General features: G+C 41.3%; 1 protein-coding gene and 2 pseudogenes across 1 annotated transcript; all 3 read right to left on the bottom strand.

Annotated features, from left to right (window-relative positions):
- Positions 1-1,627: 1,627 nt before the first annotated feature.
- Positions 1,628-22,464, bottom strand: LOC139446163 (uncharacterized; annotated as a pseudogene).
- Positions 22,465-29,098: 6,634 nt separating this feature from the next.
- Positions 29,099-34,433, bottom strand: LOC139446438 (uncharacterized; annotated as a pseudogene).
- A 22,413-nt stretch (positions 34,434-56,846) lies between these two features.
- On the bottom strand, positions 56,847-57,877 carry LOC139444753 (uncharacterized). The gene is made up of 2 exons (XM_071225691.1): positions 57,848-57,877; positions 56,847-57,554 (listed from the first exon to the last, which is right to left on the bottom strand). The coding sequence occupies exons 1-2, from the start codon at positions 57,875-57,877 to the stop codon at positions 56,847-56,849; spliced, it is 738 nt and encodes a 245-aa protein (XP_071081792.1).
- Positions 57,878-58,496: the final 619 nt, after the last annotated feature.

Raw genomic sequence — 58,496 nt, 5'->3', positions numbered from 1 at the left:
TAGGGATTATTGCGAATCAGCAACATGTCAGCTCCACTCTAGCTACCCGCACTGACACAAGTATATGGATGAACGAACCAAGAATGTTTTTATCATTGTTAAATGCAAATATTTAAGTATCCAAGAAAAGGTCTACAAATTCGGACAAATATTTTACAGCAGACCCAAATAACAGAATAATAGCGGCTATTTATGTTTGGCTACTTTTGACATGTAGTCTATTAATGTCTATTGGAAACGCAAATGAAACAGTCAAAAGTACAATCCAGCAATTGTTATGTACAAAACTATACTAATAACTAAAATTGCATTTGTGTACATTACAACTTCTTGTTCTTGTCATCTCTAATAACATACAGAAGGATACCACTACATTACCTATCATGAACAAGAAAAGAAATGAACGTGTGGCCTTGTCACATGTAATTCACTTTCACAGTTACTATAATGTGTTGAGAAATGTGCTGTACATCTCTTTGTAGCTTGGTGAGTATGGTGAGTATATCACGTACGTCACAAAAGCTGCAATAAAACAACAAATTATAATTGGTGGTGTAACCTTTTCTGCCCAGTGTACAATTTATTTGGTTTTGATTTGATATAAGATAGGTTACTACGCTAATTATTACTACCTTCTTGACTTGTAAAAGAGTGTGTGGAATCTACCATAATATAGAAAAAGGAGAAGTGTTTCATTATCTAAAAGATAAAGAAATCTTTATGATGATTTCACCATCTGCATAGTAATTTTACAGAAAATACCAAAAGAATAATATATCAATGTAAAAGACGTGATTATTTGACGTTCGTGTTGACCAGTCAGGGAATACACTGCAGAAAGATAGTGATTTTACGGGCGCATCGAGGGTAAAACCAGAGGCTTATTCCATTCAGGACTGATTAGGAAAGCGGTTTACTTGTTATTTGATACAGTCAAGCCGTTAATCCAATTAGCTTTATCCGAAACAAATGATGGGAATTTAGACATATACTTTACAACGGGACTTAACTGTATATAATACATAATAGAAAACATTTTTGTAGCTCATTGTGTTGTGTAGTCGCATATTTATAAATCTAAGCATATATATATATAAACTTAAATTGATTCTAAATTCGGTTTTGCAACATTCTGTATGTAAGGACTGGTCGGCTCGAAGTCAGCATACTGCGTCTGAGTGGGGTATCACAGTTACAACACATCTGTGACGTCTTCTATTGTTTGAGCGCTCCATTAATTTTCCACCCGTAAATATGCGGGTAAGAATAGAGGTCCTCACCAACCCATGCTAGCTGTAAGAGGCGACTGTGCTTGGCTTAAGAGATAACTAACGGGGTCGGGTGGTCAGGCTCGCTGACTTGGTTGATGCGAGTCACGGTATCCCAATTGCGTGGATTGATGCTCATAGTGTCAATCACTGAATTGTCTTGTCCAGACTCGACTATTTACAGATCGCCGTCATGTAGCTGGAATATTGTGGAGATAGTGTTCTTGTGATCTTTGTATTAGATGAAGTTCATGCAGCATCGTACTTTAAATAGTCAGTTGCTTCACCTGTCATTCGGCATGTCAACTGTCTCCAGGACTGAACACTGCATGACCTCATCCTTGAGTGTGTCCCAGATACCTAACCTATTATCTCTATGTAGACGCCCTGGTCGCTAGACTCATGTGACAATGGCATCTGCTTAGCGAGCTCATAGTCTTCTCTGTCTTCAGCCATGGTGTTTGCGTGTTGTCCTGTAGCTGCCATGTCAGGGACTGTGGGTGGTTGTTCTACAGATGACGCGTTACCGTATGTGTGAATCTGAGAAAATGATAAAAACGGTTGAATTCATGCCATCACTGAAACCATCTGAGTTTACCTCGAAATACTCTCTTGTACGACATATGTCAGATATGCAGTTTAGATGGAAAGCTTATAGGTTTATAGAATTACTACATTTAGTTCAGTTTACAATGTTCTCATGAAAGGTTTCGTTCAATTTTTTTTGAGATTTGCATAACTATACGTTTTTGGAAAGGTTAGGACCAACTGAACCTGAAAACCAATGTTCCCAGTTTTTTCAATGTCTCTATGGCGGCCATCTTGGAATTTCAAAATGGCGTCTACCATTAACTGATTTTCTACTATATTTCAAAAGATAAGTCAACTTAGCTTGTAATTTTCTTGGCTAATTCTATATTTTTGAGACAATGAACATACTGGAAATACTTGCAGTGATATGGAAAAGATTTAAAACAAATTAGGCGAAAAAGTGGCTCCTTAAGGGGTTATTTTGCATTTTAGTAACAGGTAACAAGTAGGAAAGGTGATTCTTCATGTACTTATTTTTAATGAGGGTTAAATCATAATTTCAGCAGGTTCGTCACTTAAAAATGTTGTAAAGGTAAAATAGTGGTAAAAATGTTGGCAAAACATACATATATATATGTACTTGTGAGGTCCCCAAAAGGGTAAAATAAGAAATAACTTGTAAATGACAATTCTAATCTGGCTTACCATGGGCCATTTTTGTCTATATTATTTGAAATTATGATTACGTCTTTGAATCCAACGCAATCATGTCAGATACTGCAATGCAAACAATGCATCTAACCTAAACGTGGGCTCCTGAAGGGATTAACGTATATGCTGAAAAGAAGCAGGTGGTATGATATTTGAGTTAGCCTAGGACTGGTAGCTTCTGAGTTTTTGACTCCTTGTATGTCTTGTAGAAGTGTATATTCCAACTAACCACGGATAGATTTATAAATGAAAAAAATATCAGGCTGCTAAGTAAGGCATGTTTGCTTTGTGGCACCTCGGTGTTATTGTAGGATTGCTGTACCTCTCAAACCAGTAATTCATCCAGCAGACAGTGTAATTAGAACATTAACAATTAGATTCCTACCAGACCTTGTTGTTAGCAGTAAAGGAGCGAGCATCACTGCAGGATGGTGAATTCATCGTAATTAACAAGAGGCAACTAAACTGCACAACAGAGACTCTGAGGAACAATGAGGCTAATTGGCATAGGACTTGCTACTCTAATGCCACTTGCAATGTGCTAGAGATCACTACCAACGTTCATTGTCTACTGGATCACATATCCATAGGGAACGGGGGCGTCATTCAGGCGTTGATACAAGTGAACCATCAACTTCTGCTGCGGCAACAACACAATCAGCGACACCACCGCTGGACAGAGACTTGTGGTTGTTTTTTTCTGTCAAAAGGGGTTGTGACCAAACGTTGTGTGCAGTTAGAACTGAGAATGCAGGTCAAGCTCTGAAAAAAGATGTGTTCCTCTCCTCCAATCCAGAACTGAAAACTAGACTTGCATCTTGCATCGCCGAAGGAGATGCCCACTCTGTTGATGTCCAATATCACAAAGATTGTTGGACACAACATGTATTTCATGTTCTGAGAGATGAAGCCACATCTAGCAAAGGAGATGAGAAGCCTGGGTGTCCATTACAAATTGCAAGTTTCATTGAACTTGTGGACTCATTGATGTACAAACCAAACGTGGTGATTATCTTTCTATGGCAGACACCAGAATACCTATGTGAATACGTTAGGAGGAGCACACGCTTTGGCAACTCAAAAACCTTCTTATACTAGAAAATGGATGAAAGGCAAGATATTGTCTCAATTACCAAGTGTTAAGTCCGCTATGCAAAGCAATAGAAGAAAACCATCTCTCTTGTACTACCCAGATGCCTAGGAGGTAGAGATGATACAATGTGCAATAACTTCTGATGACAAAGACAACATGAAGATGGTCTACAGGTATGCACAGCTGTTCGTCAGAGTATTGCAGAATTCACTAAGAAAGAGCAGTCACAAAATTGCATTGCCGTTTCCAGCACAGTAGAAGATGTGCCCATGGAGCTGTATACACTTATCCGCTTGATTATGGCAGGGCCTGCAGACAAATTAGAAACTGAAGTTAGAACACATGTAGTAGATGGAGCTGCCTGCCCTCACCATCAGTCAAAACTTGATGTTTGGTTTCAAATCCAAGAGGCAGGTGACATACCGACCAAAAACTGAACAATTAGGATTTCGATCCCAGCATGCAAGAGAAAATCCTCAAGTGATGGTTTGGTTGGTTGGTTTGTTGTTTAACGCTGCACTCAGCAATATTCCAGCTATATGACGACGGTCTGTAAATAATCGAGTCTGGACAAATGATTGACATCATGAGCATCATGAGCATCGATCCACGCAATTGTGATAACATATACACAAACATGGTAGTCCATGAACTGGCATAAGAGCAATTCCTGGAGGATAACCCTCATCTGAAAGTGGTGTGCATTGAGGCAACGGCACATGTAGAAGATGCAGTCCAGGACAAACATACGAAGGCCGAATATGTGAAGCAAGCCAATGATCATCTGTTGCAAGTTTTTGTTGCAGGATCTGGTGAAAAAACTTCAGGATTGGGAAACAGGTAAGTCAAAGAATGCTATGTTTAGATCATTAATGAACTACCTGCATCGTGTAGACATGCGGTGACAAGTCCAAGCTCATACATGTCCTAGAGAAGCTGGTATCTGAGAAAACAGTACAAAGGGACTCTTTGCCAGACGAAGAGGCCACTGAAGTGGCCCATCACAGCAAGCAGATTGCAGTTGTAGACGGAATGGTACTTGTCCAGAAGCTGACTAAGAAACCAGCAACAAGGTTACAGTGAGAGATCTGAGCCAGATTCTCTATGAAAAACTGATGAATCTTTTGATGAGATTACTCTTGTATTTGACACCTATAAATCTGATTCCCTGAAGAGTACAACCAGGGAAAAGAGACGCCATGGTCAGGACCCAGTTCAGTACCAAGTCAGAGATGAGACGAGTATAAAGCACATAACGATGGGCAGATTCCTATCACATGACAAGACCAAAGCAAATTTGACTGTGTACTTGGAGAAAAGGACTCTGGACTACAGCAGAAGTTTATCCAAGCTTGTCATCACTTCAGCATCTGGTACAACCAAGACGTACAACTAACATATTTTTCATCGGACACTGATGTTCTGATCCTGGCCATAGCCAACTATGATTTGCTACCAAAGAGCACCTCCATCTAAATGACATCGGATGTTCTGCAGATCAAACCATTCTGGGATGTTCTAGGTCCATTAAAAAGGCTAAATCTTTACCTGCATTCCATGCTCTCTCAGGCGCTGACAACACTGGAAAGTTTGCAAGAGTTGGTAAAGTTACTTGGTTCAAGATCTTCCTTGAAGCTGATGCTGACACAATTGAAGCCTTCATGATGCTTTCATATGAAGTCAAACTATCAGAAGATCTGATGACAAGTTTGGCTAGGTTTGTGTGTTCTGTTTATTGCCGACAGGAATCAAAATTAGCAACATTCCAGAGTTGCGATGGCACTTATTCTGCAAGTACATTGCGGACAGTGATAAACTGCCACCCACAATCGGTGCCCTTAAACAGCATATAATAAGGGTACATGTACAGGCTGGAGTTTGGGGCCAGGCAAGCATTGAACAACAAGTTCTACTGGATCCGATGCAATATGGCTACCACAAGGACGTCGGAGGTCAGCTTAGACCGACTACCACCGAGGTTCTTCCTGCACCAAAGGCCATTATCGAGATGGTGAGATGCCAGTGCAAAGGAGATTGTTCGTCACAAAGGTGTTCTTGCAGGTCAAAAATCTTAAAGTGCACTGAACTCTGCTTATGCACTACCCAGTGTAAAAAAGATCAGAAGACTCACGTACTGAAAACCGGGATTCGGATGACAATGATGATGAAAACAATGATTGATACATTATAATGACAATCATAAACTGTGCCCATAGTTGATGTTGATTTGAAGTTATATGAAGATTGTTTGATAGAGGTGTCAAGATGTTAATCGCAAGCAGAGACACTATTTCAGTATATTTGTTGTAAATTTTAATATTTTTGTGGTTAAAAAATGGTTATTCATAATAAATATCTGACTTTACATTTTACTCAGATGATTGTTGTTAGTCTGAGCGGATTCCGGTTGACTTACATCATATGTTTATTCAGCAATAATTACAATATGTGTGGCCGAGAGGCAGAGTTATCGAGCAAGTTTTGGTTTTTGTGGTCGCCATTTTGAAAATCCAAGATGGCCGCCATTAAAACCTTGAAAAAAATGGGAACATCAGTTTTCCTATTCACTGTATCCTAACAATTCTAAAAATATATGGTTTAGCAAATCTAAAAAAAATTCCAACGAAAATACATAAGGAACTGGACTAATTTGACAAAATGTACACATGAAAGTCTTCAGCAACCCATGCTTGCCGTAAAAATGACTATGCTTGACGTAAGATCGGGATCGGGTGGTCAGACTTGCTGACTTGGCTGATGCATGTGATCGTATCCCAATTGCGTGGATCAATGCTCAGGATATTAATCACTGGATTGTCTGGTCCAGACTCGATTATTTACAGACTACCGTCATGTAGCTGGAATATTGCTGAGTTCGGCGTTAAACAACAAACAAACACACGCTCCATTATTTTTAGGGAATATAGAGTTGATGTGTTCTCTGCTGCTGTTGCACGTGCTCCGTCGCAAGCTGATCTTTACGCTGCACGTTTGATGACTCTTTAGAATGTTTTGTCACAGTGTATTAGTAGAGATGTGTTTTAAGTAGGGGAATATCCTCATAAACAAACAAACAAAACGAATACATGTACAAGCAGCCATATAGATATACATGCAGGCACCTCCCCTCCCCCTTGTGCACAGCCTACCCCAGCCGTGTAAGACACATACCCAAGTAACACAGATACATGGAATAACAGCAACGTACCAGCCCGAGGTATGTGTGTGAGTCAACATTCTCTTCTCCGTCCGGCTTGTCTAGGTGTGTATAGATAGAGCGTTCTTGGGGAGAAGTATTACTATATATGGCTAGTCTATGAATGTCCGCCCTGTCTTGGATAACGTCATGTACAACTTCTGGAGCACTCGGGTCATGATGCCCTGTAGACGCCAGACTTACATCCAGGACTGTAGATGTCATTGTAGTGTCTTGAGGTGATAAGTTAGAGAGATATATGTGAGAACATCTCTGCCTTGCTCCGTCTTGCTTGTGTGGATGTCTGTAATATAACGTTCATGTGAGGGAACATGCATCGACAAGGAGGGCACGTGGCAATATATATACGCATGGACAAAAAGATCTTTATTTATATTATCAATAATTACTAGTAATACAGTGTGATGAACCACTTTTATATTTTATAGTAGGTGCGTGCATTTTCGAATGTGGACCCACCTTGAACTTTCAATTAAGGAAGTAGAGTTTGAGAAATAATAGCGCTATATCGAAGTATGTAAGTTGCCATACAGATACAGGTAAGTAATACCTTCTCCTGGAGTGACATGCCCGCCACAGCAGAAGGACGGCAACAGTGATGACGACACCTCCAATACAACCCCCAACCACTCCTCCCACTAAAGGCAATGACGCAGGTGAGGAGGCTTCAGGCTCGACCTTGTCTTAAACAACATTCAGCACTGTGCGTTTTGTATCAGTATAAGATTCGTGCTATACACGTCACAGAGAATGTCTAAACTGAGTCATTTTCTAAAATGACCGTCACAAATTGTGTGATTCTCTTAGTTATTTATTATCGTTTCCTGCCAAAATTACTTATTTGTTTGTTTGTTATTCGCCGCTTTCAGCAATATCCCAGCTATTTGACGGCGGCCTGTAAATAATAGAGTATGGACCAGACAATCCAGTGATTGACATGAGCATCGATCTACGTAATTGGGACACGATGACATTAATTAATGAACTTAGTCAGCAAGCTTGACCACTCGAATATATTTGGCGACGTACATACATTAATTTATGTGTAGCTAACATCATTTCTCCACACGTTTGCAATAACCATACTATATGTGAGTAAATACACCATTCAGATAAATAACCTAGGTTTCTTCTGATGGTAACGGTGGGAGTACCTTGAGTTACAGTTGTAGTAGTCGCGGTGAGTATTGATGTTGCAGTAGTTGTGCCAGCTGCAGGGGTGGATCTGGTTGTACCTTCACGTACCGTTGTACGATCACTTACAGTTGTACGGGAGGTTGTGGTTGGTCTTGTGGTTGTAGTGTTGTGTGTAGGTGTTGGACAGCAGTTTGTACAAGAGCTTGTGTCGGTGGTTGAACAGGTTGTAGTTTTACCAACGGTTTCACGGATGGATGTTGTGCCTAATACCGACTTGATACTTTAGACTTACAGTTCAATACAACACATTTCAACATAGCTTTGTCGATTTCTAAATAAACTGAACTGAAAGGGTGTTGTACAGCTACCATTTGTAGTGATCGCACCATGCTTTGAATCGATGTTTACTTATATTGCCTAAGTGGGTTTACCACAGTACCGTCAGATATGAACAACGCTGTACTCACACACAAGCGGCAGGGCAATACACTCAGCAAGACATCTGTAAAAGAAACAATTTCACAAAATATAATTGTCAGCATCAGCATATACGTCGCCACAGACTACTACATGAAGTTACCGGATGTGTGACATCCCCAAATGTTGAATTCTCATATGCTTCTTGGCTAGAGTAATAGTGTGGTCGGCTTTACTCTAATGACCACAACAATGACCTAACATAAGGTGGGAATGGGCAAATTCGACTCAGTTGAAGTCCTCACAAGACACATATCTCTAACTGCATCACCAGTGTGTCAGAATATAAAAAGATCTGGAAATAAATAGGTGGAAGTGAGAAGAAATTGGGTTTAACGTCGTTTTCAATATTATTTCACTATTATAGTGACGCGCATGTTCGTGTTTGCTTGTTTGTGTTTGTTTGTATTTGTGTTTGTGTGTGAGTGTGTGAGTGTGTTTTGTAGCACAACAGACAAACTCGGTCTTCAGTTTCAACAGGTTTTAATAATAACATGGACTAATTGCATACGCTAGTACTACGAACACTTCACAAGGGCGTGGCAGAGACTGTGAGAGAGGCTATGGGCTGTTTCGGGCGTGACCAAGTTTGACTAGAGCTTGTCCCAGTGTGCTGGCCCTCTGAGCGTTGACTTGGCTGATAGCTGCTGGCCGTTGGCTCGTGTTGTTATGCCGTTCTTCTGGACTGCTCTGTCGGTCTGGTCCTGGTCAGTGTACAGCGCTCTTCTCTGCCCCTCTGCCTCTCTGCCGTCTGTACTGACGATGCTGTATATATAGGGGTTTTCTCAGCTGATTAGCTGAGACCCTGTCGCAGCATAATGGGCCATCAAGTTCTCAGAGTGCCACAACAAGCCTCCAGCCTAATCAACCGTTATTACTGCTAGTCGCAAATGAGCCATTAGTGACCCTCAAATCTTTAGGGGGGTCATTAAATACCAGAACGCACAGAGGGTGTCTTCTTTAATATTATCATGGATCAGTAACTGTTTTCCTTCGTTGGTCATAATAAGCCCACCTGTCTACACAGCCTCTGGTCATACTGGATAGTGTTACATTCGCCCTTTTCTTATTGAGAAATTTTCAGCATAAAATTTCTTAAAATAATTATGGCCATCCATAGATACATGAATACCTCAAAATATATGTACAATCCACAACAATCCGTTGTCCATTTCATTAGCATATAGTTAATACGACTACTTCAAATGTATGTACAAACCACAACAAACCGTTGTCAATTAGAATATAGTGAATATGCATACATATATAAGTTCACAAAATACAACATGTGCTGACAACAGGATACAGTTCATCTTTGCACACAAAGAACTGAAGTGCAAAACACCTGCACAGTGTTAGATCGTCTGTCCTGCGTTGTGTCTATTTCTTTTCTTTTCCACAGTCAACTTGTAAAGTGCTGTAGTATGGTGCTCTGACCATATGCGACGACAACACTTCATGCAGTTCTCTGCTGTCTTTACTCCTGTCAACGTGCGTTAGTCGAACTCACGATGCCCTCGGGTACCTGCATCCAGCGTCGGGTAGATGCTCCGTATGGCGGGAGTTGGTCGAACTTCTTCTGCTGGATCGGAGTCCCTTTGTGTCAAGAGTGGCGCAGAGGGTAGGTTTCCTCTGTAGGCGCGACCTGCGCTCCCAGTGTCAACTGGCGCCATCTCAAACTCGGTTGTAGCCAAGACATTCCTCTTACTCATTCCTCGCTTGGCTAGCCAGGGTCTAATAAATCTTACAAACAAGAAAATCCCCACCAGAATTCCCACTACAGTTAAGGTTATTCCCAAGAAATATTTCCAATCTGAAATCTCCTCATCTGGTACCATTGCCTGTAAATCATTAAGCTGATCTATAAGATGATTCATGGGGATATTCTCAATACTCTTGAGTTTATCAGGTAACCTAATCAAGTTCAGTTTTACAGCAGTTTTCAAGAAAGGTTTCCAGAGCAACATGTTTGAAACATTCGGGGTATGAACTAACTTCAGAAAATTATCTTCCAACTCGTACTGGCTTTCATTATGATGATAAGGGAGTAAGGTCAAATGATCATTAGATGCTGAACATAATGCGTTCAGTTTAATTATTAATAACGGAGGTAAGACCACTATGGTATATGAAAACTTGTTATCCGCATCACATACCACTACAAGATCCAACCTTTTATTGGTTGTCAAGACCCAGCGTCCTGCAGTAAGGTATTCTGCCCTAGGCAATATAGCATTTGGTTGGACTTCGGTGTGACATGTCTCCTTGATGCTATCCGCAACTTCACTTTCCATTACTGAACCTGTCACTATCCGCAACTTCACTTTCCACAACTGAACCTGTCGCTATCCGCAACTTCACTTTCCACAACTGAACCTGTCGCTATCCGCAACTTCACTTTCCACAACCGAACCATGGAACTCTACTTGTTTGTCATGCTTTCTGTAAGTTTCGGATGACTTGCTTTCCTATCTTAACTGTACCAGCTACCACTGCACGGGCTACCAGCTTAATTTATACGGAATGTTGTTCCCTCCTCCTCCTTCCAATCAGTGTCATCATGAGAAGGAGTGTTCAGTGTTTAAACCTCTGTTATGTGTTCCTCTGTGTGCCCCATAGTTCGTCCCCTAAGTTCTGACTGTTTGGGCAATCTCTTGAAGCATATCAGAATACTCTTGTCACTACTCGCGACCAAATACTGATCATCACCGTTATCATGTCAGTACACCCTTGACGCAACCTACGATCAAGAACTGATCCTCATAACTGGATCCTTTATGTTTTTACAACCCCTAACGATATTAGCATACTTTTGACCGGACCTGGGCCACGTGTATGTCTTCGCATTAATGAATTTCCTATTGTGTTCACAGTTTCCCTATTCTGTTCTTGATAAGAACCTTGTTCTCCCGTTTTAAGGTTTCCCTCATCCCTATAATTTGTTTAGCCTCTTTAATAAAATCGACTTTCAGTTTCTTATATGCTGCCAATAACTTTCCTAATAATCCGGTATAAACTTAAGCTTACCTCTGTACGCGTTTGATCACTTCCACAACTAGTTTTACTTTATCTAGACCAAACATTAAGCAGTCTTTGCGAACGCTTGGCTGGATCCCCTTCAAATGAACGGAATAAATTAGCGATGCCTTGAGCACCTACGACTATTGCCAAGGTTACAATCTGCCTTGTTGCTTGATCATGGTCTTGTAGATACCTATGGATAACATCGCTAACTGCCCCTGAACTTGACTGATAGGCCACCAGATTTATTCTTTCTTGATCTGCATTTGTTAATACCGCATATTTTTCTATACTTTTTAGCCATTCTTTAAATTTTGTAGGTTCCCCATCAAAAGTCTTTATGACCTGCACTATTCCCTCTGCTCCTAAAGTTGTTGAAAGATTAGCTAACTGTCCTGTTATTTGTCCTGCTATCCCTGTCAAAAATTCTCCCAATTCCTGGCCAGCCATAACGATAAATGAAACAGAAGAAATCTGAGCTACTTACCCAAGTTGGTCTGAGCGTCAGTCTTCACTTGTCCCAGGCTGTTCCTTTGTTTTGAGAGGGATACGGGTCACGGCACCAAAGAAGAACCCAACCATGCTCTATATGTAGCACAACAGACAAACTCGGTCTTCAGTTTCAACAGGTTTTAATAATAACATGGACTAATTGCATACGCTAGTACTACGAACACTTCACAAGGGCGTGGCAGAGACTGTGAGAGAGGCTATGGGCTGTTTCGGGCGTGACCAAGTTTGACTAGAGCTTGTCCCAGTGTGCTGGCCTTCTGAGCGTTGACTTGGCTGATAGCTGCTGGCCGTTGGCTCGTGTTGTTATGCCGTTCTTCTGGACTGCTCTGTCGGTCTGGTCCTGGTCAGTGTACAGCGCTCTTCTCTGCCCCTCTGCCTCTCTGCCGTCTGTACTGACGATGCTGTATATATAGGGGTTTTCTCAGCTGATTAGCTGAGACCCTGTCGCAGCATAATGGGCCATCAAGTTCTCAGAGTGCCACAACAAGCCTCCAGCCTAATCAACCGTTATTACTGCTAGTCGCAAATGAGCCATTAGTGACCCTCAAATCTTTAGGGGGGTCATTAAATACCAGAACGCACAGAGGGTGTCTTCTTTAATATTATCATGGATCAGTAACTGTTTTCCTTCGTTGGTCATAATAAGCCCACCTGTCTACACAGCCTCTGGCCATACTGGATAGTGTTACAGTTTGTGTGTGTGTGCGCGCGCGCTTGAATTAGTCCGGGTTTATGCGTGTTTGATACCATGCCGCGTTTGAACTGGCACGTGTGATATAAGCTGTATTATCATACCTCCATGTCAGAATGATGAGATCTGATTGGTCCACGTGATCTTGATAATATACTGTGTAACCTGCCTTGTAAGGTTAAGATATTTCTCAGCGGGGGGATAAATCTTTTATACCACGCCACGAACAGTATAGGACGCACGTGCATTTCTGAGAGATAAATTAAATCCTTTATGTTCCTCTCAAAGCAAAAAGAGGCACGCTTTTTTCCGAACCAATGGATCTCACGTCACATAGCGCAAGCTAACTTCAGCTTAATCGAGCAGGTGTTTTCCATCAATTTGGAATGTATTTGAATTATTCCACAACGTCATATTAAAACATGTCGGTAAGATAAATTCGTTGTAGTAGGATCACTCGGGGAACATGGGGTTTTATAACCCAGCGTGGGACGCATAAAACCCTATGTACCCCGAGGGATCCTGCAAAAACTTATATTCTAGCAGCAGATGTTATCATTTTCACTTTGATTTGTTGCTGTTATCAATCGATAGTGCAATATGGTGTAGATTCAATATTTTCAGACTGAAAGGTTTACGTTAAGAAAATATATACATAACACGTATTTACCCAGGTCTCTGTTCCAGGCTGGTGTATACCTTGGAGCAGTGCAGGCTCTGTGACGAAGAGCAGGTACACGAGACTTTGCCTGAAAGGTATGTGAATATATACGCATACAGGATGAGAATAATACGTTCTTTTGATGAAAGGACTGCCTTCGTGACCCAATAGCATCTTCCCGGAAGGCGGAAGATCGGGGGTTCGATCCCCGGCCGCGTCATACTAAAAGATGTCAAGAGATTGTACTTATTGTTACCCTGCCTGGCGCTCTGCATTAAGGGACTTAAACAAGGACTGGTCGGCTCGGACACAGTATACTGTGTCTGAGTGGGGTATTCATGCACGTCACTATATAAGTGCAATAATCTTGAACGCGACGTTAAACCCCATTTCACCTCATCTCACTTTGTTATGATATGAATATTCAGATTAAAGGTAACTTTACGAAAAAACTCGAATTCGTGAATTTAAACACATTAATTGGAGATTAAACAGAACAAAGTATATTTATTGTCAGTATGCCTCTGTACATTCACAACGAATGTAAATCCGCCAGACACCACCCGTGTACATCACTGTGTCTGCTTCAGCCTCTCGTACCAGGGAACACATGTGTTCAGACAATGTGTTAAACTGCCTTTCAGTTGTTTGTATACAGAATATTTCAAATCTGACCTTATACAACCATGATTGTGTCCTCATTCAACTGACGCCATGTTGACCTGGTTGGCCGTAGGGTTTGAAATACACATCTTGCTATTTGCAATTTACCTTTTCCAGTAACATTCGAGTTCCTGGTACAAAACTGTGTCTTGTAGCACTGCCCTGTTGTATCTGGACACAACCTCATCTTCGATCCGATGAGAGTACTGTCGAAACATGCTGATAATGATAATAACCGGTTCATGAAATATGATCTACAATGAACTAGAAATTGCAATAAATGACATTTGCAAAGATAAAGATGAAAATGAACCACGAGACGCTTACACAGCAGTAAGTGTAATTCTTTACAGAGCGGAATATATGATTTAACTTGAAATCGCATGTCTGGGGTGAGTGAGTGAGTTGGGTTTAACGCCGCTTTTAACAATATTCCAGTTATATCACGGCGTGTCAGCTTAATGTGGGAGGAAAGCCGGAAGTGATGCAGGTCCACTTCGGTAAAACCCGCGAGCACGGGTATGGTGCTAACCGGGATTCGAACCCACAATGTTAGGTTTCTGGACGAAACTCTGGACAACGAATCGCGGCGCCTTAGATGACTGGGCCACCCGTGCCCCTCTCATGTCTGGAATGAAAACCGATAAAAGAAGAATGGTGTACTTTATTTATACGCATCAAAGCAGTGATAATGATTCCCGTTCTAAAATTCCACAAAGACTTATAGGTATGTATAACTCTCCAATGTTGGAACAAGGAACGTGACATATATACTATACAAAAAAGTAGGGTAAAGTAGGAATCATAAGAGATATCGTCTGATCTGTATGATGTTGGCAAATGGAAATGGCATGAACATATCTGTGGGGGAGCAGGCGATCAGATGTAATGGGTTGTAATGGTTGGTGTGATGAGATAGTGGTGCACCAGGTCGTTAAAGAGGTCGGGGCCCAATGGCTTTTGCATTTTGCAGCCAATATCACTAATATCGGGTAATGTAAGTTGTAAACCGATATTGACGCGATGCACCCTGTGTGTGAGCCTATGCACCCTGTGTGTGAGCCTATGTACCCTGTGTGTGAGCCTATGTACCCTGTGTGTGAGCCTATGCACCCTGTGTGTGAGCCTATGTACCCTGTGTGTGAGCCTATGTACCCTGTGTGTGAGCCTATGTACCCTGTGTGTGAGCCTATGCACCCTGTGTGTGAGCCTATGTACCCTGTGTGTGAGCCTATGTACCCTGTGTGTGAGCCTATGCACCCTGTGTGTGAGCCTATGTACCCTGTGTGTGAGCCTATGTACCCTGTGTGTGAGCCTATGTACCCTGTGTGTGAGCCTATGTACCCTGTGTGTGAGCCTATGTACCCTGTGTGTGAGCCTATGTACCCTGTGTGTGAGCCTATGCACCCTGTGTGTGAGCCTATGTACCCTGTGTGTGAGCCTATGCACCCTGTGTGTGAGCCTATGTACCCTGTGTGTGAGCCTATGTACCCTGTGTGTGAGCCTATGTACCCTGTGTGTGAGCCTATGTACCCTGTGTGTGAGCCTATGTACCCTGTGTGTGAGCCTATGTACCCTGTGTGTGAGCCTATGTACCCTGTGTGTGAGCCTATGTACCCTGTGTGTGAGCCTATGTACCCTGTGTGTGAGCCTATGTACCCTGTGTGTGAGCCTATGTACCCTGTGTGTGAGCCTATGCACCCTGTGTGTGAGCCTATGTACCCTGTGTGTGAGCCTATGTACCCTGTGTGTGAGCCTATGTACCCTGTGTGTGAGCCTATGTACCCTGTGTGTGAGCCTATGCACCCTGTGTGTGAGCCTATGCACCCCGAACTGTCAGGCACAGTGTACATAGGCTCACATACAGGGTGCATCACGCCATATACCCTGAGGGATTGGCTGACAATGAATATATCTCACTGACATTCATTCATACAGTCCCGGAATATATGTCCCAAGTTTCATTGAGTAAAACTCTTTCATTCAGCTCTTTTGACAGTTAGCAAACGACGCGAACGAACTTCCCTTTTCCCAATGCATGCGGATAAACATCGGTTCATTTCAGCTCAACGATACTAATGCGAATTAACCAAGTTACCTAAGGTGTATTCCGATTGATTTCTCAGCAGGGTACATGGCTAGCGGGCTACATGGAAAATAAAGCTAGTATTTTAATGTAAGATGAAATAATGTTTGTTGGCCAAACATACACGAATTCTTCGAGGCACTTCGAGGCATTGATGAGTCGACCATTGTCCGATTGACTCATGTTATTCCATTTATCAGTCAGAGCAACACCGAGTTCATTTGGAGTGGTGGGTAGATGTTGACGTTGACGTACGCGTTTGCCAGTGACGTCCCAGACATGTTCATCGGGAGAAAGGTCAGGACTGAGTGTTGGCCATGGCATGACATGGATATTTTGCTGTTGGTGGAATTCGTAAGAAAGCATGACATTAGCCCAACGTCGATTATCTCAGTGTTGACATTCCTTACAACACTGACGGCTCTGATTCAAATGGGGTGCAGTAAGTTGTGGGATGACGCGTGGACGTCGTGCACGCAAATGCCATCTGCGCAGACGAATTCGCACCGTCTGGGCATATTCTCTTACACCAGTTGCCTGTTGAACAACTGAGTGGCAGTTTGCAAACGGATTTCTTTATGCGATCACCCTGACTAATCTGTCCTGAGCTGGAGCGGTTGCACTTTGGCATCCAGAGCGGCGTCGATCATCGACGTAATGGGTATGTTGGTATCGGGCCCACAATCTTCAGGTCCCACTTGCACAAAGCGATTTTAGTGCTACGACTATTGTAAACCTATGTTAAAGTATGGGAGTTACGATCATCTTAGCGCTAAGATCGCTTTGTGCAAGTGGGCCCTAATGACAGATTTAGAAACATGCAGCGTTTGGGCAACAATATGCTGACGTGTTCCCACCTGCAACATGCCTTTGGTACGGAAACGTTCAGCACGTTGAAAACGTCGCGTGATCAAAGCTGTTGGTTCCCCAATGCTTAAATGTATTTAATAAAGTGTTTTGGGGCGTTTGGCTTCAAGAAAACAATATAAATCTGCTGACAACCAAGTCTGAGTGACAATGGTAAATCTGGCATACCACCCAGCATGTGCTGTCCGAGGTCACGTGCTTTATGATTGTCACAATGTTGTGTTTGGGAGCTTGATATCTTCGGAAATGTTCCTGCCACATTAATCACTTAATTTCATTGCCAGACACTGGTGTATTTTCCTAGTATTTTCACCTCAAAACAAAATATCCCCTACTTTTTTTGCATAGCATATTTGCAATTTTGAGTGGTGGGTATTTTTAACTGAATATCATATTTGGCAAAATAATGCATCTCACACGGTGTCTTATGTGAGTTTAAAGGTGCCTTTCTGATGGATCGCTCAACAAATTTTATGATGTTTGGTTTGCCATTTAAACTGGTACCACGTTGCTATGTAACATGGCCACAAATAAAGACGACTCAACAAAATTATTTTAGATACATATTGATACTTTGAAAATGTACAACGTCAGAACTACAATTGCACTGGAAAACATAATGAACAGCACACGTTAATCTGGAACACGCGTCTTACATCTCGTACACCTTCACCTCTTAGTTGTCCAGTTCAAGGACCCCACTTCCTTCCATGGACTTGTCACTGATCTGCACTGACCTCATACTTACTGTAGTGGAACATGGTACCTCAACTGAAACAAGTGCAGCATCTAACTCATACATAAGGTTTTGCAGCAAGTATTTCACCAGTCTACTAAACAGAGATTAGGTGTATGGTACGCATTGAAAGTTTAGCCTTAAAAATACAAACCAAAATAAGCGATTCATAAATCCATTTAATCCATTATTGTCTGTGAGATGAAATGCTAACAACAGAAAAACAACAAATATTTGCTTACGGTTTCCTTTTGTCGTGAACGCAAAAGAGTTTCCCAAGTAACATGCAATTCCACAACGGGGCATAATCCTGAAGATAAATGTGTGAAAACATGACGGCGTAAGGAGGATAGCAACTTTCTATCACATCTGAACAGTGGCGTCAAAGTAAATGCAACGATCAACGTATGCACTCCTACGTACGGAAAGGGTTTTGTGACGGGTGCGATTTGAGGGGCAGCATACGCTTATCTTTTGGCGAGCACATACTATTATTTGATATTGATTCATAAAGACGTGTTTATGATGTAGGCGGAGTCGTACAATGATGTCTTCTTTTAGCAGGAGTCGATGTCTTATGATCATGGAAAGTGTTTTGTCGCCGGAAGTAGCCCAACCATCACTCTTTTTTTAATCCAAAGAAACTTGTAAAATTTCAACATACTTGTGTACCAGAAATGTGTGACACGAACCATGTAGAACAACCAGGTGTCAAGTGATCCCACCAATTAGGCGTTTTCAGATTGATATTAGCAACAAGAGCCAGCAAATTTCATACGAATATTAAACATAACTATACGCCAGTCATGTGATGCCTTTTCCGGTTTAGAAAAATAACACCAAATGCAGTACAACCTGTAAACCGGATTTATATTACACCAGACAACTTTTTCCTAATGATCTTAAGATCAGTATCTAAATTGCACACATAAATGGTGTTACAATCGAAAAGTCTCCATGAGATGATAGTGTTAATAAATACTTAAATATATGAACAGCCTTGACATTTGACAGGACATTGACACGTGGCGGGTAATGATGAACGTGACCATTGTGTATTGAGTTGTGGTTGGGTTGCAGATGAATTGAAACCAGGCATGCTTCAGTTTTAAGTCATATTTTACATCATAGGTCGTCGATATTTGGAGCTATATACTTGTAGGTATGAACGGAAATTGACAAATATGAGCGTTAACATTTACGAATTGACTTCAGATATTTTGGTGTTTATGGATGTTTGATAGACGAAAAAAGTTTACACTGGTTTTTACGTTTACTACTCCATAAGTACAAAAATATAACCTTTCCTTATGTTGTCAAGCAGCCAGGAAGCGGAGGTCCGTTCAGGGACATGACCCAAATTGTTTGATTTATGGAATTAGAAGCGTAAAATATTGCTTGGTTGGCCAATCAAATACCAAGGAAGCAATTGCAATTATTTGTAACTGTGGACAGTATCTGACAAACATGAGCTATGAACAGTACCTTAAATGAACAAACAAACAGTGGCTGCCAAATATGAGCAACAGAATTAGCTAAGAAAGGTAACTGACCAATAGGAGACACACACATGTTTGAATGGTATTTGACGGCATATGACTATGTTCGTTACAGTGGTCAGCGCAGTTTGTCATGATTGCTGCTGCAGTGACAACAATAAATCACATTGTCATATACCATATAATTAATTACCTTATATATTTTACAAGGCATATCTAATTTCCTAGAAATGACAAAGAATATTCGTATAATACATATTTGAATATCACATTTCTAATCTCTCCAAGAATCTAAAATGAACTAAATTCAGTCCATTTCCAGTTTTGTGTGTTTGTTGTTTGACGCCACAGTCAGCAATATTTCAGCTATAAGACGGCGGTCTGTAAATAATCGAGTCTGGAACAGACTATCCAGTGAATGGCATCATGAGCATCGATCAACGCAATTGGGATACGATGACATGCATCAACCAAGTCAGCGAGCCTGACCACCCGATCCCGTTTGTCGCCTTTTTACGACAAGCATAGTCGCCTTTTACGGCAAGCATGGGTTGCTGAAGATCTATTCTACCCCGGAATCTTCACGGGTGGCTTCAAGTTAAAGGCTTGTGAAGTAATGAAGCATGAAACTATCTGTATGTTCATCATGAGCCGGGACTGTTACAATAAGTTATTAACCCTCATTATAACAGTATAAGCTTAATAAAATACTATTCTTTCCAAATACTCCGTTGCCCCCGTTAACGCAACCAGTTCAATAAGAAACATACACGTGTATTAGGTTCACAACTTCCACTTACTCTCGTGTGGTAAATCCATTCTCCTGGGTCGCAGTACAGATGACAAAGACTGAACATACTGCAAAACAGAAAGTGTTTTTCAGGATAGTGTATGAAATTTAATACAGTTGAACCGAAGTATGTGTTTTGCTTCTAAATCCTTGAATCGTGTCGGTAGGTTTTGTATATAAATTCATGAAATTGATAATTACGACAATTATTGTCATATTTGCATGTGACATGAATGCTTAAAAGACATTAGTCTCCCACAGTGACATATCCTGATTCGCAACTGCATAGTTGAAGGAGCACTCTTCTCCTGGATCTTGTGCACGGTCTAGTTCTAGATACTGTAATTAATATCCTATGTCGAACTGAGGCATAGTCTGGTTGCAATGATGTTCATAGTTAACTACTGACTTGACATTCATCATAATATTTCAGCTCACAGACAAACAAAAGGGATGGGTCTGCCAAGTAATTCCAACCTGGTCCTCCCCAGCACCCATCATTTCTTTGTATATCTTTCTTATATCAAAATAGAAACATGATCCTACGTGTGCTCGAGTTGCCAAACAAAATCAGACATTGCCAATTATATCTTCTCTGATTTAAAGATAAAAGATATGTATCATTTCGTACCTGTAAACCTGTTTAACATGTGTACTTGGTGGCTGGTATACTGAAAGAAGCGGTATCATTACAGCATAGACTACCCTGTTAACACTGGACACATCACTGTTCTTGAAATAAACTAGGAAATGATAATAAAAACAGTTATTTTATATACTTCAGTGAGAAAAACAGGGTTTTCTGAAGTTGAGAAAGTTTTGAGATATTTTCATTGCAGTGAACATAACACCTAATTTCTTACTCAATGAACATAACACTTTATATTTCACTCCGGTGAACATAACACTTTGACGGAACTATTGTCATACAAGAGTTACCTCCCCGTAAATTGTCTCCCTTTATCGTAAGTGTCTTGCTCATACACAAACAGTTGACTTTCTGTTTACGTTAGTTCCACATTGACATGGACATATAATGACAGATGGTCATTTATGGAGTTTTTATCGCTTCTTGCCGATTGTTTTGCTCTTGAAAATGTTTCGGTCATTTAACTCGTCAAAGCGCCATTCTGGTTACTTGATCAGCATGTATTCTTTCATTTCCATCAGCGGTCCCGTAGATTTCAAGCATATTATTTGTTGAAGTTGATTTTGTATATAATCATGTCTAAATGTATGATTAAAAATTTTGTTACCCTAAATATTTTTTGTTACTTTTGTTTATATTTATTACGATTTTACAAACACGAAAAGTACTTTTTAACTGGCAAATACAAGGCGTGGTGAACCGTCCCTCTGCTACACAGGGAGACTTTACATTTCAAGGCTTCACATTTGTAATGAAATCATTTAATTGTCCTGCAGACGACTACACAGAAAGTATATCATAAATAGATTATTCAATGTGTCTCGTGAAATTTCATGTTTTTCTCATTTCGTCACGAGGAAAAAAGAGATATTTTCACTCATGGCAATATCTGCTTTCCCTCGTAACCCGATGAGAGAAACATGATATTTCCCTTGACACTTGAAATGTCCTCTATATATCATTCAATAAACAGTCTGATCATTGAAAAAACATGAGCACGAGAAGAGGAAACGTTACACCTTTCAGACCGATCTGTAACTGAAGACCCCCGTGCCATCAGCTCCCTCATTGTTTCCCTCACGTGTGTACGTAAAGTGGGGTTAGCTGTCAATACACAGTGCTCAGGCACATATATAATGCACATGCTGACACCGCCCTTGAGAGTACTACCAAAGAAAGGTATGAGTGTTGACAAAACGTTCTCTGTGACTAGGGCCTCGTGGCGTACTGGAGTCTACTGGTATCTTGTTTCCAACCATACTGACACACTCAAGTATTGGAATTTCTAGGGGCCAATCGTTGTTAATTGTTAAAGAAGTCTAAGTTTTCTGATGTATACAATTCAGTACGTCAAAGAAACACGAGATTCCCCTCGAGACGCAAAATTGAACCTAGACATCCCGTTATTTCCATGTTCATTTGTAATGCACTGTACTCTGCGTATCACTGAATTTAGATTTGACAGCATGCACTGTGAGTGAGTGAGTTGGATTGAACGTAGCTTTGAACAGTATCTCTGTTATATAACGACGTGTCAGCTTGGTGTTTGAGGAAAGCACAAAGTGATGCAGGTCTTAGACGTTTACCACTTTGGTGAAACCCTCGAGCACGGGTATTGTGCTGACAAACCTAGAAAAATAATCGGGGCGAACGGGACTCGAACCCACCTTGATGTGACCAAGGGACGCAACACTACACAGCGAGTTGCGACAGCTTGGACAACTGAGCCACCCATGCCCCCTATAAATTGTATATTAGATTGTTATGTAATAACGTACCTGAGGTTAGATAGCCATTTAGGTCCTTAAGATCTATCAGGCACATTGAGACTCATTACAAGGTGCCTGCCTGGACTCTCCTGGGTAACAGGAGTTGATGGAGACGTCAAGGTTCAAGTCAAGTCAACGAGCTGTTGTTGGAAGAGAGAAATATGTTGTGAGGAGACCTCCAGTACCAAAGCTGCACAGTTCAGTTTATTTAACCAACACCGGGTTGAAACCGGGAAGTATATTCCTGGCTGTATATTCCGCGACAACATGTATTGTTAACCTGGCCGAGGACGTGACGGTCTGGTAACGACGAATGGGGCTATTGATTCTATTGTGTTGGGAAGTAGGAAGTAAGCCGCTCCTACATGCAAGTCATCCTTATGTGAAATGTTGAAATAAGTATACACAAAATGTAAAATAACATAAACAACAAAGTCATGCAAGACATAACAATCTGCAGCAATAAATTGTGATACATTGTTTGACCTTACCAGTTGGAACATACAGGTTATTTACCTTTAAAGACACAGAACATTGTTCTTTAAAATGCTCGGTTGCGGTAAAGGATTGGTTGTGATAGGATGGTGAGGTGGGGTGAAATGGGGTTTAACGTCGCGTCTAAGATTATTGCAGTAATTAAGCGACGTGCATGCGCGCATGCGTTTGACTGCGCGTACTTGTCCCGGCAAATGCCGATTTCATAGTGCTAGCCCACTGAGAATACTCCACTCAGACACAGTTTACTGACTGGCCGTCCAGTCCTTGTTTATCCCTTAATGCCGAGCGTCAGGTAGGGTAACAACAAGGAACATCTTTAAAAGTCTTTCGGTATGACGCGGGGTTCGAACCACCGGACCTTCTGCTCTCCGGGGGGACGCTCTACCACTAGACAAAGGAGGCGAAAGTAACAGTAACATATATTTAGAACGACACGACCATCTCTCCACCCCGAGCTTCGACATGGATGAACATGACCTATTTCCGGTCTTCTTTACTGCCCATGGCTGCCAAACTGGTTGTTCAAGGTGACAGTGTTATTTACAAATTGCATGAACCTAGAGGACAACCCCAATATGTAGTTATATTCCCCAGTGACGTGAGGATCTCCAGGTGGTAATGCGCCTGCTGGAACATTGCCAACGAACCACTCTGAAGTTTGGATGAATACCGCTTTTGTAGGTTGAAGACGAGTCGGCAGTTTCCAACACTCGAGAAAGGTTAGACACTGCTCATTTTTGTGACCCATGATTGTGTACCCCTGACGCTGTAGTGTGTAGTGTAGTGTAGTGTAGTGTAGTGTAGTGTAGTGTAGTGTAGTGTAGTGTAGTGTAGTGTAGTGTAGTGTAGTGTAGTGTAGTGTAGTGTAGTGTAGTGTAGTGTAGTGTAGTGTGTGTTTAATGAATAATTATTGTGTGTGTTCATCATGTTTGACAACCTGTTCTGATATCTGACGTATATCTTACGTATGCAATTCTAGTAGATTGTTTATTATCTGTACAAACAGTGTTATCAATATATCGATATTTTCATACGCAAGGTTTTTGTGTGAAGGGGCACTAAGCTGTCATACCTACGTTCTTCAGAATGGCTTCCGTTGAGGTATCAACTGGCATTAGATATTTGATTTTAAACTACTTATGACCAATTAGAATCAGTTTTTTGTGTTTAGAATTTGCGTTGATTTATGTTTAAGATAGAGACGATTAGCTGTAAATCGATTTTTTTTCGTTCTCAAACCAAGGTTTGTTATCTGTCTGGCCTCCAGGATAGTAATGAAATGACAAAGTTTCACATTCTGCATCAATAAGTACGAGCATCGACTTCGGTATTTCATTAACAGCCTGTGCAAGGTCACCGTGACCTTATATCGATTTCAATGAATGGATCAACCTTATTACAGCTTCTGTGTTGTTATTACTAGAAAATATCCCAATATCTTAACATCTTGATCATACATACTTAACCGCAAAAGAAACGCAAATCGTACACAAAATGCGGATAACGAAAAGACCATATAATATATGTACATGATATTAAGAAATGATAACTGAGAAAACATTTGATAACAAATGGGCGTCGATTGTTTGATGACAACCATCCGTGAAAAAATCCTTTTATTGAAAAATCCCCCGAAGAAAGGGTATCCCTAAACAGAGTGTCGGTTGTGTCCATCAGTAGCGTGTGTGGCCTCCGTTAGCTGCGATACAGGTCGCACATCCCCGTCTCATTGAGTCGACAAGTCTTTAGAAGAACGTCTCCCAATCCCGTTCCAGACATGTTCAGTTGGCGCCATGTCCGGTGACAAAGACGAACAGGGCATCACAAGACCCGTGCTGTATGGAGACGAGGGTTGTCCTGCGAAAGAGTTGAGGTTGACCCAGGAAGGGAGGTCTGACGTGATTACGAAGAACATCATCCTTGTACACGACAGCAGTCACACGCTGACGGAACCCGTTTAGAGGGGTCCTGCCTCCCCTCACCATGATGCTTCCTTCACCCCACTAGTCGGCCTGCTAGACACAGTAGTAAACGTAACACTCATTACGTCGTCTCCACACTCTGATGCAGCCATCGGCGTGAAAAAGGTTGAACCATGATTCATCTGAGAAGACAACTTGTTGCCAGTGTTTCACGTCGCCAACGTCAACTGTAGACGTTATTGGCGGTGACGTTGAGTCAGTATGGGCCCGACATAAGGACGACGACATCTGATTCCTGCCGCTGTTAGAAGACGACGAACTGTGTCAGCTGACACGAAATGACGTGGACCTTGAATGGTTGCCGTTGTCTGTGTTGCTCGTCGCTGTCGGTCACGCAGATGTGTCACCTGGATGTAGTGGTCCTGCGCTGGAGTAGTGACCCTCTTCCGACCAATCTGGTGATGGTAGACACGTGACTTCTAAAAGGCCTCGCCACTGCAGTTGACATTGATCCGGCCTGCAGCATCCCAATGACAACGCCTCTCTGGATTTCAGTTAATCGAACCATGTTTCCTGTTCTTTTTCAAAGTTGAGTGTGAAATGTTTGGTGTTTTTTCTATGGTGGCTTATAAAGGATGGACAAGGGGGAAATACACGCATTTTTGCATGTGATTTGCGCTGCAGGTGCAAAAAACGTCAAACGAGACAAAACGACTGCGTTCCTGCGACGTGCTAAAAATGAATGATGTAAATAGTCAACAGTGTTTTTTCAGTGTGTCTCTGTACGTTTGTATACAATACTTTTCACAAATTACTATTTTGTGCATTTCACAAACACGAAACGTGACTTGCCTTTGGGTAGTTTTGGTTTTGCGCTGTATTTGAGCTCAGACTTCGAGTCGGTGTTTACTTAGGAGTTTTGGTGTTTTCATTAGTATTATTATTGCATATTCACATTATATTGTTCAAGACCGTGGAAACAATTCGAGTACATATGAAAATTAGATCCACACAGTTGGGATCCGATGACATGCAATAATCCAATATGAACTCAGTGTGTTTATTTCTAGCTGCTAAACTTTCCTTGGCATCCAGATCTACTAGTATGTTGTTGGTAGGAGTGAGTGAGTGAGTATTGTATTACGCCGCTTTTAGCAATATTCCTGCTGCTGGGGACACCAGAAATGGGCTTCACACATTGTACTCATGTGGGGAATCGAACCCAGGTTTTAACGCTTTAACCACCAGGCTACTATAGTCTACTGTAGGTAGGAAAGGTAACATTCGATCTCATGGTTATCAGGGAATCAGATTTAGTGTAGGAAAGATCTATTATATCCGCTCTTTCTGAATTAAGATTTCCTCATTATCCTTTAACTCATGCACTAGAGCTCATGTGCTGGAACATGTGCTGTAGACATTGGGGATATTCATTTTGTAGTACTGGAAGTTTGAAGGCAAATTAAGCTGCATGTTGAAATGTTCTAATGGTTTTTCTTAAGTGGACAGAGTCAGTTGAATTATGGAACTAGATTCGACCAACAACCTTGATCAGTGCCAAATAAATGTGAATGTTTTTATGTCCTTTGTTTAATTGTGATGTTGAATATATGACAGTACTGTTCAGGCCGGCTCACTCATGTCAGCTTACGACCGGGTGATGGCACAGGGATTATTCGCACATTAACACATTTTTCAAGATTGTGGATGAAAGTTGTTCCAAAGTGTGTGAACTAATACAGCATATCTGCTACAAGCACGGGCGAAGTATATGCGGATAGTTGCTTCAATATTTATGTGTCTTCTTCTTCTTGTCAATACACACATGCTATTGTACAAATAGCTACGAGGAAACAGGTTAAGTTTGACTATTTTACGCGGTATAAACATAATATGATTACTGCAAACAAATTCTAAAACAATCCTATTGTCTCAACAAACGAACATGTTCCTAGTCAAGTCTTTTATTCGTATGAAGGCCACTGGCCCATATACAGAGAAAGTGCATACATACATAATACAATGGTACATGAATTAATACGTAACTTATTTCATAGCATTCCAGTATTTGCAAATCTTATAACTTTGACATAGATATTTACATACATTTCTCAGTAAGGCAATTCATTTTAGACAGGTAGATGTATCTTATGTTCTTATAGGAATTACACATTCAGGTAAAAGTATACACATCTTCTATCCCTAGATTACAAAGAGGACATATACGTAAACCTAAATCAATCCCCGACCATGTCCTTTCGTTGACTATGAACGTTAACAACCCCGTCCTCAGTCATTTCAACAGGTTCATATAAACTTTTAAACTCTTTATATATCATGTTTTATCTTTTATATGATACTATTCCGTGATTGATGGTACATAGCCATTGCAACCTTTTTATACCGTCTAAGAAAAGCAAATTTATTTCCAAGACATATCCAGGACCAATCCATACAAATTCAAATCCATGTGAAAACAATAAAGTGCGTACAGTAAATGCATAGGTTTGGTGTCCACCATTATCATCGTTCATATCACAGGCTTTCTTAGGAATTCTACCATTGTGCATTTCGGTAAGTTTAAGCCAGTATTTTATACACCGAAAACGTTATACATATCGGGTATCGGCCATATTCACCACATAAAGTTACATTTATTTTGGGGACCAACTTTGAGAAATTTCTTGCAAGCAATTAAATGGACAGTTTAAATCTTTTCAAATCTGTTTATACCCCGCACCTCAGAGGCATATAATGTAGCTAACAAAGCGACAGGTTCCTTCGGGTCCTCTCGGCTTATTCACCAGCTACCTACATGATAGCTCGGGCAATAATGAAGCACTTTCCATGGGAAAACTGGAAATATATCGGCCTACCGTGTCCAGATAATAGAATCAGTGAAACGATATACATGTCTTCAAAGATGGAAGTCACGGAAAATAGGTTAAACTACTCGTATTATCAAAATATTGTGAAGATGCGTCACTGAAATCTGCTACAGTTTGCTTCGAAAGTCTTTTATTTGATATCTAAATGTCTTTCCGACATTTTCGTGAATTGTACATCGTGTTTAGTGGGTTTATGTTTTATCAAATAGACTTGAGAAAGATGTAAAGCTAGTATTTCCATTGTATCACTTTACCTTAAACAAACCATTAGTGGGAGGCGCTTGGTGTGTGAGGGGAGACAGTCATACTATGTCAAGCTATTGTCAACATTTCAGCGAAGGAAACGAAGGATTCAGTGCGAAGAACACGGTATGGAATGCGTCTACTTTGTCCCAAGAGGCATAATCAATAGATGTAGAAATCCTTTATGACACTGTTCATTTCAACTATTGCACGTTAGGCACAGGTAAACCTAAATGTGTCAGAAGGGTGATTGTAGAGGTTTCCGGGAAGCATTTTTCTAATATGTGAACATGACAAAGTCTTGGACTGAAGCTGCTTTTCTTAGGAAATGTAGAGTAAAAACAGTACAAGCCATATCGAAAACTGATCATCCCGGGTCACGCCAGAAATCCAAAAATAGCATGTGTAAGAAAAAAAAACACATAAAGGCTAGTTGTCTTCATGTGAACATGTCTGATAATCTCTATACCAACATTTTAAAAGTTTTCCCATATAAACATTTCCAGGGGGCCAAATAGATCCCTTATTCTATCCAGTCCTCAGTATAATTCAGCATTAAATACAAGAAACTGCGAACACATGCGTTTACGTTTCTTATACTGTCTATCTGGTAAGCACTGCGACCAGGAAGCATTGCGGACAACAGCTTAAACGTCTTCTGGAAGTATTTCTTCACGTGGTTGAAGACATGAGTGAAATAGGGGTTGATATATATGATAAGTAATTACTCATTTGGTCAAAACCTATCCAGTCCAAAATATCGACCGTATCAAGCAGTAAGCAGTATCCTCATAAGCATTAAAGAGGACCCAGGTGTATTTATAATGCAAGGACGAAAACCCACGACATATGTGAAAATACAAACAGACAGGTATTTCTTACAATATAAACTGCCGGCAATATACATGTCAATTGAAAACTGGATTTGACAGAAACAATTACAATTGTTAACAAAACGTTACTGGGCTGTAAACAGGCACCGAAACACTGCACATTTAAGGACCAAAACGTTAATACACGTATCAAATACATTACCATCAAATAACAATTTCTTGCTGGTTTCATTTAAAGCCATCGTCACAAAAGGGTGTTTACTCATTTTCCAGGCAGACTGACTAGAATGGTTTTCGTGCTACCCCAGTCAGTGAGTTGGAAGTGTTTAATACAGTTATGCAACATCAAATCTAGTGTATGCGTGCCCAGCAGACGTCTTCTCCCCCAGTTTAGTGTCGGCATCATCTAGCCGCTCCAGGACGAACTAGTCTGATGATGGCGTTCTGGAATCGGGTGTATCAGAAGTTATAGTGTCAGCAACAGTTTCCCCCAGTCTATGATAGGCATTATTTGCATAAGTCGAAGATGTGATAGGGTCGCCCCCAAGTTTGTTGTATGCGTCTTCTGATTTCTCAAGGACGAAATATGCTGCTGTTGTCCCTTTGTTTCCAGTTGTCTTAGTGTCAGCACTGTCGGGTTCGATTGCTCCCAATCTGTTGTATGTACCCTTTACATCAGTTGTTGTTGCGTCTCTCAGTCGGTTGTAGTCGCCACTTGTGTGGTCATCTTTCTCCACAAGGCACTCTCTAACAGGTAGGGGTGTACTGACGTTCCGTGTGTTGGGGATTTCTGTGTAACCTCGCTGGTTGGAGGGAGAAACCATCGTCTTTGCCAACTGGTAATTTTCTGCCTCCTGAATAACATCGTACACAGCTTCAGCCATACTGGGGGCGTGTTGTCCTGGAGACACCATGATTACATCCGGGACAGTGGGTAGCACCAGATTACCCCCCGGGGACACGTTACTGTTGGAACTGTTTGCGTGAATCTGAGAAAGGAATGACATAACATTTACATCCTCAACATTATAGCTATAAATATTGAATAATACATGTGGAGAAAGAATACTGAACTGCCATAAAACAATATTCAGGATTCAGGATGCTGCTTTCATAGTGGTCGCTGGGCTGAGATACCATGCCACAGTTTAACATGGATTCCGCACTCAGACAAAGCATACAGAGTCCTTGTCAGGAAAACAGCAAGTACGATCTTAAAGCGGATTGACGCGGCCGGAGATCGAACCACCGAACTTTTGTTCTCCGTGCAGAAAACGAAGGTCGTCTCCGCGCTGATGTACTACCCACTAGAACATTGAGGCGGTCTCCGTGCTGATGCTCTACCGACTACAACACGGAGGCCGTCTCCGTGCTGATGTTCTATCCACTAGAAAACGTAGGCGGTCTCCGTACTGTTGCTCTACCGACTAGACCACGGAGGCCGTCTCCGTGCTGTTGCTCTACCGACTAGAACACGGAGGCGGTCTCCGTGCTGTTGCTCTACCGACTAGACCACGGAGGCGGTCTCCGTGCTGTTGCTCTACCGACTAGACCACGGAGGCAGTTTCCGTGATGTTGCTCTATCCACTAGAACAAGGAGGCGGTCTCCGTGCTGATACTCTATCCACTAGACCACAGAGACGGTCTCGTTGCAGATGCTCTATCCACTAGACATCGGAGGCGGTCTCCTTGCAGATGCCCTAACCACTAGACCACGGAGGCGGTCTCCTTGCACTGCCCTATCCACTAGACCACGGAGGCGGTCTCCTTGCAATGCCCTATCCACTAGACCGCGGAGGCGGTCTCCTTGCAGATGCTCTATCCACTAGACATCGGAGGCGGTCTCCTTGCAGATGTCCTAACCACTAGACCACGGAGGCGGTCTCCTTGCACTGCCCTATCCACTAGACCGCGGAGGCGGTCTCCTTGCAATACCCTATCCACTAGACCACGGAGGCGGTCTTCTTGCAGATGCTCTACCCGCTAGTCCAAGAAGGCGGTCTCCTTGCAGATGCTCTACCCAATAGACCAAGAAGGCGGTCTTCTTGCAGATGCTCTACCCAATAGACCAAGAAGGCGGTCTCCTTGCAGATACTATATCCACTAGACCACGGAGGCGGTCTCCTTGCAGATGCTCTATCCACTAGACCACGGAGGCGGTCTCCTTGCAGATGCTCTACCCACTAGACCACGGAGGCGGTCTCCTTGCAGATGCTCTATCCACTAGACCACGGAGGCGGTCTCCTTGCACATGCTCTATCCACTAGACCACGGAGGCGGTCTCCTTGCAGATGCTCTATCCACTAGACCAAGAAGGCGCTCTCCTTACAGATGCTCTACCCAATAGACCAAGAAGGCGGTCTCCTTGCAGATGCTCTGTCCACTGGACCAAGAAGGCGGTCTCCTTGCAGATGCTCTACCCAATAGACCAAGAAGGCGGTCTCCTTGCAGATACTATATCCACTAGACATCGGAGGCGGTCTCCTTGCAGATGCTCTATCCACTAGACCACGGAGGCGGTCTCCTTGCAGATGCTCTGCCCACTAGACCACGGAGGCGGTCTCCTTGCAGATGCTCTATCCACTAGACCACGGAGGCGGTCTCCTTGCAGATGCTCTATCCACTAGACCACGGAGGCGGTCTCCTTGCAGATGCTCTATCCACTAGACCACGGAGGCGGTCTCCTTGCAGATGCTCTGTCCACTAGACCAAGAAGGCGCTCTCCTTGCAGATGCTCTACCCAATAGACCAAGAAGGCGGTCTCCTTGCAGATGCTCTGTCCACTGGACCAAGAAGGCGGTCTCCTTGCAGATGCTCTGCCCACTAGACCACGGAGGCGGTCTCCTTGCAGATGCTCTATCCACTAGACCACGGAGGCGGTCTCCTTGCAGATGCTCTATCCACTAGACCAAGAAGGCGCTCTCCTTGCAGATGCTCTACCCACTAGACCACGGAGGCGGTCTCTTTGCAGATGCTCTGTCCACTAGACCACACACAGAGGAGGTCACAATTATATGGGATAACAAGAGAAATTGTTTATACTGATTTGAAGAATAAAACCGTTTTCACCGCCTGAAGTCATGACATGAGACGGAAAACAAATTAAACGCATAGATGATTTAGATTGGCGTTTGCATCACAACCTGGTAATATATCTTTCAACAATGACTTCAGCGGTAATCCTTTTGAGCAGATTCATAATATTTTCAATACAAAGGGTTTTTTTTATCAATAGGTGGTGCCTGATATTTCGGTTCATTATATTAGTTTATAACCGCTACAATCGCGATATGGCTGCAATATTGACGATGCGATGTTGATTACGACTCTAAAAATGAAGATATTATTCTGACTTACCAATTCCATGCCTCCTGTCCCCCCTTTGTCCAGTCTGTCTCGGTGTCTGTGAATGGGATGTTTGTGACCGGAAGTAGTATTACTCAAGCTTTCGTTATATTTGTAAAAAAACATCAAGAGGTGCAAGAAAACCCCGCACATTACACGCAGCACATACAATCAAACTATTAGAACGTCGGAATTAAAAATTACTTACACATGAAAGGACCACCAGTGAGTCGTGTTACATCACTTACAATTCAATCGGATGAGATCAGGATTGAACAACAATTTCACGTAGCTCGTTTGTTCTTCTCTGTTAATATTGCTTAATCGGTTAAGCTTTTAGTTCTCGTTTAAAAGTATTTGGATGTCTGACAACACTTCGGTTATTGTTGCACATGTTTCCAGCGATTTTGAACGTTGTTGGTATGGTGAGATATAATTAATACGTCAACACACACCAACAGACCATTTCTTGGAGCGTTGGAATGGGAGCTCCCTGTATTTGGACCTAAACACATACTCATTGTAAGAAACTGTGTGTTTCCAGTTCATGACAGTACAAGTTGCTAATGGATTCTAGTTTTCATTACCAGTACCTTTTCCGAGAGCGAATTAAACGCCACAGCAGAACGAGAACAACAGTGATGGCGACACCTCCGACAAGACCACCAACTACTCCAGCTGCTTCAGCAGTGTCGTTCTGCGGCGAGGCCCCACCTGTACATGGAAATGTGCAAGTCTACAGAAGATGTATCACCATTCATTTATATAATCATCATTATTATTATCACATCGAAATGATTGAATAAACTTGAATGTATATCTATATGAATTTAATTTATATTTTTATATATTTGTCATAAAAATTTATGATTATTTTTTGTCGGTTTGGGACAACATGATCTTTCTCGAAATGTTGAATGTGCTCTTATTGTTTGTTATTTTGCTAACTGGTGGATATAACTAGTTATGTGTGTACTTGTCCTCCTACTTTTACACTTGTATAACTGATATAGCTGTCACCATGGCTGTACCTGCGTTTGTTCCTGCGGTTGTTCGTTTGCTTGTGGTTGTACCAGTGGTTGCCCTGGCCACAGTTGTACTTGGGGTTGATGGGGTACCTGTTATGATTATGCCTGTGGTTGTATCGTCACCCGTGGTTATAGTGTCATCTGTTGCTTTAGTGGGACCTCGTGTTGTAGTGGAACTTGTGAATGGTTTACCTGTGGTTGCAGGGACTAGATATCAGCTGTTGTTTTAGAATTAGAACGTTCATTAAGTTTTCAACATATTTTGAACATGAAACACTTTGTCAGCACTCTGAGGTATTCAATAGATGCGTTGATGCCGCGAGTGTTTTGCTTTGTTATCACAGCCTATTTAATCAGGACGTCCAAAATGTCCAGCAAACATGTTTTTGGAAAAACCTGATGAGACAAGATTATTTCCCAGCACTCCCATCCCGCTCTAATAGTATCAATGGTAACTAATTAATAGCTTTACTCACGTGAAGTATGACGAGAACTGCTGCGACTTTCAGATCTACAGCAACAAAACATAATACTGAGATTAAATGCACAAGACACCATGTGTGTTCTCAGCTTTCATTTCAAGAAACGATATCTAAACTATTATTTCCACCGGGAAATACGAAGGTTTAATTTGCAATACTATCTATTTCAGTTGAATTGCTTACCAACATTTAATGGTTTCCTAAACATTCCTGCAAACCCAGGATAGTTATCAAATCTGGTCACAAGTTATTGAATGTTGTCGATTCAGGGACGTCATAGAACACCCTATGAAACGTGACTAAAATACAATAGGGTGTCTTTAGATCAACTAAATCATAAACACTGCAACATTGTCTTGCGACAGTAGGAATGGGTATGGATTGTAACAAGCACATGTACCGGGACGGCGCATTGACAAAGAGGAAATTACCTGTTTCTTTTCTTCCCGGGATTTCTAGCTGAAATGAATGATTATATTATGTACTTGACACATATACATACATATACATACGCATACGAATTTAAACATAGACTATTACATATACCGATATGAACCCTATCTGGTCGAATTCAATAAAGCCTCAGAACAATGAGAATTTAGGAACATGCAGCTTCTCAAATCTGCTGATTATTGAGCCGACAGAGTTTCCTTTTACATCGAGATATACAAATACACTTATACCATTGTTAAGGAATTTGAGTACGACTACCTCTGACAAAATGTGGACTGTTTTATAAATACAGTTTCACAAACATAGAAATAGATACCTGCTGGGGAGCGTCCTCTTTTCATCTTTCTCCTATTCTTTAACATAAACAAACAGTCGAAATACATTAATAACAAAAGACGGCATATATAGATTTTGGTGGAAAATAACAACGTACAATGTAATATATAGCTGACTAATTAGGTTTACACTTGCATCAACTAATGGCATGTGTCTGCTCGTAAAACAATTTTATAGTAAATTGAGTATAAGTATTTTGCTCTCGAAAGAAAGTTGTTAAGTTATTTAATCATTTTGGTTGCTTCAGGTGTGACTAGGTTAGTGTTATAGGCTACTGCAGCAATGGAGATATGGGGACCTACGTTATAGCGAGGACATTCTCGGACGTGAGTTGTCTGGGAAGCCTGTGGGCGTCAATGTACTGAATAGACAAGTTGTGGGCGACAGTGGAGTACGTCGCGATCAACATTAGTTCACGTATGTAGCGACGTGCATGTGTGTGTGTGTGTGTGTGTGTGTGTGTGTGTGTGTGTGTGTGTGTGTGTGTGTGTGTGTGTGTGTGTGTGTGCTAGTCCGGTTAATGCCGATTTATAGTCCTAGCCCACTCAGATACCATGTCACAGTTTAACATGAATACCCTACTCAGACACGGTATACAGACTCCGAGCCGACCAGTCGTTGGCTTAGCCCCTTAATGCCGAACGCCTGACAGGGTAACAACAAGTACCATCTATTAACATCTTTTGCTATGAGGATCGAACCTCCGGAAGCTCTTCCACTGCACCAGGGAAGATTAGTGGTCGTTCCAATTTTGTACACAATAGATTATGCCAATTTAGCGACCATAAAAGTTTCGAGTTTCCTTAAGGGATTCGAATCACGAACCTTCTATTCCGAGGTCGGACACCTTGTCCACATGACAAGAGGTTAAACCCGTCAGTTATCTGACAAGGTAAGGATGCCTGTGGAACGACTCCTCGCACCGCTACACCAATATTGAACGTAACAGCACCACCTCGTACAGATAAGGTGAAATTTCCTTCTGAAGTACGTTCATGTGAGTGAGTTAATGCTTTACGTCACATCGGCAATATTTCAGCCATATCGTGACGAGAGTACGTTCATGTGTTCAAACCAATGATGGCAGATACGTCAAACGTTTGAGATGTTAAAAGTGAGAGATTACCATGGCATGTACTCACCACTGATGTGTCTGTTCGGATTCACCTAATGTAAGCCACTATGTGACGTACGGCCATGTATGTATAATACCTAGTGCTAGGAACTGTACCACTCGAAAAAGGATGTCGGGAAATGACTAACGGGATATATGCACTATCCTAGACGCGGTTTAATGTGAATAAGAGGTCATGTGGTGAATGTGAGGATTGAAATCAGAACGATGTAGAAGAAATCTATAATTATAAAGAAAGACAACATTTTTACGAAAACAACATAAATGACTCCAAATCGATTCGGTCCACGCCCGAAAGTTTGAACGGAAAATATGTTGAAAGAAACAATATTAACACCAAGGATAGGTTTAATCCCTGTAGAAACTTGTTTTATGCACCAATAGTGTAAGTCAGGTCAACTGTGATCCCACAATACCAGATAGTGATGCTCAAAATTATCCAAATCGAGAAGTTACAGAGAATATTCTTGATTCTCCAGTTTCTAGGGATGGGATTTTATATAGCATAAAAAATCTTCAATTTAACAAGGCAATCGGAATGACCCATACTATTTCTGATTATTGTAAGCATTCAGCAGATTTATTACTACCATCTGTGGATCTAGTATCCAATATAATTTCAGAAAATGGTCATTTCCTGCGTCCGGGTCCATTGGCATTATTCTTCCAATACTACATACAAGATCATATCAATAATGCAAACAACTATAAAGGTATTACTCTCCTTGGTATGTGCAGAACGATCTTCACTTCCGTTATAAACAAAAGAGTATTTTTTCTGGGCTGATGCTATGGCTAAAAAAAGAGACTCACATTCAGGCTTTAGAGAAGGTTACATAACCATCGACAACCACTTTATACTGCAAACTACTGTACAAAGATATTTAAAGAGAAAAGGTGGAAACGTGTATGCCCATTTCGTAGACTTCGCAAAAACATTTGATTCTGTTCAGCGAAGTAAGTTATGTGATCTCCTTAATAATCACGGTGTTAGTTGTAAAATGAGAACACTTTTGTGTAATATATATGAGAATGTAAAGTCATGCATCCGAAATAACCATGAAATATGGGCACGTGGTAGTGCACAGGTCACACATCACGTAAAGTTAAGCAACGTCGGTAGTTGCAGAATAGTTTGCTGGGTGACCGCGTTGGGGATCTTGACTCCAGAGAGTTTCCAGGGCTTTGGTCCTGCCGCTCACTGAAGCACATGTAGGACATGTGGTATCTCTTTGGGCAAGTGACTTTGTTCGAAATGTGCCTCTGTTCACACAGGAGTGAATGTAGGTAATATGTGTATGTTAACTTTTTCTGTTAACCTTCTAGCGCTTCACAGGCTGCTTGGGTTGTAATGGACGAGATAGATCGACACCTACGACAGGACCAAAATCAAGCGTTAACGCTAGTTCAGTTGGGACAATCTTTAGTTGACATTTGGAACAATATCCACCAGACTGTTTTCAATCATCCGGTGTCTTCAATGCACCGCCGCTGCCTCGCCTGACAAGGCAACTGGTGATTACACCCCTTATTGACATTGTTAATTGAGCTGTAATACCACTCCTCGTTTAGGGCGTGTCTCCTGCTATGGGTTTTGTCAATGAATTTATAATGATTAAACATTGATCAGAACCAAATATTAAGAACAGTTACTGTTACCCGTTAGTATATAACCTAATATGACACCGTATACGGCAACTAAAGAGTCCACAACGAATTTATTATGCCGAAAAGTTTACACTATTTGGTATCTTTGTCGCACGTTATGCAAAACTTAGAACTCTAAAGGCTCAAAGGGGGAGACTACTCTTCAAACCTCAGAGGCCAAACCTTGTTGATAATTTAACTTTACATCAATCTATATTAAAGTCACGAACGTGATCCAAAAAAGCATTAACGCCCTTGCACCTCATCAGTAATGTTATTAAAACACAAAACAGTGTCGAATAACGAATTTCTGTACCAGAATTTTCATGTGAAATATGTGAGGTTGGTGTTGGAAAATCCGGACGGTATACGGGCTTATGTGGGGCTAGTAGCCCTGCTCTCTGATTTTGAGGCATAATAAGTCGTTTTATGCTGCAGTCAGCAATAATTCAGCTGTATCACATCGGGTAAATAAAGAGTTTATATCAAGCTAAACGGTAACCGCAACGGGCAACACCAACGGTTCGATGACACGCAACCAGCTAGGTACGGACATTTTCTGTAGAGGCTGAGTACCGAGACTTTCTAATTGCTAAATCTTAAGCGTTTACATCAGTTTAATAAAATGACACTCTCCGTCATGGCTACCATTTCATTATTTGTAACCAGTCCATGCACAGATCCATTGCACTCGGGCTGAGGTGATACCCTTATCATCGTACGCTGAACTAGTCCCTACGAAGATCCAATAGATCCGCGCTGAGGGGATAGCGTTGTCACCGTACGTTGTACATACTGACATAACCTGGTACAAAGAAAGCTTGCAGCCCTCTAGGTAACCGAATTCAGTAACTAGAAAGACCACTGACCATTAGACCTGGTTACTTTCACACTTCACAATTCCACTCATATCATATGTCCATTGGATCATAAACTGGCAGAAACAAAATCACTCCCTGAAATCGGTGAAATGTATGTATCGATGATTATGAGGCTTAAAGTTGCCTTGTGGTTAGAATAATGCTTTGCTTGTTTCTTGTCTCCGTGAACCAAACATAATCACTCCATTGACCGATGACTTTACATGCTGTTAGATCTAAAGAGATGATGATATGGTTGATCTGTGTATATGTCGTCATGGCAACACTGGTCTGGAAGCACTAGTTCCACGATCGCGAGGTCGAAGCATTGATCATACTTCCTCAGCACAAATGCACAGTAAAAACTCTGTGGGGATTCCGTGTCAGAGCAGGTCCCAATGGTAGCCGTCATCACACTCAGTCAACAGTCTATACCAGATGATTACGATTGAAATTTAGCTGATTGTGTTTCCCGGTGAATATTCAGGGATGCACTGGTTTCTAGACAACTAATGATTGATATTATGAACAATGTTCCATGTCGTCCAGGTACGATGACGCGCAGTAAGCCATATTACCGAGCCCTTACCATCCGATCCATTTTCGATAAGCGTTCGTTACTGGGGATCTTTGCTGAACACCATCACACGCACGTCTTACGGAAAAGTATTAGAAATTGTGTATTTCGCTGTATTCGACTGAAGTACTTCAATCAATCTCTGGATAACTGTAAAATCAACGACCCTAGGCGTCAGCAAGCGACGCTGTACAACAGGTTCAATTCATCACCCATCCACCTGCCTTCACATTCAGCAGTCGCTGGAGTTACAAGACCCAAATGAAGCTGCTTCTTCTACACACACGAGCAGGAATGTTTGTTTGCCCTGGAATCTAAACATGGATGTCATTACTGCTGACTATCTCTCCACAAGTCTATGCCCTAAGCGTACTTCACTAACGTCAATGTTGTAAAGCTTGCAATGTTTGAAATTGAATGCAAAGAGGTAATGGTCCGACATCTTGAATCGCTCAGACGGATGTCCATATCCAAAGTACAAATCAGACTCGGCTGAAACGTTTTTCAAAACTATAATTTATTGTTCCAGTGATACAGAATAAAATAAGCAATAACATGTAATGGAATATTCACTGATTACATTAACAATCAATACATGACACTGTAATTGTATAATTTTCTATCAAAACCATCAATATCGGAGTTTGTCAAGGAAACCGGACATAAATAAGTGGCATATGACGCCATTATGTAACTCAAGGTATTAACATGTTTAACATACATTCACATCCTGTTCGGGACGATGAGTTAGTGCAAACATGATAGGATAAGGTTTCGTCGTTCAATATGTAACCTTTTAACTGATAGCTGAAACAAACCTTCATACAATGGTAACCAGACACACAACATCGTCCGATTGGGATCAGGATGCCGCTAGACGCAGCTCAAACACATAAGGCTTTGACACCGGTTTCACAACACACTCGCGTGTGGGGAAAGACAGTGTGTCTACAATTAGTCATAGTAAATCTAAATACATTGGTATTCTTTCGTAAAATTGGTCTGAAACCATAGAATTGAGAATGATTTGTTTTAGCGTAGCTACGATTCGCCATTGCTCTCATGTGAACAAATAGAAGGTAACTGTACCGTTGCTGTTCGAAATAAATGTACATGTATGTGCATCAAAAAGATTATAAAAAACGTAAAGTGAAACCAAACTATGGTTTGAGGGAACAAGAGTGATAAAGTAAGAGTTGTCTGAGAAAACATCATGCAAGTAAAATTAGAATTTGCAAAAGTTGCGTGGCCTTACTATGAAAACATGTCACATAGCGAAACTCATAAACACGGGTATGGTGCAGGGTTACTTTTGTCACCGCCTAACTAAAAGAATGCCTTACGTGAATTATTAGAGAAGACATATTTACAAGAGTACTATGGAATCGATAGTCATATTACGAATCTTAAAAATAATCCCAAAACATCTTCATTCCCAGCTCAGTAGTGAAGTGAATACATTTGTCTTTCCGGACTCAGGAAGACGAGGAGATGCAGATTCTGATCTCTAGGCTGTCGCTTCTCTAAGTTTGCTTTACGTGTCTTGTGCATCCGCAACAGAAGGTTTCTCTCCAAGTTTGTGGTAGATTCCAGTTGCGGTGTCTCCAAGTCGGCGATAGGTATTCATCGCATCAAACGTAGTTGAAGCAGCACTATCTCCTAGTTTGTTGTAGACGGTGTCTGATTTCTCCAGGGCAAAATAATCTGCTGATGAACCGCTGCAAATTGACTCGACTTGGTCACATGTTTCCTTGATCCTCATTATGTTATCTGTGTCGTGTGCAAACATCCGGTTGTGGGTAGCGTCATCTCTGATGAGTCTGTAGTCTCCGTCTGCCGGGTCAACGTTCTCCAGAATGAAGTACTCTGCAGCAGGTTGAGGTGTGCCGCCCTGGACGTTTATCCCAGGGGTTGCTTTGGCCACAGAATACACAGCTGTCCAAGTAATGTCATCTGTTATGTCAACATAGTCTCCCTGGTCGGCAGCAGGACCATCCATCCCCAGGTGGCCGTCTTCTTCATCTTTGGCGACGTCATACACATTTTCCGCCACACTCTGTTGTTGTCCTGTAGATTCTTTGATGATATCTGGGACTGGGACTGTTCCGGTGTTTCTCCCCGACGGCGTAGTGGGATTCTGAAAATACAAAGCCGCGTCAGCTTCATTTGTTTGATGTATTCGTTATACTGTGTTGTATTGTATTGTTTTGAAAGCTAGATCAAATGATCACCAATCCTACAAACACAGACCGGGGCCTGGAAAAGATACGTTGATAAGGGAAAGCGTCATCATATATATATATATATATATATATACATTCTGTTTAAGGACGTAGTCTTGAAGGTTTCGAGTTTTTGTAATTATTAGAAGACCTGCAACCAGCCAACCAACCAGCCAACCAACCAACCAACCAGCCCACAACCAACCAACCAACCAGCCAGCCAACCAACCAGCCAACCAGTTAACCAACCAACCAACCACCCAGCCAACCAACCAACACATGAATAAATGTTACAGAAACTTACTAATCCAAAGTGTGTATTTGACTCTTTTTCTCCTTTGCCCCTGGTGTCTGTGTGTCTGTAATTGTAGAAAGGTAATTTCCATGGTAAGGTGCACTTACTATATCAACACGCATTGATTCCAAATTTAAGGGAATGTATTGATGCTACAAATACACAGACGCTTGGCGTGGCAATTGGCCGTACAGAATGACCTCCCTTAGACACGCCAGAAACATGATCGTAGTCTCGAATCCAAGACTCGCCCTGATTTTGTTTCTATGTTTGACAGCACCACGCCCGTGCTCGTACGTTTGACCAACATGGTAAACGTCTGATACCTACATTATTTGCGGATTTCCGCCCACATCAAGCTGACACGCCGTGACATTACAATACTGTATACAGCGGGCTTTAACTAATACTCATTGTTGTGTTATAGTGTGGGATATGTGATGCTGAAAAAATACACTACATTTGTCGAGAGTGACAGCTCCGCCACACCAAAACAATGCAGACAGTGATGAGGACACCTCCAGTGAGACCTCCTACCACTCCTCCAGCCAAGCTGGACTGCGACAACGAGGCTCCAGGTGCTTTCCCATCTGTGGATAACAAAGTGATAATGAGGGAATATAAGTTCAGGTCACTTTTGTCAGTATTCCAGTAATGCTACGGTGGGGAACGAAAATAATGGGCTTCACTTGTCTTACGAAGGAACGCTGTTACCACTTGGCTATCCCCTTCTCACCAGAAGAGGTGAGGTGAGTTTCAACGTCGCGTTCCAGATTATTGCACTTAAATAGCGACGTACATGTACGTACACTCACACGTGTGTGTGTGTGTGTGTGTGTGTGTGTGTGTGTGGGTGGGTGTGTGTGTGTGCGCGCGCGTGTGTGGCTGTTGACTGTTAAGAATGTTTATACTTTTGTTGCTGGTTGCATCTGTCACTGTAGTAGTAGCTGCGCCTGTTGTCGTAATGAGACTTGTTGTTGTTCTAGTTGTTGTAGTTGTTGCGGTTGTGGGCGTAGTGGATTTTGTAGTTGTGGTGGCACATGCGTTTATACCTGTGAATGTAAAGTATTTAGAATAATAAGACTATCTGGACGTACTGGACCTTCTTCCACGAAGATTTAACAGAGCATGTTGACCTTTCATTTAAGAACTGACTTTCACTTTGTGTGAGTTCATTGGAGTATGAACCTTCATAGAGTGAGGGCCAAACTGAACGAACGTCGGAGCTTGCATAACAAACACATGTGCTTCGTTCTCATCATTCATTATTTATATTTAGACCACTATAAAGATGGCCATGGCAATAACATCGTTTTGGCAAGCTACGCTTCAGAGACTAAATTACTGTTTTTAAGTTTTGGCTTAATCAATAATCATTTATTAATATCTTTATTTAGTTAATATTTGATACAACGCCGTATTACCGTATGCTAGTCGTGTTAATGTGAACATTGTCCGTTCAACACGTCCAAAAGGTACACGTTCCACATATAATAACTAATCCCCTAGTAAAGATTTATCATCACCAAAGACTGCAGGATAAAACAGGATGATTTTGTTTTTAAGCATTTGTTTTCGAACGCATTTTCTGAAATTTCCAAACATATAAAGTAACTTCACCACTAGATAAACTGAATTGCAAACATCAGTACGGGGGCTCGGGTGGTCCAGTCATCTAAGGCGCCGCAATTCGCTATGCGGAGTTACGGCCCTTGGGCAAGCCAGAAACCTATGATTAGGGTTCGAATCCCGGTTTGCCCCGATAAGGTTTCTAGGTTTGTCAGCACCATACCCTTGCTCGTGGGTTTCGCCGAAGTGGTAAACGTCTGGGACCTGCATCACTTAGGGCTTTCCTCCCACATTAAGCTGACACGCGACATAACAGGAATACTGAAAGCGGCGTTAAATCCAACTCACTCACTCACTCACTCACAGTGCATGCTGTCATGTCAGGTTTAACCGCTGTGATACGCACAGTCCCACAATAACGTTACAGCAGGGTAAATGTGAGACAAGCGCATGGCACGTGTTGAACGAGAAACGTGATACTCACGTGGCCCATATAGTGCGTTAAATCCATGTGCACTGTGGGTTTTACATACTTTAAGCGAACAGATCAGACGTACACATTACTAAAACATACAAAAAGAATACGAAGACTTCCACCTGAAGAGGAAGCCACTGGAATGGTCAAAATGGGACAATACACACTTAGGCTGCAAGGAATATCGGTTGCCCTGGTGTTGCTATCAGCAACTGGGCACAACGTTACAGGCAGACTGGTTGGACATTGGGCTCCCAGACCATACAGGGGAAAGGTCCTGGCCAATGAAGATCGACGTCTGAGACTGAGATGGGCCAGGTGATTAAGCCGATGGCAGCGTCCTGATTGGCAACGGGTCCGTTTTGCTGACGAAACCAAGACCTTCACCTCCACCTTCCATCCATTCATTTAGCAGCGCTACATGGTATTCTGTACCAGCGAGACAATATCAGACCCCATAGACCCTGTATTACCAACGTGGTACAGAACTTCTTCACGCCAACAACGCCAATGTCTTGCCGTAATCTGCTCGCTCGCCAGACATGTTTCCAACTGAGCACACCTTTGACCATCTGGTTGGACGTCGCCGACGACAACCACGCCCTCCATTGAACGGACGATAGCACCAATTGCATAATATTCAACGTGACGTCATTAAGCGACTGACGTATGCTATCAGACAGGGGGTGTTTGCGTTTATTCAAGCAAGGAATTCAAGCTGGGATTGACTGGGACTATGAGCCTGAAGTTTTTAAAAGAAGAACACCTTGTAAAAATGTAATTTTTGTGGCAGGCAATTTTTTTCAACAGTCTGAACACATGAAGATCCAGGTTAGAACAGGTCTTCAGCAACCCATGCTTGCTATAAAAGGCGACTATGCTTCTCGTAAGAGGCAACTAACGGGATCGGGTGGTCAAGCTCGCTGATTTGGTTGCTGCATGTCATGGTATTCCAATTGCGTGGATAGATGCTCATGATGTCAATCACTGGACTGTCTGGTCTAAACTCAATTATTTACAGACGGCAGCCATATAGCTGGACTATTGCTGAGTGCGGCGTTAAACAACAAACAAACAAACAAACAACAATCAATTATTTTTTCAAGACCTTTTGGGGACAATAATATTTTTCTCTCGATAAAATCCCATCCCTTGTCCCCCTGAGTATCAAATGGTCGGTCCCTAACAGTTATTGATGTTCTAGTCCGCACTTTGATAAGGGTGGTAGATATGTTATGTCAGTCGTGCGAAAAATAGGAATACTATCTTTGTGAATTGTACAGCGAAATACTCACAAAGACGACAACAGGGCATGGTACACTGATCATTACATCTGCAAAAGAAAATAATTAATTGGATATTTTTGATTTCTGGGAATTGTCATTAACAATTTGTATGACGAGAATCATGCAAGTGCCATAACAAACTTTGTGCCTTTTGAACACGCGATGTGTTTATAAAACTATTCTGAATTATAATGATACAAACCCAAACATATTTGAACGAGATAACTATGTTTCGCTGCTACTATTGTGAATCAAACAATTCCTAGGACAATTTGAATGTTATAGATCTCAGGATGCGTCAAAAACATTGAAGACAGGTCTGAGACAAATGCACGACACGAATGTTTATGAACTGTTACCATGACGAGAGAATCTCAAGTCAACAAAGAGATTTAAATGTATACAATCCTACATATCCAACTATTCTAGATAGATGTCAATTAAATTGTGTGGTGACAAATTAATGTTGTACTTTAGTGTATTTAGTGATGAAATACGATCAAATAAGAAATCGTTATTTTACTCGAGTGAAATAACGTTAATGTCGGAAGTACTTTTGGAATCATAAAAAAATGAAAATAGAAGTTAGACAAATATCCTCTATTTATTATACTCGACTGATCAGCCCCTTCCTGGCAAGTAAACATAAAAAATCTGTTTTCAAAATAATAGTATTATTAAATTCATAGTGATAGAAATTATATAAACGGATCATTGAAAATCTGTGATGACATCAAGTGTTCTCAAGAAAGGGTAACATGTCCGTCACTCACACAATTTGTATTTTAGGGGTAAGTATCGGTGTAAAGATTATAGTATGGGAATGTCTACCATAAAATTTCTGGAAAACCTTCACCAGACATTTGATGGTGAAACCTTCATTGAAATGATTAGTTGCAGGCAAACTGTGTATTTCTGTGAAAGTGAATAAAATGTACAATGTCATATAGTTGCAGTATATATATATCTCATGCATGTTTATCCGTTACAGATATTGGTAATAGAATACCTGATGCATCTACATGTACATCCGTTATAGGTACTGCGGCCTGAAATAAGATATAACGTTGTTTAATTATTTACGAAGGTTATGATGATGCAATTGAATGCTATAATTGTATAGGGGTTACTGGTGGCCCAGTCTAAGAATGTATAGATATGTTGAACTCTGTGCCTATGGCCTCTCAGTTTGCTATAAATTAACAATTTTGAACACGCGATGTGTTTATAAAAATATTATGAATTATAATAATATAAACCCAAACATATTTGAATGAGATAACTATGTTTCGCTGCTACTATTGTGAATCAACACATTTCCAGGACAATTTGAATGTTATAGATCTCAGGATGCGTAAAACACATTGAGGACTAATGCACGACACGAAAGGTACGATGAAAAGCCCCGTAAATTGCCCCATAATTTGCTATGCAGAGTTGCGTCGTTTAAACACGCCAGAAGACTATGATCGTGGGTTCGAATGATTGAATTAATAAATATTGTTTTACGCCGCTTCAGCAATATTACAGCTATTCGCGGCGAGAGATCGTAGGTTCGAATTCCGGTTTGTCCCGATAAAGTTTCTAGGTTTATCAGCACCATATACCCTTGCTCGTGGGTTTCACCGAAGTGGTAAACGTCTGAGACCTGCACCACTTGGGGCTTTCCTCCCACATTAAGCTGACACGCCGCGATATATCGACTCGCAAATCACACTTCCGGTACACGTACGGTTACTTTCCTTCCTTATGTGAATCAACAGCCCCACCTTACTCATTTACAATTAACAGCCCCACTTTACTCATTTACAATCAACAGCCCCACTTTACTCATTTACAATCAACAGCCACATTAAACACATTAACAATCAACAGCCGCACTTTTCCTATTTACAATCAACAGCCACACTTTATTCATTTACAATCAACAGCCACACTTTACCCATTTACAATCAACAGCCACACTTTACTCATTTACAATCAACAGCCACACTATACCTATTTAGAATCAACAGCCACACTTTACCCATTGTGGGTACAATGTGTGAAGCCCATTTATGGTGTCCCCCGCCGTGATATTGTTGGAATATTGCTATAAGCGGTGTAAAACCATACTCACTCACTCACTCACTCACTTACTTTACCCATTGAGAATCAACAGCCACACTATATTCATTTTCAGTCAACAGCCACACTAAACCTATTTACAATCAACAGCCACACTATACCAATTTACAATCTACAGCCACACTTTACCCATTGACAATCAACAGCCACACCTTACACATTTACAATCAACAGCCACACCTTACCCATTGACAATCAACAGCCACACTATACCCATTGACAATCAACAGCCATACTACACCCATTCACAATCAACAGCCACACTATACCAATTTACAATCAACAGCCACTTTTTACCCATTGACAATCATCAGCCACACTTTACCTATTGACAATCAACAGCCACAATATACCCATTTACAATCAACAGCCACACTTTACCCATTGACAATCATCAGCCACACTTTACTCATTTACAATCATCAGCCACACTTTACCCATTTACAATCAACAGCCACATTATACCCAATGACAATCAACAGCCACATTTTACCCATTTACAATCAACAGCCCCACCTTACCCATTGACAATCAACAACCACACTTTACCCATTTACAATCAACAGCCACACTTTACCCATTGTGGGTACAGTGTGTGAAGCCCATTTATGGTGTCCCCCGCCGTGATATTGTTGGAATATTGCTATAAGCGGTGTAAAACCATACTCACTCACTCACTCACTCACTTACTTTACCCATTGAGAATCAACAGCCACACTATATTCATTTTCAGTCAACAGCCACACTAAACCTATTTACAATCAACAGCCACACTATACCAATTTACAATCAACAGCCACACTTTACCCATTGACAATCAACAGCCACACCTTACACATTTACAATCAACAGCCACACTATACCCATTTACAATCAACAGCCACACTATATCCATTGACAATCAACAGCCACACTTTACCCATTAACAGTCAACAGCCACACTTTACCCATTGACAATGAACAGACACACTTTACTGATTCACAATTTTCAGTTACACTTTACTGATTTACAATCAACAGCGCTGGTCACACTTTAGTCATTGACAATCAACAGATTCTTCATAGTGGATGTAACTTATGATCGTTAAAACAAGTACTTGGAACAAGACTATAGGTCAGGGTGAACCTGCAAGTGTTTAGAAACTAGGAAAAGCTACCTGCATGTATATCCGTTACAGGTATTGAAAGCTGAAATAGAATACCTGCTGCATGTACATGCACATCTGTTACGGGCCGCGCGGCCTGAAATAAGAAAAACATCGTATATTTATTTCCGTGAAACGGATCATATTTCGTAGGGTATGATGTTGCAATTATTTGTTATCTTTCTATATGATATCAGATTAAAGGAGATAAAGAATTCATTCACCCGGATCTTTGTGAAACAAACTTGATGCATTTAAGCGCAATACTCACAATGCTGTCCGCTATCCATGCCGACCACCCTATAAAGACGAATAACAAACAAATGTCTACTCTACGTGTGGTAGGAATTTTATCTTTTATCTTTTGCCAAACGAACTTCAGAGAGGAAACTATCATTACAAAATTAATGTGCCAAATATGCGAAATAATGCGAAAATATCGCAACTCATACCAACCCATTGCGTCTCCTCAGCGCAGACAAATTGTCCTTTTTATTTGACCTTGAGTTTAATACTACAAGGGAGTCGGAAGTACATTTCATCTTCTTATCAAGAGAAAGTCTGTACTTATTTATCATAACCCAAATATACCCGGAATTGCTACTAAAGAAGGAATATTATTCTAACAGTGCAGTTTTACGCCGTGCACGATTGTTTTCAGGCCTATTGCAACCAGCGAATTGTCCATTTTGGTTTGATACCCCACATCCCCAACCCCCAACCCACCCTCTCCAAATACAGAAATGAAAAATAAAAATAAAATTACTATGATCATGATAATTTTCTTGAGATTGACGTTTTGCATCAATATAGGTTCATTTGATATGGACTAGAATGTGATTAATGTATTGACGTTAAGAAATACAGTACTTGACTGGGCTGTCATTAGACGACTAACTATCGCATGAAGTCCCCTACTTACATTGTCGTGTGTACTGCAAAGCTGCACGTCATCCGACAATGACCGCACATACTGCCCAAAGTAAACGTTGATATCATGTCTTGAGATATTTAACACAACATTTGTAACGTGATTAATAAATATTAAAAATGTGTCAGTTAAATATGAACTATGTCATGATCATGTCAGATTAGGGAGAACTGGTGGCCCAGACATCTGAGGCGCCGCGATTCGCTGTGCAGAGTTGCGTCCCTTGGGCAAGCCAGAAACCTATGATTGTGGGTTCGAATCCCGGTTAACCCCAATTATGTTGCTAGGTTTGTCAGCACCATACCCGTGCTCGTGGGTTTCACCGAAGTGGTAAACGTCTGAGACCTGCATCACTTCGGGCTTTCCTCCCACATTAAGCTAACACGCCGCAATATAACTGGAATACTGTTAAAAGCAGCGTTAAACCCAACTCACTCCCTCACTCATGTCAGATTAGAAGTATACAAGTGTCTGTAAACTGGTACAGTAATTTTGCAAATGTTTGCAATCTTATATTGTCTGTGAAAAAAGGGATATCAGAGATAGAGAAAGACGTTTTATCCACCATGCCCTATCGGCGATACGATGCTGAAATAAAACATGGTACAACTATCTAAAGTTTAAAGTAAGATTTGTAACTGATCTAAATATACACTTGACATAGATGTAAAACCACTTTTTGCCCAACATCTAAAATAATTACATTAAATGAAAACCAAATAAGTCAAACAGAAAGATGATGTGTCTATAATTCGCGAAAACACATGCAAAGCACATAAACGTAGCGTTTGGGGATCAATTTTACAGATGTATCAAAACGCAACCGCCTGTAAAAAACGTGAAGCACAGGATCCTGCATTTTGGCATGCAGGTCCCCCTGCTGAATGGGTATAAAATCCACATCAACGGCTGTTCATACAGTCCTTATAACGGCAGTAGAGGCGGTGACAGAATGCCAAGACTGAATGCAGCTCAACGGAACAACGCCATTGGGAGATAACAAGTTGTAGCAACTCAGCAAGAAGTGGCCAGGGACTTTGGCGTATCCAGACAGACAATCAACGCACTGTGGACCCCATACAACAACACCAACAGAGTTGACGACAGACCAAGGTTAGGAAGACCAAGGGTGACAACCCAAGCACAAGATCGATACATCCGGCTGCGACACCTCCGAGACCGCACGACCACAGCCACGTCTACAACCACACAGATCCCTGGGGTACGCAGAATATCAGATAAAACGGTACGCAACAGACTGAGGGAGGCTGGACTTTTTGCACGAAGACCTGTTCGACGTCATGTATTGACGGACCGTCTGTTTTTGGTGCCAACAGAGGGTTAGATGGGCACGTACAAGGTGGAGAAATGTACTGTTTACTGACGAGTCCCGTTTACTACTCACACGTGCTGATGGGCGCGCACGTGTCTACAGACGCTGGGGTGAACGTTACGCCCCCAACTGTGTGCAGCAGGTTGTCCCATTTGGCGGCGGGAGTGTCATGGTATGGGCCGGAATTCATCACGGTGGTAGGACGCCTCTCGTGCATGTGGCAGGTGCATTGACAGGTGTGCGTTACAGAGACTTGATCCTACAGCCTTACGTTCTTCCTCACGTCAACGTTCATTGCGGACAGTTCCAGCAGGACAACGCTCGACCGCATATGGCACGTGTTTGTCAGGATTTGTTACAGCACAACAACATCCAGACATTACCTTGGCCAGCCCGGTCACCAGATTTGTTCCCGATTGAGCATCTGTGGGACGAGTTGGATCGACGCGTTCGCAGAAGGAATCCACTGCCCCAAACACTTCCGGCGCTTCTTGCATTTCAGCATGAATGGCAACACTTCCAACAGCGTGTTATTGACAACTTGATTGCATCTATGGGTCGTCGGTGTCAAGCGGTGATTGATGCACGTGGTGGGCACAACCGATACTGACATTTTCTGTACCCCTGTAACATTAACTGTATCGTGTACGTCTGTCTAGGTGACACGATTAATGTTTTGAACATTGTGTACATTGATCTTTAAACAGTGTTTCAATTATGGTTTCTTTGTCCTATTTTGAAACAATCGCATTATATTAATTTTGAAAGTCAGTGTCAAGTTTCTTTTTTTTAAAGAGTATATATGTCGTTCAAATAATTATACACATACATCGATGCAATTCTGATTTTGAAACCATATATCTTTAAGCCTTTTTGGTTAGACTAGAGTTTGGGGAATGGTTGCAACAGCTGCCCTGGGTGATTATGTGTCACAGGTACTCGACGGTGTGAATCGTTTCTCAGCCATAACTCGACTATTAACCGGCTCCCATGATGCCCAAACCCCTCCGCCATTCCACCTGCACGCGCACCCAACCTGACCCATGGCCCGGGTCAGTGTTTCTGTACGACATTGTACCTCGCCTGTTTGCTCCCTGGGAGCGTGGTAATCCTCTGTAATCATAACTGTCCTATGACATTTGCTACACATTGGCTTAATGAAGCGGAAATGAATGCGAACGTGAGAAAACAAAAGGTTTGGAAGTCACCTGACAAAAGTATCCCTGAGTTGTTCCTGGCAGGTAATCACGACAGAGGACACAGAGAAGTGGATCTCACGCTACGTGTAACACGGACATAGATTAGCAATGAGGAAAACCAACACATACTATCATTTAACCATATATATATATATATATATATATATATATATATATATATATATATATATATATATTTATATATATATATATATATATATATATATATATATATATATATATATATATATATATATATACCAGTACATGTCCTGAACTTTGTGCTCTTTCAGAGCCGACCTACACTTGATGATCACCATGTGGATTGCAGCTTGTACTTGGTCCCCAGCAACCGATGTCGTCCGAGGCCCACTTTATGGATCGAGTGGTCAGGCTTGGTGGCTTGAAGTTGGCTCATAATATCAACCACTGGTTTGTCTGGTCCAGACTCGATTATTTACACAAAGTGCACGCGTGGAGCTATAAGCATTAGTATCAAGTCTTTGGTAGGCATGTATTACTTGGAAGACCATGAAGACATGACACCTTGTACGTACTGACACCGCTGATGTCTGGTGGTATGCCTCGGAAGACACTCCTGGAGGCCGTGCCACAGTCAGGTGACGGACTACAACACCACATTTACAGTGGAAGCTAACCATAGTTGCGGTTTACTCCTCAAAGGGTGGCGTGCGAGTGGGACGACCTCGTAAAACTATACATCCGCTTTTAGGAGGATAATGTTTAGAGTACACTATCTACACTAACCTTACTCTTAGTTTATCCCTTTACTTGAAGCCCTCATTATACTTTGTAAATTCTGAAATGCACTTGTGTTCGCAAACCATTTGTGACCATGCAGAATGTACCTGTGGTTCTGCTATAGTGTTGCTTGACTTTGCTGAAGTGGTAGATGGGACGGATGAAACCGTTGTACTTGTTTGTTTGTTGTTTGAAGCCGCACCCAGCAATATTCCGGTATATGATGTCTGTCTGTAAATAATCGAGTCTGTACCAGACAATTCAGTGATTGAGCATCAATCTACGCAATTGCGATACATGACATGCATCAACCAAGTAAGCGAGGCTGACCACCCGATCTAGTTAGCCTCATGACAGGCATAGTCGTCTTTTACGGCAAGCCATAGGATGCTAAAGACCTATTCTAACCCGGATCTTCACGGGTCACTTTGACGTCAACATCTTTAAACGACTGTCCACTGGACGAGAGGCCGACAGATGATAATTATCATAAATAAACACATTATGTATAAACGAACTACAATTTACCGAATAATGCTTTAGAGTGTTTTCTACCCTACACATAACTTATCTTCAACGAGAGGGTTTCTTTTGTTTCTTTGTTGAAAATATATCCTATCTATAACATAAATCCCAGCCCTCTTACCTTCCCAGAATAGGATTCGGTCCGCACCTTTGTGATATAAACGATTTGCCAACCACATTTTCATTTCTGAGTCCACTGCTACGGTAATCCTATTCATTTCATCACTATGGTAATCGTAAAGGATTTGTTGGAAGAGCCTGTCAGAGTGTGTTTGACATTACACTGTCCAATAGTAGATTGATACTGCGAGCATTACTTCTACTAATGCTGGTAATCACCAGTGAGATGTATTCAGTCAACTACGGAATCCTATGGGGGACATTGTCGCGTTGTTGCCTTCACAAATACAAGCAAAAAGTGTCAAAAGTAACCAAAGCTCGACAACGCGAATTGCGACAAATGGCCAAAACGTCGCGTTTTTTTGCTTTTTTTGTGAGGTCGATAAGGTGACAATGTCCCTTCTAGGAATCTATAGTAAACGCATCTTCCAATCATATTGCTCATAGAGCCACATAGCAAATTCCTACTTATTCAAACACAGGTTCAAGCCTTTTGCTAGTCTAAAGTTTGTTTTTCCTTAATACTAAATTGGGGTTATTATCTCACAAGTATGACATCAAACTAACGCAACTGTTCTAGGGTTCTAGAACTTGAGCTACTTGACCACATTCTCATAAACCTGAAAACCAAGGACATCACTGTTCATCTTAAACAAGGTACGACTCAAATCCTTTAAAAATCAACATTAGCCCTAAACCCCCCCCCCAAAAAAAACCTCGATTTGCAATTTTCACTCATATATTTCCCAAACGGTACAGCTACATCCGATCGTGACGACATGCGTGAGTACACTGTATAATAGAAACAACAACATTGAACTGATAGGAACAATTAGTTTCACAACAATGGCTTGCGGACCTGCACCCTGGAGTTAGATTTAGCTTTTTTTAATAAATGCGACAGGACACTGAACGTATGTATCTAACTTGCCACTCTAATGATATAACAGTGATGTAAGTAGTTCCAGTTGCCATGTCATTGTAGTGCCAATATCTTCATTACACATTATTTGCTGAAATGTTAAAAATATCCATATGTTCGTTATTAAGTCAAATACGAGCATATTCATTGGCGGTGATGGCCCTATGTTAAAATTACCCAAATACAACACTGACAGGCTTTCAATCCTATATGTACAACGAACATGTCGTTGTTAGGCAACTCAAGGTTTCCTGATCCTTAAACGGACACTAGGGAAAGTGTGTATATGTGTAGAGTTGTACAAGCACTTATTGACATTAGGATATTTCATGCAAACATATTTAATGTATAAAGGTGAAACTTTTGGTACACAAATGATTCATTTTCCTGCCAAATAGTTCATATTTATGAAAAGGGTTGTTTATTCATGTCAGTAACATAGGTTATACAAATGTAGTGAGTATTTGTACAAGGACGTTGTAAATGCATTGCTTTCAAGCAAATTGTTGATATGTTTATAGGTTATTATTATTTTGCAATACTAGATTCAGTGATGACGTGACAAAGGGCACGCTAAAAGACACACTGGCTACCGTCAGGCCCGTAATTTTAGTGATCTAGATACGTATATGTACCACGTATCATGGTGACATCTCGAGAAGTATACAAAGTCTACATCCCCGATTGCCAGCTGGTTACTGGCAGAGAATGGGAGTCGGTTGCGATGTATAGCGGGATTGCGTGGTGGAGGATGTTGGATCACAGTTAAATTTTTATTCTACAGATCAGAGACACTATTCTCTTACTCTAAAACTGTATATAGAGGAACGTTTTTACCGAGTTCAGTGTTTTGGCAAATGATTGCCCTTGATATTGAAACAGGTATGTTAAAGTTCTCTGCTTTAGGTCATTCAGTGGTCAGTGAGTATTTCAATAACATCCTGGTGGACAATGCACGGACTGCTAGTTATCTAATCTGACAAGGTTATCATGATGGTGGCCATCAAGTGTCACGATACAGACTCGCATTAGACCCACTCGGTCAAGGCGACGACACTCGCAATGTAGGATGTCAGTATCCTTTAACCGTGCTAGGATCTTGCGATCGTGGCTTCGAATCCTTATAAACACCACCAACCTGCCCCCATGGTAGTACACATCAATGCCATACGTATCTTGCTGTTTTGGCCCTGTTATGACTGAAATACTCTTCAAGCCGCGTTAAACTCAACTCGCCCACTCCCTCATATTACAGACAGTCCAGTGTGTTTTCAAAACGCCAGATTTTTTCTGATAAAAACGGTTTGATAAATGGTTGGTAGATTGAGTTTACCATTTAAGTTAGTTTAAAGCACAGATTTATTTATTTTCTCCATTATATGATTTTCTTTCTTTTTGCTTTCTGAGACACTCGCAGGTATTGTTGTAATAACTCTCATCTGATGTGAACGGTTGAAGTAGAATTGGAAGATACACCTATTTTGTTATGAAATTTTAGGTCGTCTCACTGCACATTGGATATTTTTAATTTTTAATTTGGAAACGAGCGCTTTCGCAATATATTGTCATGAATAAAGTGTGTTTTACTCTTCTCTTATGCCGTTTTTTACTTTTATTATCGGTTGTTCTAATGAGAAAATTACCGAAAATGTCACTAATAAATAAGTTGTTATCCATACATTGTGTCTACTTTGTCATCTGTCAACTTCTAAGTAATGCCTATCAAACAATTCACGACCCTAGTAGTTATATAAACGTTATGATGTGTATGCAATCGACATGCCTTTCTGGTCATCTCCTCATCACAGAGTCAGAATGAAGGTCTAGCACGTCAACAGCTTCGCACAAAACATCCGCTAATGTTCCGATATCGAACGTATACAGTGCTGACAGGTTATCGGTAGTCATTTTTAATGTATCGATATGTAGGCTATCGATGTATTCATACACACGGTTATCCTGCGAAAGCAAAATGAAAATTTGATACCTCATTTTAACCAATCAGAATCAAGCATTCTTCAGTGTCGAATGAGTCACATGTCCATATTTAAATGATGTACCCTGATGAGAGAATATGATATATCATGTGCCGTAAAAACAAAGATAATAGTTATATTACATTATATCGTATAGCTAAAAGCAAGGTCCATTCCACGATGGCGACTATATCAAAAGCATGTGTGGTTATGAATCACTATAAATTAGTGATGATGTCGGGTGTTCACAGGGAAAGTTAACGACGGATATATTTTTGTGTAACGTGCAATTTAACACGTAACTTAAAAGGTCCATCATCTGGGCTGCGTCGTGTACACACTAACACGCGCAGTACAGAATATAGATGCAGATGTTGAATGGGTATCGGTACAGATAAGCAGAATAGGTGGGTGTCCCCACTGCCAGATATACATACCCGAAGATATTAACACCATCGAGGTTACTAAAAAACCGAATATGTGTTGAACACATTTTCATACGAACGTCTCTATAACGTGATATACACGTTGGGGATACATACATACACGATATCGTAATGCCATATGAGGAACATATAGCTTGGAGCTGCGTTCTAGCGTATATCCGTATGGCAGGCATATCGAGCGTGAAGGGAATATAAAACATACCAGGATATAAAATGTCACAGTTTATTGATATGGAAGTAGTTTGATAGGCGTAATGTACAATATACATGTATCAAAATAATTTATACATTTATAAACCTAGAGTAAACCATAACGTTCATATATACACTAAATTGAATGGCACTTGATAAAACAGATATCTATAGTAAGTAAAATCTACGGATACATGAAGTAACATCAATATGACAAAATCAATGTCACTTGCAATAGGGAAACATTTTGCTGACACAGAAGAGAATATCCATCCTTCACACCGTCCAATGTTCACAAAAAAGTATGCTTCAGACTGTTGAAATAAAATACGTTGTCTGCCACCAACAAATCGATGCTGGAAGGTGTTTTTTGTAAAGAAAATAGATATGGTTTTGAATTTGAATACATGTTCAACCTGACAAATACATGTATAGACGTATTGGAAAAAGACAAAAGTTAATATAGAGCGTTAGTCTGAGCAAATATATACGTGCAAAGCGTCAAAACGCACATCGTTGATGAAATGGTGAAAAGATATATAGTAACTTATGATTTACAGTATGTTTATAAAGGTATAAGATATATGTTATGCTAAGACCTCTTGTGAGGGTCCCTCGGGATCATCAGGAGGAGGGTCAGTGTTTTCCCTTTCGAGTGGGGCCCCTCTAAGTTTGGTGTACGTGTCTTGTGTTTCTTAGGCAGAAGGCTTCTCCCCGATTTTGTTGTATGTGCCACCTGATTTCTCAAGCAGCGTTTCGGAATGTTCCGAATCTCCATTTCTTGTATCAACATCCGTGTTTCCTAATCGGTGATAGGTATTCTTTTCATCAGTCGTAGTTGCAGCACCATCAACTCCAAGTTTGTTATACGTGTCTTCAGGTTCATCGAGGACGAAGTAATCCGATGATGGCGCAGCCGTGTCCGTTAATTCAGGATTTCCAGCCTCGTCAGTGGTGTCCCCCAGCCTGTAATACGCTCTGTTGGCATCAGTCGTAGTAATAGTAGCACCATCTCCGAGTCTGTTGTAGTTGTCTTTAGATTCCTCCAGGACGAAATAATCTGCAGCTGATCCGTGGTTAACAGTTTGCCGGAGATTAGCAACGTCAGCGTTAGTGTCTCTCAACCGGTTATGGGTATGCTTAGCATCCGTTGTGGTCACATTACCGCCCCCCAGCCTGTTATATTCACCGATGGGTTTGTCTGAAGCGTGTTGCGGTGTACGTCCCCCCTGTATGTTCATCCCATGCTTTGCTGTTGTCACAGAACCCCCTGATGCTGCTCCAGTGTTGTCATCTGTAATTTCTGTGTAGTCTTCCTGGTGGCCAGACTCTGGGATGTCGTCGACTGAGGGCGACTTTTCCATTGTTCCTTTGTTTTTGTCTTGTGAGTCGCTGCTGTGACACTAAGGACAGAGATGTAACCCTATTAACTATCTGGTAGTAATACTTTATATCATGGCAAATATGATAAAATTGCAAAGTAACATCTGTTGTATAGGATTTAATGTTCATTATTACAGAACGAGAACCAACATGTAGTTTACACGTAACGCTGTTCTTCAGGAAAACGCAACCAGAAGGTAAATGTCTCAAACAATACATCTTTAGGAAGAGCAGAGCAATTAAAAAACACTGAACGTCACACATTTAAAGACAATTTGTATGAGGATAATAACGATTCTGAATCTGGACGTACTGGTCCTAGGTATGCATGAGTGTCTGTCATCTGGTCTCCGGAACTTTCTTCATGTCTGTGCAAAGAATGTAACGTCAAGGAATTAAATGCTTTTGTTTGATTCTTTTTTAATGCCGCACTCCAATATCCCAGCTATATGACGGCGGTCTGTAAATAATCAAGTCTGGACCAGACAATTCAGGGATGGTATCATGAACATCGATCTACGCTATTGGGTTGCTGTGACATGCATCTTTCAAGTCAAGCGAATCTGTGAACCAATTCACACTGAGAACACGAATCTATTTCCCAGATTCTGCCCGATTATAATCCTGTCAGCACTTGACACAAACTCGTGGGTTTCACCAAACTGCTGGTAAACATCAATGACCAGCTGTCTTACTTTTGGTTTTTCTCTAACAACAAACACAATACTGGATATATAAGTAAATAGGTAAATGAGTGAAAACTCCACAGCGCAGGTACACAAAGGTAGGTACAGCATTCAAACTTACTGCCAGAAATACTTGTGAGTACATCTTTGTTCCTCTTTCGCAACCAATAAACTTCCCTTGTCTTGCCTCAGTCGGTGGCAATGTTGGAAAAGTCCTGATGCGAGGCATCAACACGGCGCCCAAATCAATTTGTAAAGACAATGGTTGCTTTAAAA

Source organism: Haliotis cracherodii, unplaced genomic scaffold, assembly GCF_022045235.1.
Source record: "Haliotis cracherodii isolate W230 unplaced genomic scaffold, xgHalCrac1.p SCAF_6, whole genome shotgun sequence".
Lineage (NCBI taxonomy): Eukaryota > Metazoa > Mollusca > Gastropoda > Lepetellida > Haliotidae > Haliotis > Haliotis cracherodii.
Note: the sequence above shows the minus strand (reverse complement) of the source record. Positions and strands in the feature narration are given on the sequence as shown.

Excerpts from the sequence above, each read along its gene's own strand:
- LOC139444753 (XM_071225691.1), bottom strand. The coding sequence starts at position 57,877 with ATGACAGACACTCATGCATACCTAGGACCA. Across the intron at positions 57,555-57,847 it reads CTCATGCATACCTAGGACCA|TGTCACAGCAGCGACTCACA; the intron begins GTACGTCCAGAT and ends CTCTGTCCTTAG.